General features: G+C 41.9%; 1 protein-coding gene and 1 long non-coding RNA gene across 2 annotated transcripts in view; both read right to left on the bottom strand.

Moving 5' to 3' along the window:
* Positions 1 to 22,828: 22,828 nt before the first annotated feature.
* Mal2 (mal, T cell differentiation protein 2) lies at positions 22,829 to 50,255 on the bottom strand. The gene is made up of 4 exons (XM_040730354.1): positions 50,050 to 50,255; positions 35,985 to 36,155; positions 27,292 to 27,447; positions 22,829 to 25,016 (listed from the first exon to the last, which is right to left on the bottom strand). Exons 1-4 carry the CDS (start codon positions 50,176 to 50,178, stop codon positions 24,945 to 24,947), a joined length of 528 nt encoding a protein of 175 aa, XP_040586288.1. The 5' UTR covers positions 50,179 to 50,255; the 3' UTR covers positions 22,829 to 24,944.
* Positions 50,256 to 70,192: 19,937 nt separating this feature from the next.
* Positions 70,193 to 72,089, bottom strand: part of LOC121133721 — an 11,448-nt gene continuing 9,551 nt past the window's right edge. The window contains exon 3 of the long non-coding RNA XR_005870692.1: positions 70,193 to 70,690. This is a non-coding gene — a long non-coding RNA (uncharacterized LOC121133721). The remainder of the gene's footprint in view (positions 70,691 to 72,089) is intronic.

Here is a 72,089-nt window from a genome sequence, read left to right as displayed (position 1 = left end):
CTCACTCAGGATGGTTTCTTCTAGTGTCATCCATTTGCCTGCGAATCTCATGATTCCATTATTTTTTTCTGCTGAATAGTACTCCATTGTGTAGATGTACCACATTTTCTCTATCCACTCTTCGGGTGAGGGACATCTAGGTTGCTTCCAAGTTCTGGCTATTACAAATAAAGCTGCTATGAACATAGTGGAACAGACATCTTTGTTGTATGAATGGGCATCTTTTGGGTATATGCCTAAGAGTGGAGTTGCTGGGTCTTGTGGTAGGTTTATTCCCATTTTTCTGAGAAATCTCCATACTGCTTTCCAAAGTGGCTGAACCAGTTGGCACTCCCACCAGCAATGGAGGAGTGTCCCCCTTTCACCACATCCTCTCCAGCATAAATTGTCATTCTGACAGGAGTGAGATGATCATCTCACTAGATGCTGAAAAAGCCTTTGACAAAATCCAACACCCCTTCATAATAAAGGTCTTGGAGAGATCTGTGATAACAGGGACATACTTAAACATAATAAAAGCCATATACAGTAAACCAACAGCCAACATCAAACTAAATGGACAGAAACTCAACGCAATTCCTCTAAAATCAGGAACAAAACAAGGCTGTCCACTCTCTCCATACCTTTTCAACATGGTACTTGAAGTTCTAGCTATTGCCATACGACAACAAAGGGGGATCAAGGGGATACAAATTGGGAAGGAAGAGGTCAAACTTTCACTGTTTGCAGACGATATGATAGTTTACATCAATGACCCAAAGAACTCTACCAGGGAACTCTTACAGCTGATTAACACCTTCAGCAAAGTGGCAGGCTACAAGATCAACTCAAGAAAGTCAGTAGCCCTATTATATACAGATGATAAAAGGGCTGAAAGAGAAATCAGAGAAACATCACCCTTTACAATTGCCACAAACAACATAAAATACCTTGGGGGTAACGCTAACCAAACAAGTGAAAGACCTGTATCGTAAGAACTTTGAATCTCTAAAGAAAGAAATTAAAGAAGCCCTCAGAAAATGGAAAGATCTCCCATGCTCTTGGATAGGTAGGATCAATGTAGTAAAAATGGCAATCCTGCCAAAAGCAATCTACAGATTCAATGCTATCCCCATTAAATCCCAGCACAATTCTTCACAGACCTTGAAAGAACAATAATCAATTTTGTATGGAAAAACAAAAGACCCAGGATAGCCAAAACAACCCTGTTCAACAAGGCAACGTCCAGAGGCATCACCATCCCTGACCTCAAGCTCTATTATAGAGCTATAGTCCTGAAAACAGCTTGGTATTGGCACAAAAATAGACAGGTAGACCAATGGAATCGAATTGAAAATCCGGGTATTAACCCACACACGTACGAACATCTGATCTTTGACAAAGAAGCTAAAAATATACAATGGAATAAAGAAAGCATCTTCAACAAATGGTGCTGGCATAATTGGAGACTGGCATGTAGAAGAATGCGGATCGATCCATGTTTATCGCCATGCACAAAACTTAAGTCCAAATGGATCAAAGACCTCAACATAAATCCAGCCACACTGAACCTCATAGAAGAGAAAGTGGGTGGTACCCTTGAACGAATTGGTACAGGAGACAGCTTCCTGAACATAACACCAGTAGCACAGACAGTGAGATCAACAATTAATAAATGGGACCTACTGAAACTGAGAAGCTTCTGTAAGGCAAAGGACACAGTCAGCAAGACAAAAAGGCAGCCCACAGAATGGGAAAAAATATTCACTAATCCCACATCTGACAGAGGGTTAATCTCCAAAATTTACAAAGAACTCAAGAAGCAAGTCTCCAAAACAGCAAAGGACCCAATTAAAAAGTGGGCTGCAGAACTAAATAGAGAGTTTTCAACAGAGGAGTCTAAAATGGCTGAGAGGCACTTGAGAAAGTGCTCAACATCCTTAGCCATCCGGGAAATGGTTTATAAAAGAAACCCAAGTCATGTATCTGGAAAGGTGACTCATAGGGATGGGGAGTTTTGATAGGGATGGAGAGACATAAGCAAGGATAGGAAGGAGAAAATGATTGGAAGACATTGTATGAGTATATAAAATTGCCAAAGAAAAAAATGAATCAATAAATAATAAAAACCCAGAAACAAAAATAGAAGTGAATAAGTGGATAATTTGGAAATGTAACTGTAGCTTTTTTTTTTAGCTCTTTACTCTTTGAGGGGCCCATCACCCAACTCCCAAATAATCACATGGAGACTTATTGCTTCTTATGAATGCCTGACTTAAGCTTGGCTTATTTCTAGCCAGATTTTCTTAAATTATCCTCTATCTCTTGCCTCTGGGATTTTACCGTTCTCTATTTCTGTATATCTCTTTTTACCCCCATCTTATTCTGTGTCTGACTGTGTGGCTGTTTGGCTAGCTCCCGGCATCAGACTCGCCTCCTTTTCTTGCTTCTCCCTGTTTTCTCCTTTTATTTATTCTCTCTGCCACCAGCCCCACCTGTCCCTCTCCTGCCTATCTATTGGATGTTCAGTTCTTTATTAGACCAATCAGGTGTTTTAGGTGGGCAAAGTAACACAGCTTCAAAGAGTTAAACAAATACAACATAAAATAATGCAGTACTTCTTTGCATCATTAAACAAATGTTCCACAGCATAAACAAAGGTAACACATCTTCAACTAATATCCCTCAACATGTAGTAAAAGAAATGAAGTTCATTTTCAGGAGACGGTGGTGTCCATCAATCAATATTGGTATCTTCAAAAGTCCCTTGTCCTTTTCTCTTAAACCTGAAACTGCATGGCAGCCTGTGGCTTACCTCATCTGGGCAATGGCACACAGAATTTTCCTTACTCAGACAGATTTCCCCTACACTGTGGAGATCTTGAGAAGGTACTTTCCATATGCAAGTCAGGTAATTACCCTTCCAAGTGCCTGGATGTGTGAAGATGGACATGTCAGATAGCCAGCTTTCCCCCAGGATGTTTTTACAAATCAAAGCTCTCCTTTGGTTTATAAACTCATGTGGAGTTGAAGGCAAACAGTCTGTGTTTCTGACTCATCTGCATTTAACTCATTACCATGCTATTCTTTTACAGTGGTTTGAAGTAAAGAAATCTCTTGGGACTTATTTATTTAAACAAAATTCCTATTTAACTTTAAAAGCTCCTTTTAACTTTTTTTGTCCTAAGAGCAGGAAATTATGATATCATAAACACAAATAAATGAAAAATCCTAAGCCCAGAGTTCAGTTGGCAGCATAATGATTTACAATGCTTGTGCTAGTCTTAAATTAACCAAATAGACTTCCCATATCCATGACATAAAATCAGCCTTGATCCCACAACCAATGGATATCACTTTTGTAAACTGGGACACATTACAATGACACTCTTTGTCTTCTTTATTTCCTCACTTTTTCTCAGCGCAAAGCTATTACACTTCAGTGACTCCTCAAGTATCTGTCCTGTAAAGAAAGACAATCAAATCATGGCTTTAATCACACTGACATGGTGTGAATAGACTGTGTAAAAGGTCATGTCATTTATTAAAGAACTTTGGGTTGCAAGACTGGGCTTATGAAAAAGAAGATCTTTATTGGTTTATGTGACTCCGAGCTCACAGGTAGGAGGAAATACAAGAATAAGAGACATAGAAACACAAATGAGAGATGCTGACAGTAGTGGTGAGTGCCTTCATGTGGTATCAAAATGGTTCAAGTAACTTGATGCTGCCGGGTTCCAGTGAGGGACTATGAGGACATGACCCATGCTTGTCACCCTGTAATTTAAGGATCTCCAGATCTCAGCCTGGCCAGGTGGCACTCCCAAACCAAACACTATGCTGAAAGCTTGTAGTGCTCAGCCATGTTCTGTCTAGGGAACTGGTGGATTGAGCCGGCTTTGCTCCATTCACCAGGATGGAGATGGAGAAGGGACAGTAGATAGGAAACTCAAGGCATTGTTTCCAGAACAGACAATAAATGCTGGGTAATAAGTTATCCAACAAAGTGTAATGAAAACAGCCATCCTTAAATAGTGATAAATAAGCAAATATTTATATAAGTGTCCATACATCACTCATTCAACCTATGTTTAAATCTTGATGAAGAAGTGGGACAGTCATTTGGATTGAAGTCCCCACTTTGTCATAAATCACAAAGTCGACACAGCCAAGTCCTTTCACTTCTCTGTGCCCCAGTATCCTTATTTCTAAAAGGAAGGGCTTGAACTCAATGTTCCTTCCAAGACTCCCCTCCTCCCTTCCTATTCCCCCCGGCTCTGAAATGGTAATGGTCTCCAGCTTGCCAAAGGAGAATAGGAAGATTCTCCTGGACTAGAATGTCATGGAAAAGAAAACGGAAGCAGGCCCAGGTGCAGGGCAGAAAAGGGAGCCAGCAGCCCCTGGGTCATAAAGCGAAGGAAGCAGGCAGGATGCTTAGGGGAACAAGGTCAACTTCAGGACAGGATATCTTCATGAGCCAAGGAGCACCCTCCAGCCTCCTTGGGGTCCGGTGGAATGAGCGCGCTGGAGCAGTGGTGAGAGTTGCCATAGAGAGGGACAAATAGACTGTTGTTTGGTCCAGTAACTTGAATTCTGCCAAGAAGCTTCTCACACTCAAAATAAATATTATATATGGCTTCCATCAGTGCTGCTTAATCCAGAAAGAAACCCTTATACAGTGTATTTTCTGAGGTGTTAGAAATATAATAATTTGGGGGCTTGAGAGATGGCATTTTGCTTAAGAGCACTCGCTGCTCTTCCAGAGAATCTGAGTTCGAGTCCCAGTGCCCCCGTCAGGAGACTGACAACTGATTGTACTTTTAGTTTCAGGGATCCAGTGTCTTCCTCTGACTTCCTCAAATACCCTCTTCTGACCTCTCTGAACACCACACATGTAGCATACACTCAAACAGACACAATTGCAAATATAAATAAAACACCACTACCAAAAATGCATTAATTGGACCCGCCCATATTCTAATATAGAGTCCTTGAAATAGTATGCATTTTTGGAATTGAAATTTTGTTTGGATGCTAAAAAGAAGACATGGATCACATATGAGCATGTTGTATCGTTGTTTCTTCAGTAAGGTGTGTAATTGCTTTTGCCATTGAGAGATAAAGATTTCAAGTAGCTTTTAGCTCAGGTTTTATACTGGAGTTTGGAGTGAGTGTTTGGAGAGATTTTAGGATTTTGGACCTTATACACCCCAGTTAATTGACGTTGCATCAGGTAAGACGAGAAAAGAGAGAAGAGAATGTGGATGTCATTGAACAAACGATTGCTTTTCTACACTATGTCAAGGTACACGAGTTTCAGCACCTCGTCTTTTTCCTCTGTGTGACTTGATGATGCGGGAAACAAGCTGGTTCTATCTCTTCCTGGTCTCATCTCATTGCTTCAACCTCTCAGTGAAGGGCTCACATCAGTCTGTGAAGGCTTCTCCAGCATTTGGTGGGCAGATCATTCTCCCTGGCTGTTTACTCATTTGATCCAAGCCTCATGGAGTCTCTTTGCCTGGTCTTCCTTTATTTTTTGCTGCTGTATTTTTCATCTACCTGCTCTGTGTTTGTGTTCCTCTTCTCTTGCTCTGCAAATTTTCATTGCTGAGTTAATGGATTGCCTACTGCGTTTATTGGCTTTCTATTACTATAAGAAACACCTGAGGTTAGCAACTTAAACTTTTTATTTTGGTTCACAATTTGAGAGGTTTTTTTGGTTAATATTATTGGGGTCGTTTGAGCTGTTCCTGTTGGTTCTGTAGTACACGTCTTGGCAACAGGGCTCAACAAAGGAAATTTATGGTGACTGGGAAGCAAGTTGGGACAAAGGTTCCAAAACTCCCTTTAAAGGCATGTCCTCAAAAGCTATAGTTTCTTCTACTCACCCCATATTTTACCTGCTCCTAATAGCACCACTACATCTTCAACATATGGGTTTTTGGAGACAGTCAAAATCTAAACTATGGCCTCTTTCTAGGTATCTTTTCCTTTCCAACATGCATCTCTGATTCACAAATATGATCAGGACCTTCAGCTATATCATGAGTTTAAATCAAATTTATTATATACTCTTCCTTCTGCCTTTCAACCCTCTTATCCACCCCCAAGACACAGACAGAAAGACAGACAGCCATGCATGCACACATACACAGGTACACAGTCACTTCCTAATACTCTAGAGACTCCTACACTCAGGTCTATTAACTCTACTTAGTTTTACCTTTCCTATCCACTGCTCTTCCTCATAATTTACTCTACCAATTATCTTAATTCATTAGTCTTACACTACCCATGTCATTCAGCAGCCTCCTAACTCCTTTCCCTGGACTCAGTAACCTCTCTCTAACCCATTCTTGCCATTGCTCTTTGTGTCTCTCATGATGTGATCAAGTGCTGGGCGGTGGTGGCGCACACCTTTAATCCCAGCACTCAGGAGGCAGAGGCAGGCGGATCTCTGTGAGTTCGAGGCTGGGCTGGACTGACAGACTCCTGCTTCAGTGTGTGATGTCCAGGCACTATTTTGTTACGGGATTTCCTGCCGGATTCTACAACTGTCTTGCCCCAAATGAATTAATTATACCTCTGTTGGCCAGTGGCTTGGGCTTCTTATCAGCCAGCTCTGTCTTAAGTATTAACCCATAACTACTTATCTATTCATATCTACATGATCTCATCTTACCGGAGAATGCCTGACTCGCATCCTCTCTTCCAGGGATCACGTGATAACCCCCTCTACCTACACTTTCCATAATTCTCCTCTTCTGGTAGCCCCACCTATTCTTCCTGCCTGGCCACTAGCCAAACAGTGCTTTATTAATAACCAATAAGAGAAACATACGTACAGAAGGGCATCCACCATCAGTCCTGCCCCTCAGGACTGAGGTGATGCTATGCCTCAGGCTGCCATACTCCTAATTTCTCCTTTTAATTCCCACTGTGTAGTCCAGTCATAGGAGCTACTAATAGTTCTCCAAACTCAGACCTCACTCCCCTTGTTCTTTTACAGCTGCTATTCCCATTCTCTAAAAGACTCATCCTCTCAAATGATTAATTCACATGTAGGATTCAAATTCCACTTAGACATCTGCTCCTCCAAGAAGCTATTCTGATCATGCCTAGTTAATTAAAAACAAGCAAAACCCCCCTCAGTTAGTTCTAGGTCAATATGCAAGACCTCCTTCACATACCCAAAGCACTGTGTTTATGATCCTACTAGTTTATGGTTTATAACATTCATTCTCTTTTACTAGATTCTAGATTTGTGTGCAAAGTCCAGGAAGTTCATTTCCTCCTTGTTGAGAACCATCACTTCCTTCATTAAACTTGGGTTGAATGAAGGAACAAATAATACCCTACATGTGCTCACACACATGTACACAGACCACCCACATATTGTTCTTGTTAAAACATTCAATATGTTTTGTTTGGACCATAATTCTAGGAAAAATGTTTTAATTTTTCATAATTCAAATGATTAGTAACTGTTCAGGATAGGTGGGGTTATGTTGTCATGACAATTTTAATCTCAAAGGTCATACAACCTTGGCTTATTACATGACCCCTACCAGGACAAACCTAACTTGTGCCTAGAATTGCAAAATATCTGTAGTATTTGCCAATCAGCAGGATTTTAGAACTGAAGACTCTTGGCTTGTGCTTTATATGCACACAGATTCACATCAATGAGGAAAAGCACAGTCTAATCTCCCTCAGATATTGAGTTTCAAGAAATTTCTGCACTGGTGTGACTTATTCTTCTTTCCTGCATTAGCCTTGTGAAGCCTTAATTCTTGGGGCCTTCTGATGAGTTTTTAAAAGATGATTAAATTGCATACATTTGTTGGGTAGATGGTATACAGTATGCAGTAGTACTGTGACCAGGAGTGCAGATGTCTCCATTCCCTACTGCAGCTTCTAAGATGATGGTCAATGTGTAGTAACTGTCCTCATTAACTGAGTATGGTGTGATATTTGAACACTTGTAAAGTGTGCACTGATCAGGCCAGGGCAAGAGATAAGGTTCTCCATCTTTTCATCTTTATTTTGTGTTTGGCTACTTGAGCCCTTCTCTTCTGGTTATTCTTAAGACACACAATAGATTTTGTGAACTGCTCTCTCCCCACTGCCTGCTCCTGTGTCCTAACTGTGATTTTGGTACCTGCTATTCAGCTTTCATACCCTTCAAACCGCCTTCTGAACCTTTCAGCCTTAAGCTCTCCTTGGCTAGCACCTACGCAACCATCACAGAACTCCTTTCCACCTCTGTCTCCTCTGGCTCCTGTATCATCGCCCCCTTTAGTCTGGTTAGCAGCACAGCTTGACGCTGCCCTGTTTTTCCTCCTTCCTTCACCAGATACATTGCACCATGAAAAGTCCCCCTGAGATTATCCTTTGGGTTATCACACATCTCAAAAGCTCATGGCGTAAAAGAGGAGATCTACAGTTCACCACCCAGTGCCTGCTACACAATGTTTCCCAATTCCGTTGTGGCATTATTTTCTTACTATCTTCCTGCAGAAGCCTTTGGATCATGCATTAGATACCCTTGGAAATTTTTTTATCTCTCCTCTCCACTACCTCTGAGGGTTGTTTAATGATTGAATAAATCAATATATGAAAAGCCCCTGTGACACAGCCATGACACCCAGTCTGCCCTTGGTATTATTGCGTTGCACGGTAGAAAACAAGAATTCCATGTTTCTGACACTTTCCTTTGCATCTTACATTTGTCAGCATCCACACAATGTGCCTATGTCATCACTCATTCTCTAGGATTTGTGGAGAAGAGAGAGTTTAATAACAGGTATACAAATCTGAGCACTGGAAGACTCCATGAATAGCCAGAGCTCAGTTATTTGCAATGAGTGCCTCCGATTCTTATCATTCAAATGGTGACAGGCCCTCACAGTCTAGTTTTGCTAAGTTTTACTCTGTGTGTCACCTATGAAGCAGCAGCTCTGAGGTGCTATTAGCCAAAAGATGGAAGAAGCTGCCATAGCTGCCAGGCTTTCCTCTTGGGACTACCACAGTCTAACTTTTTCTCATAAAAATTGTCAAAACTTTTTTGTTACCTCTTGGTGAGGCGGTGAGGACCAGCTGAAATCCATTGTATCTCTAACCTAGCGGTATCACATCCCATTCTGACACACTTGCTGGGGACCAGGGTCTCACATTTGCCAGCTCTTTATAACTGCACTTGGACTTAATTGCCTTTAACGGGTCTATAAAAATGATATTATGTTGTGTAAAAAAAATTGAACTGGGAAGTCTAGAAACCTGGCTCTGAGATTTAGTTAACACCTCAATGCATTGTAAATAATATCTGCCTTCTTTAATGATGGTTTGCAAATAACACATGCTCACAATAAAGTTTATAGTTAAACTGAAAGTTTATTTTCCGCATATATTTTACACATGTGTAATGCAATATGCAATATCACCGAAGACAGACATTTAGTGTATTTGTAGTATTTACTGAAATCTTTTCTCTTTAAAAAATATTTTAGAAAAGATCGTCACCAACCCCACATCTGACAGAGGGCTGATCTCCAAAATGCAGAAAGAACTCAACAAACTAGACATCAAACTACCAAATAATCCAGTTAAAAATGGGGTACAGATCTAAACACGGAATTCTCAACAGAAAAATCTCAAATGGCAGAAAGACACTTAAAGAAATGCTCAGCATCCTTAGCCATCAGGGAAATGCAAATCAAAACCACTCTGAGATTCCATCTTATAATGATCAGAATGGTTAAGATCAAAAACACCAATGACAGCTTATTCTGGAGAGGATGTGGAGAAAGGGGAACACTCCTCCATTGCTGACGGGAGGGTCAACTTGTACAGCCTCTATGGAAATCAGTATGGAGATTTCTTAGAAAATTAGGGATCAATCCACCTCAAGAACCTGCAATTCCACTTTTGGGCATATACCCAAAGGAGGCACACTCACACCACCAAGACATTTGCTCTCAACTATGTTCATTGCAACATTATTTGTAATAGCCAGATCTTGGAAACAACATTGATGCCTCTCAACTGAAGAATGGATAAAGAAAATGTGGTAAATTTAAACAAAGGAGTATTACTTAGTGGTAAGAACCAATGACATCTTAAAACTTGCAGGCAAATGGACAGAACTAAAAAAATAGTAATAAAAAAACATCCTGAGTAAGGTAACCCAGAACCAAAAAGATAAATACAGTAAGTGGATATCAGACATAAAGCAAAAGATACCCAACCTACAATCCACAACCCCAGCGATGATAGAATCCTCTTCCAGATACAGATGGAAGCAGAGGCAGAAATCCACAACTAACCAATGGATCAAGCTCCTGGAGGACAACCAAAGTGAGTGCATAGTGATAATATGAACAAAGGAGTCAAGACCATGATGGGGAAACCCACAGAATCAGCTGCCCCAAGCTAGTGAGATATCACTGACTCTGGTCTGACAAATGGGGAACTTGCATAAGACTGAACTAGACCCCTTAATATAAGTTGGTACATATGGGACAATATATGAGGCCACTGGCAGAGGGTCCAAGATCTAACTCTAATGCACAAACTGACTTAATGGAGCCCATTCTATATGGAGAGACACCTTGCTCAGCCTAGACACAGGAGTGTGTGTGTGTGTGTGTGTGTGTGTGTGTGTGTGTGTGTGTGCCTTCGTCCTGTCTCAATGAGATGATGGGACAGACTTAGTAGACTTCCTGGGGGATGGCGTTACCCTCTTACAGAAGTAGATGGGAGGTGAGGTGGGGGAAAGTGAGGGAGCAGGAAGAGAAGAGGGAGGGGGAACTGGTATTGGAATATAAAAAAATAATAAAAAGTGAAAAAAACATTTAAAATTATTTGTGTGCATATGTATGTCACAGGGCTCTTGTATAGTTCAGAGAACAACTTCCTGGAGTTGGGTCTTGGGGATTGAACTGAGTTTGTCAGGCTTGATGGCAAGTACCTGTCCTCTCTAAACCTTCTTACTGGCCCAAAATATTATTTAAGGACCACACCAGATTCCTTTCTATGGCACCAGTCAGAGCCAACTATTGTTGAAGTTAATGTTTTAAAAATTGCTTTTTTATCTTATTATTATTAGAGTTAGAATTCCGCATTCCAAACATGGAGGAAGCCATGTGCAAATGCTATGAATGCTATGTCAATTTTTTTTGAGACAGGCTTTTGATTTGGAGCCTGTCCTGGCACTTACTCTGTAGACAAGGCTGGCCCTGAACTCACAGAGATCCTCCTGTCTCTGTCTCCAAAATGCTCCACAAGGTATTGTGTGCCCAGGTACTGTGTCACTTTTATTGAGGAGTCTTTATTCACCCATGATAGGGAAGGCATTGACAGACCAAAGGAATTGCTCTACTCAAGTGTAGCTATGTGATCCGGTGAATTTAACTGTGGTTTTAAAGGATTGTGGTTTGTGGGTTACTCGTGGTAACTATGCCAAGTTAACTGCTTGCAAACCCTTTGGGAGGGCCAGAGCCTTGGGGGCCTTGTAAGCTGCTTTGTGAGTCCTCTCCTGTTTCCACAAGGAAATGTTAGAGGGTCCAATGGATCACAAGTGCTTTGACACGCAAGTTCCAGGAGGGGGTCTTGGTCCCAGGGCTCATTCAGTAACATGAAGACCTGAGTTTGGATGGCTGGTGCCTATATAAAATACCAAGGGACGTGGAACACGCCAGTGGGCTAGGGGAGATGAAAGGCCAGGGCCTTGCTGTCCAGCTAGTCTACCCAAGCAAATAGCTCCTGGTTTAGTGAGAGACCCAGTCTCAAAAAACAAGGTTGAGGCCGGATGGTGGTGGCGCACACCTTTGATCCCAGCACTTGGGAGGCAGAGGCAGGTGGATCTCCGAGTTCAAGGCCCGTCTAGTCTGCAAAGTGGGTTTCAGGACAGCCAGAGTTACACAGAGAAAGCCTTTGTTCGCCACCTCTCTCAACAAACAGACAAACAGTCAAGGTTGAGAATGTCAGAGGAAGATCTGTTATTAACCCCTGGCCTCCATAAATACACATGTGTACACACAGAAGTGTGCATGGGTACATAGCATACACACGAGATAAAAAGCAAAAACAAACAAACAAAAACAAAAACATGGCAACACCCATGCCATACACGGAGGACAGAGCTCCATCACAAGAAAGAGGGAATTTGATGTGTGGAGCAGGTCTAAGGGAGAATGAGAGGAAGGTTTGACTTTTCCACCTTAGAAACCAGAACTATCTGGGCAGTGTTAGCACCCTCAGAACAAAGCAAGGCCCCGATACCTTTGGGGGGAGTCACTGGCTAAAGTCAGGCTGGTTTGTTCAATGAGTCAAACACAGCTGCGGTTCTCACAGCCCGTTCAGATCAGGGCAAGACTCTCTCTAGACTGCAGAGAGAACTGAACGAAAAATTAGATCTGTCCTAAATCACACCGCCCAGCCAGAGTGGAATGTGTTCTAGCTGACATCCGAATCCATGTTCCTTTTCTGGAACAGACAGATAGATCTACCTGGAGAAGAACTGATTTTAGTAACAAAGACTAAAGGACGTTTCCTTGGAGAGCATCGCCTTTTCTTCTGCATGTACACCTTTTGTGGACGCCTTTTAGATTGCTTTGTTGGTAATTTGATCCCTGAAGGTTTTCAGCAAAACGGGGAAGCATAGAAGACAAGTTTTGCAAAGGAAGCCCATCATGCATTTTCCAAATTGTGTGTGGGGTCCCAGTGAATGATACTTGAAAGCACTGAAAAGCTAACTCTTCATGCTGACCTGTGTCGTGTCCAAGAGGATACAAAACACCGGCATCCTCAGTTTCCAAACCTCTGTCTCCACCCATACCACTCCCCTGACAGTGCCCTGAAAACAGGCACGCTATTCATAGTCCTGTTCTCCGTCACTTCTCGGCCTCGAGCTCCTGCTAGTGACCTCAGAGCGGCCAAGGTTCCTGGCTCTCACTCAGAACAGCATGTTACACACCGCCTTAAAGTTGGGATTTTCATGTTACCCCGAGGAAAGAGACTCAGAATGGAAAATATTGCTGAAGTTTCCCACCCTGGAGCAGCTGCAGACGAAATCTCTAAAATGTGTCCCGAGCGCCCTCTTCTGGCTGGAGGGAAGCATAGCTTATTTAGGAACAGTAAGCGTCTGTGTAGCTGTTTGTTCTTTGACCAGTCTGAAGAGAAATGGAAATCAAGAAACAATGACGCCTAAGAGGAAGTCTCACTTGCGGCTTTGCAATGAAAACATCAACCCTGCCTAATGGGTTCCATGAGAAAGTATTCTCATAACGGCTCGTCATTTTCATCAGTAGGTTTGATCACCTGACCACAGACAACTACTGTGAATGATCAGAACTCATTTAAGCTCTAGGTAGAGTTATTCAGGATTCATAAATTCTAAAAACAAAACCAATGCAAGCTTAGGATGCTGTGTCACGTTTGAAAGAATTAATTTATTTGCTTGGTAGCTCAGGGACTGTTAGGTACTTGGAGGAAGGATGCAGAACTCACCAGGCTGGGATACTAGAACAGAGGTAGACAGAGATCCAGGGAACGGTCGGTCCTCTTTTCCCTGTGAAACACACTGCCGTTCCTTCATCAGAGTCGTGGTTTGTGAGGAAGATCATAAAATCTCTCTGCTCAGCTACTTGTCACCAGTTCAGAACTGTCACCTATCAAAGGCTGTGGGGACCACTGCTTGCTGAATCTGTCGCAGCACTTCATGAGATTGACAAGGCCATAGCTACATCACTGTCTTAGTTAGGGTTCCCATTGCTGTGATAAAATGTCATGTATGACTAAATGCAACTTGGGGAGGAAGGGGTTTATTTCATCTTATACTTCCACATCACTGTCTACCATTGAAGAAGTCTGGGTGTAGTGGCATCTTCTTTTACCAATAGACTTGACACCTTAGGGTGTGGCTTTAGAGTGTGGATGTGACCTCTCATAAGGATGAGGAGGGGCTTGCCCATTCTCTCTTGGGTTGTGGTCAGAGCATCCTCTAGGAGATGTTGTGTCTCCAGACGCAGAAGACCATGGGGGTTATTTACCATCATTGTGTGAGTGCTCCTCAAATAAATATCTGTTAATTCTTTATTTGGGCATTTGTGGGACTTCTTTAACCTGCCTTTATCAGGGCAGGAACTGAAGCAGGAGCCATGGGAGAGAGCTGCTTACTACCTTGCTCTTCATGGTTTGCTCAGCCTGCTTTCTTGTGTAACTCAAGACCATTTGCCTAAGGCTGGCACCACCCATGGTGGGCTGGGCTCTCCCTTGTCAATCATTAATCAAGAACCTGTCCCACAATTACTGTATATGAGTGTTCTAGCTTCTGGGAGACTTGTTTCCCCATTGGTCAAATGATGACCACGAAAGAATATCCTTGTAATTGTGAAGATTAAATCTGATGTATGCAAAATTCTTAAATTGGTGACTAGCACATAATGTATGCTCAATAAATGATATCTACTAATGCTATCCTGCAACCAAAAGAGGGGGATCGCTCACGTGCTTAAAGTTCTATTCAGTAAAGGAAACACAGAATTGCATTTTGCAGTCAACATGTATAATAGCCAACAGAAGCATAGCGATTAAAAAATATATTCTGATCTGCCTAATTCTTTGCAAGATTCACACAACATACATGAAGATTTGTTTTGTAAAACTGGTTAAATTCTTTCTTAGGTTTTATTATTTTTTCATGTAACTATACCCATTTTTTATGTGACTATACCAATACTATGATATTTCAACATATATACATAAGGCCTGATAATTGCAGCAGGGGAATTAGCCCATGTATAGAATCTTTACTGATTTTGAAATATGCGACTAATTATGTTTACTTACAGTCTCCCACTGTGCATGGGAACATCACAATTTTAATCTCATCCAGCTCGTATCCACTGACAACCTTCTCCCATTCTCCCTCTACCTTCCCTGCCTCTGGTTAACGCTATTCTACTTTCTGAAGTGAATTCTTTATTCAGACGCCTTCAGATCGAGTCTCTAACAGACAGCTTGAAATGTCAGAACTGATTTGAATTTTATAGGTTAATGGGAAAGTTTGAAGAAGGCATCATCAGAACCCTATGATGGATATGGGAAGAAAGTTCTATTATTCAAACTGAAGGAGAGACGTGAATTCAAAGTGGTCCAGCAGTAATTAGCATCCCGGCATCTTCCTTCACTTCAGAAAGCCATTCTGTCTTTACCTCCTTTCATCCAGCATCAATCCGCCGGCTCTGACCATAGAAGACTGTCCGTACTTGATTGTATCACATGTGAGATGAACCGAAATGGAAAAGTAAGAGAGACTTCAGGCCTTTGATTTCGGAAAAGGAAAAAGGGCGGCTATAAGCACTAAGATGTCATATTAGAGTGTCAGTTCACAGAACACCATGGACGTCACTCAGGGGATTATGGGAGTGAGGAGGAGGCCCTTCTTAGGACAAAGCCCAATTCCTTAGCCTGGCCTGATGGTTCGCCTCTACTAACAACTGCAGCATGAGTCCTATGGGCATCACCTCCTTTATCTTCCACCCATGCACCCACTGAGCAGAACCACTGCCTTTCTGAGAGCAGTCTCTTCTGTTGAGCCTTTCCAAGTAAGTAGACATCCCTCCTCCCATGACTGCTCCCCTTTTGTTGACCAACTTTCCAGATCTCCCATCTAAGAAGCATTCTAATTCACTTCCTTTTCAGACTTGATTAGTTATCTTTACCAGTACTTTCACAGCATCCCTCCAAGGTCAACTAGTTCCATGCTATTGCATGTTTGCTTTAATGCCTCTCTGCAAGGAAAGGTGCTTTGTGGACCTTTTATTCACCATCATCCTCAACCTCTTGGACAGTGTCTGACCTACATTGGTTGTCATTAGTTGTTGTCAGTAGTTAAGACTTCTTCAGCTTCGCTGGAAATCACTCAGAACTTTCGGTTGCAAGTTGGTTCTGCACCTTCCTGGTAAAGCCACCCTTTGGGCATTATCTTAAAGAATGCCAAAAAACCTCTGAAGATTGCCAAGTCTCTTAACAAAACAGAACGCTTCCTTTTTTAGAATTTGCACTCCTAACGTATCGCTTATGGAGAGAATAGAAATGAAGCTTCCGTCCAAGAATGCCAAGGACTGCTGGCCACCGCCAGAAGTTATGTAGATGCAAGGAAGGGTGCTGTGTGCCTCAGAGGGAGCCTGACTCCTCTGAGCCCTGACTTCCGATTTCCTCCACCCAGAACTGTTTGTGCTGTTGTAACCACCAGTTTGTAGTAGTCTGTTACCGTTACCCTAGAAAATTACTACAATGCTCAAAATCTAATAGTTTGCCTTCCAAATCCCCTCCTCCCACAAAGCAGTAAGTGCTTTTTTCACCCTTGATCTTACTCTTGATTCCCTTATTTTGCTCACACTGTGTAATCACTCCATTAATCTATTTTATTGGCTTTACTTTCACCTTTACCCCATTTCCACTGATGCCTCAGTGGAGTTATGAATCATATAACTCCCAGATGACTTCCATGGTCTCTGTGAGTGTCTTGCTATATGCTATTAACTTTCTATAGCAGATAACCTCCCTCCCTCCCTCCCTCCCTCCCTCCCTCCCTCTCTCTCTCTCTCTCTCTCTCTCTCTCACACACACACACACACACACACACACACACCCTGGGTCTTACACATACTAGGCCATCACTATACCCCTGAGCCAGTGACTATGTCCCCTGCCCAGTGTTATTTTATTAATAAGCCAGAGGTCAGACCACATCATTCCTTAATGTCTTCCCGGCCAAAATAGAAAGAGTCCTTGAATTCAATGAGAAGTTCTTTCTAGAGCTGCGCCCCTACACTGTTCTTTACCTTAGCTCACTCAGTTCTTCCACTCCTGACTCCCTGGGCACAACACCCTTTCTTGCTGAAACTTGGTCATACCAGTTAGTTTCTCAACAATCCTTCGTAAGATGTCCTGTATGCATAAATGACCTTTACTCCAGACCAGGTGATGACTCCCTCCTTCAGCTGCAGGATTCCTCTTGCTTATTCTACATTAGACTTCTCTTCTCATCAGAGGTTAGTGAAAACTCCTATACTCCTTAGTTGTTTTGATTTTTATCCTTAGCACTAATGAACATTTACCTCTTCATATACAATAGCCATCTCTCAGTATCAAAGGGAACTGGCCCCTGGGCATTCTGTGGAAACAAATCTTCAGATGTTTAAGTCTTGAATATAAAATGGTGGCATTTGCATATAACCTATACAGATCTTCGCATACACCATAAATCATCTCAACATTACTTATGCATTAAATGCTATGCGAATAGTTGCTGTGCCATATGGTCTAAAGAATAATAGCAAGGAAAAGTGTGCACATCCTTAATTCAGACTTAATTGATTTCCTTAATGTTTCCCATTCATGGTCAGCTGAACCCAAAGACATGCAGAGTCTCAGTCTATAGAAGGACAACTGTGTTTTGCATGTATTTGGTGACTCTCTGCCCTTCAATGGAAGCCTAGTAAGAATAGGTACATCATTTTCTTCACATCTAGAACACGTAGGGCACATATAAGAGTTCAATAAATATTTTGTCAAATGATTGTGTGAACAGAAGATTTAAGTCTTCTGCGTTTTTTTATTGCAAACTAAAGAGAAAAATATAGATCCAAATAAATGTCTTAATTCTGCAATTCTAAATAAGCCAGTATACTCAATACTTTGGCAACTATTTTCATCCTCCAGTAACCTGAGCTGAGCTTCTTTAGCAATTTAATTTCCTATTTTCTTGAAATGAACAATACATTCAAAAGGAGAAGAGCCAGAAGCAGGAAGAGGACTTGCAGATATTCGAGGCTTCGGTGTTCACTGTTATGGTGGTTTGGATGAAAATGGCTTCATAGGCTCACAGGGAGTGGCTTTCCTGGAGGAGGTGTGGCCTTGTTGGAGGAAGTGTGTCAATGGAGTGAGCTTTGAGGTTCCAAGATGCTCAAACAAGGCCCAGTGTCACTCTCTCTTCCTATTGCCGGTGAAACCATACATAGAACTCTCTTCAGATGTAACAGAACAACCTCCAGACATAGCTGCCTGTCTTCCTGCACCTTGTCTGCCTGCACAATGCCTTGCTTTCCTCCATGATGACAATGGATTAAGCCTCTGAACTGTAAGCCAACCCCAATTAAATGTATTTCATCACAAGAGTTGTCATAGCCATGGTGTCTCTTTACAGCAATAGAAATCCTGACTGAGACAACTACTATGACTTCAGATGAACATATGCTGTAAGTAAACTGAATGAAGACCATGGGCTAGCTTGAGTAGAGCCATCCATGCTACTTTCTGGGAATCCCTGGCAATATCCTTGGACTATTTTTTAGCTAGCTACCTGATTTCCTTTTCTATATTGGAAAGACAAATCCCCTCAAATCCCCTCAGACAAAAGAAAATGAAGGAGGAGAAGGAGAAGCAGAAGCAAGAAGTAGGAGAAGGGGAGAAGAAGGAGGAAGAGGAAGAGAAGAAGATATAATTATTTACTGAAAACTTGATAGATTTACATGATGCTGTAGACCAGCAGTTCTCAGGTTCTCAACCTGTGGGTCTTGACCCCTTTGGGGGTTGCCCACATCAAATATTTACATTATGATTCTTAACGGTAATAAAATTACAATTGTGAAGTAGCAATGAGATAATTTTATGGTTGTGGGGTCACCACAGCATGAAGAGCTGTATTAAAGGGTCGAAACATTAAGAAGGCTGAGAGCTGCTTTAGACCAAATGGTGTTACTTTGGTTAATGGTAAGCACACTTACATTTTTTTGGTATTATTAATGAGATGAGATAAAATTTCAAAAGCTCCAGTACCCTAATGGATCAGTATAACCGTTGTAACTGATAATAGTGACATAGGAGGGAGAAATCTCACAAGTGTCACAAGCCAGACCTTGGAAGGTATAGAGGGAAGGATACACCAAGAGACAAAGAAAAGTTAGTGAACATTTTGATAATGAGAATCAAAGGGTTGACAAGGAAATGTGTCAGCCTGTTTTATAAAGAGGATCCTGGCAACACAGGTAAGAAACAAATCCAAGGTCCTACAAACTTACTGCTGTCTAAAAGGGTACGTGTTACTAAAGCAAATATATAACCCTAAACTCTGTGCCCTGGTGGAGCCCTGAGACATGGCTGAGACATGGAATGGGACATTTAAACAATGTTCAGTGGTTATCATGAATTATAATTTTGTTAATCTCCAAGTGCATTTAAACAATGTTCAGTGATTATCATGGACTCTAATTGTTAATCTCCAAGTGTTTTGAAGAACATCCAAAGTCCTTACTTTACAGTAGCTAGCATTTTATAATCTCACCTGTAATACAGAAGGTTCCAATATAATAATTTTCATTAAAAAGTGGCAATCCATCCCACTGTTGTCAAATGATATCTTATTGTGGCTTTGGTTTGATTTACTGGTGGCTACAGTTTCTGATATCTAGTTATGTGGCTTGCTGGTTGGCCACTCATGGCTCTGCTGTAGAGTAGTTTCATATAAATCCTTTGACAAATATTAAATCAGGTTGTGTGTTTCAGTTATAAAAGTGCTTTATATATTCTATATACCATACCATTAAGATGATTTTCCCCATTCTCTACGTTATCTTTCTACATCCTTGTAGTGCCCTCTGATGCACAACTATGGTTTTGTTTGTTTGTTATAATCATAAAATCTACTTTACTTCTTTATCTATTGTTTTTAGTATCTTTTAAATGTTACATGGGAGACAGAAGAATCTAAGCCATTTGCAAGGTCACATGGATCTATTTCTATCTTTTTTCCCTTTATATTTTATCTCATGCAACATTTGTGGAAGAAAAATGTCCCAACGTGAGAATATATACATTTACAACATAGTGGGCTTCTAAATGTAACATTTGCATGAGACCTAATTCAGCATTGAACCAGGGTGATATCTCCATGGATTTTGTCACCACACAGTGTGTCTTCCAGAAGCAGCTGCCTGAGTGTTGAAGTGGTCCACCTAACACACTGCGGAGTTCAAGTGATGTTTCTGGATGTCATATACTTCCTGAATCTGAGACTTTTACAAGGCAATGAAGAAGAATGAAGAAGTCATACAGTTAGAGGGGAAAAGAAGGGAATAGAGGTCACTCCATTTACTCACACTACCAGGGACTTGCCAAGGAGTTGGTACTTTCTGTTGCTGTTTTTGTCCTTGGCACAGTGGCTGCTGCTGTTGTCTCTGTCACTACCTTGGCCACCTCACCTTAGGGGAACCAAAGTTGTTTTTTACTAAGTTTTTATATTTTTACTTTAGTAATAAATACTTGGGAGTCAGATACTAGGGCAAAAACCTGCTAGCTGAGAAAGGAAGAGAAAGCAGCCACGTTCTTCCTTTTCCACCATTGTCCCAGAAGGAAGAATGTCTTCTGAAACAAAACCCTTCCAACCAGATGTCCCTCCCTTCTATTTCCTGTGCCTCTGCCTCTCTCTCCCCAACCTCTCAACTTCCCCTCACTCTCTATAGCTACTTCCAGGCAACTGGCTGCTTGCTCTGCCTCTTGATCTATGGCTGATTTTATTTAAATAATGCAGTATCGGGTTCATGGTGTGACCAAATATCCTCAAAATTTTGTCCTTGAAATTTTGAGTTCATTGTTCCTAGGGAACAGAACAATGATAAATTCATCAACACTGGCTGCTGGTGAAGCATTCTGTACCCTTATGAATCAGCGCATAAGATGGTGTTGCTCTGTGGGTATTCAGCACATACTGGTGAAGAGGACAGCTGTTTTGACAAAGTGGATGCAAAGGAGAATATGAGCAGACTCAACTCATCCATGTGGGGACCCTTTGGTCCTTTCTTGCTCAGTTATGGCTATAAATATGTATGTTCAATAGCTTCACTTGCAAAAGTTGTGAGAGGATAAGACTCCTGAGGAAGATAGCTTTCAGGCACACACAGATACTGAACAAAGACTTGTAGAGAGAGGTGAGTTGATGGGGGGAGTGTCCTTCTATATGCTGTGAATATATGTTTCTCTTATTGGTTGATGAATAAATGGGGGTTGGCCATTAGCCAGGCAGGAAATATAGGCAGGGCTACCAGACTAAGAGAATTCTGGGAAAGGGAAAAGGCAGGGGAACAGCTGCCAGAGAGATGCCATGTAGCCGCTGAAAAGAGTAACAAGCCTGAGCATTATGGGTAAGCCACAACCTTGTGACAATAGTTAATAGAAATAGGTTAGTAATTAGGAGAAATCTAGCCAGTAAGATGCCTGAGCCACCAGCCAAAGAGTTTATAAATAATATTAGGCTCTGTGTGTTTATTTGGCACTAAAGGGCATAGGGACCAAGCGGGAAAGAAACTCCGTCTTCAGTGAGTAACGGCCAATAGAATTCAGAATTGACCACTGGAGAGGCAGATGATGAAATACAGCTGTGGTTCCCCAATCGCCTACAGTGACATAGCTCATTTTATATACTAATACCTTTCTAGTCTTCTCATTCTGGTAAAAGACTCGTTGGGGGTGTAGCAGACTTCCTTTTGGGCCACCAACCAGCTCTTAAATCAAGATATGGAGACCTATTATTAGTTACGAATGCCTGGTCTTATCTTATGCTTGTCCCACTAGCTTTTGTAACTTGTTTTAGCCTATTTCTCTACATCTATGTTTTGCCTCAGGGATTTTTACCCTTCTTTCACTATTTATTCTATTTTTCCTCCTTCTTCCATGTCTGTCTTACTGGTGGCTGCCTGGCCACAGGCATCTCCCTCTCTTTCTCCCTAGTTCTCTCTTCTTTGGAGCCTTGATTCCTCCTCTTACTTACTGTATCTGCCTGCCAGCCCTGCCTATACCTATACTGCCTAGCTATTGGTTGCTTTACTTTTTATTAGACCAATCAGGTGCCCTAAGCTGGCAAGGTAAAGCAACACATCTTTACATAGTTAAACAAATGCAGCATAAACAAACATAACAATCTTTTCCTAGTCAACCAAAGGCAGCATAAACAAATGTAACACATCTGTACACAGTTACATGCTACCGTAGTCTATATTCTAGGTATCAAAACGAGAGCTATTCATGCAGGGCAAGCGCTCTACCAACTGAGCTACATTCCCATCCCCCAGGCGGGCCTAAGTTAGTTTAGCAAAAACCATGTTTCTTACTTAAGACAAAAACAGTCTAAGAGCGGATATGGTTATGTGGTTAAACATTTTGCTAAATACTTTTTTGGGGGGGAAAAGGAAGTCAAAATATGGGTGAATGGAGACATACAGAGAAACCAACAGCTTGGATTTTTGAGGCAGACTGCAAGGCTCTGAAGCCCAGCTTTCTTGTGATAAGGAGAGGACCCTGGATGTCCTCCTAAGTGTTTAGTCTCCTAATCTTTAAAATAAGATAACAGTATTCAGGCCTTCCAGTAGTAATGATGAGAATTAGGTGGGATTATATATATTTCTCTGTGTAATAGTCCTGGCTGTCCTGGAACTCCCTTTGTAGATCAGGCTGGCCTCAAACTCACTGAGATCCACCTGCTTCTGCCTCCCAAGTGCTGGGATTAAAGGCATGCACCACCTATTTTTTTAAATGCTTCAAAGCACCCCCTGACTTTCTAACGTACTTTCTAAAGGAAGTGGAGTGCACTTCACATTTCAATTTCCCACTAATATTACTTCCCCAGATTTTACTTCCTCATGTTCACCCCAGAAAAGGATTTACTGTCATTTCCTGAGAGACTCCTTTTTATACAGAACTATCTGAAACAGCTCATTCATGGGTCTGGAACTTCAATCTAGTTTCTACTAAACAGTTAATTGAATGTCAAAAAAAAGGGATAAAAAGATTATCAAATGAATACTTTATTAGAGTCATAACACTTATAAAATAAATTTATCAGATTTTAAGAGCAACACTTTCTCATTTTTACAGTTAAGACATGTACAGATTCTTAAATGCCATCATTTTTGTTCAAGTGCTTTGTCATGCACACAGCTCACACATGTAGAATGCAATCATTTTACAGATGTAAGGATTCATAGTTAGTGAGCTTTGGGTTCGAGCCTTACTAATCTAGAAGAATCCATTAACAAAAGTACCTCCAACACATCTGAATGAATTCATTTAAGTTAATACCACACCGAGCACATCCTGTTCCACCTTGGGAAACAATAAAATCTCAACTAAATTCTAGTGTATTGCATTTTAGTGATTCCAAGTACAATGTACAATGTATATTTATGGCACATTTATGACTTCAATAATATAAAATTTGCAATACATATTTTTGGTGTGTGGCCTGGAGTTGGAGAAGATGAAGGAAGTAGGGGATCATAGAAGAGATAAGACATGACTTGTAAGGTTGTGAGATTGATCCCTTCATGCTACATACTGAAGAGCATTTCTTCTTTAGCTGTATCACAAAGTGAAGCCCCGTATGTACTTCTTCTGGGGGAGTACTAGATAAACAGCACTTGGCCACCGGTTATACTACTGAACATTGGTTATGTTGTTCATTCATGGTTTCCTCCGTGTTCCATGAGATCCAATACTCCAACAGCCCATGGTATTCTTAGACGATGGGTCAGCTAGAACACAATCCTCAAGCCCCCTTTCTGGAGGCAGCCCCCACTAAAGCAACGGACAGGTAGCTTGTATGGGAATACGGTGGGAGCTGTGGCCTACCTAGCTCTAATTTGTTCTTGATTCAAGCCATTTGTGGTACATTGCCAAGCCCATGATGTCAATAGGTGAATTAGGATTATTTTCTTGTGCTATTCAGTCAGAGCTAGCTTTTGCGTTGGCTGTTGTTTTAAACTGACTTTGTCTGTCTGACACCAATGTAAATGCAACATAGATATCTTGGCTATTATCAAAGCATATAAGAATCTATAGCTTTACGTGATAGTTAATATTCTACTCAAATTTAAATCAGAAAGTAAAAACAAAAACAACCAGAAGTAAAAATTCAACTCTTCAGAGAGCTATTTGGAAAAGTTTGACATACATAAATATTTATATATTCATGCACAGGGCAAACAACCATTCTATGTCATAAATAAACCAAAATAAGACATCAGCACAAGACACCAGTTCCAGTAGTGATTGCCTCTGGGGATCTTGTCTTAAGCACTCTCATGTGAGATCTTGCTGAGCTGTTTGGAAATCATTAGCTTGGAATTTACTTCATACTTTCTTTTCTCTACACCCAAGGCTCTGCTGGGGTTTGCTTGACAAACTGCATGCCCTTCCAAGGGTAAGAATCTGACTATTAGCAAAAGGCAATGTGATTATTGCATGATGAAACAAAATATATTATGTGGCCTGTCTAATGAGGTTGAGAAACTTTCATGATTAATTCAATATATGGCAGTAGTTGACTGAATTGTGGTCTGTGGACCAAATCCAGGCATGCTTCCTTTTTGTAAATAAACCTTTGTTAGGACACAGACATGTGCATTTATTTACATGACATCTATAACTGCTTTTATGTTACTACAGGACAGAACAATTGCCACAGAAACCATATGGCCTACATAAGTGCTATCTGGCCCTTTTGTAACAAAAAGATGTGTATCATTCCCTGTTTTACGTTAGATATAGAATTCAATGAGAAGCCTGCTTGGGATATATTGTTTTAGTTATTTACTATTATTAAAGTCCAGGTGACTTAAGAAACAAAAGGGATACTATTGTTTTGTGAACAGTGCATGTTTTACGAATACACAGGGGGAGATGTATTTAAAAAGAAAAGAGAGATGAAAAAATGAAAAGATACTTCTCTGGCATCAGAATGAATTTAAAATCCCACCAACGTAACAAACCACAGCTTTCCCTTCGGTTCTCTCTGGACAAAGCAAATGATGCTTGGAATGTTATACTGGGACAAATGGTACCCAAGTGATCAGACATAGAAAGCAGACAAATGAAGCTAGCACACAACTGTCAGTCTCCAGGGAGTGTCACGGTCGCCATCTTCGCAAAGCCAGACCCAAACTGCAACCATAACAAGCTGTCGTCATGAAGGCAAAAACCTAAGAAAAGAAAAGAAAAACTGTGATCAGAGGCACAGCATGGACTTTTAGAATACGCATCCGAAAGAGGCCACTGAATGAACACTCACCCACTGACCTGAAGATGCTCCAGTACAAAAAACTATTTCATAGTGATCTATGTTTTGATGATTGTGTTTTATCTCCTCAGAGCACTGAGCTTCCCTTTGTACACTGTAGCTCTTAATTTTCAAATCTACAGTCAGCCTTACATCCAACATTTGCTCACACATCAGGCTCACTCGGTAAGCCCTGTGAAGCCCCAGGCACTGGATTAAGAACTTTAGTCTGAGTTATCTAATCATCCAGTAGCTTCACAGCTAAGAAGACAGTCACAGGCAAACCCTAGGGAGACATCAAATCACTTCTGTGAGTTTGCGAACTCAGTAGACAAAACCCCCAGGAATGAGTTGTGAGTCTGGCTCTTATTCATGTGACAGCCAGTCTTCAGGCAGAAGCCCTAGCCCATTCTCTGAGCTGCTTCCTTGGGGTCACAGAAGGCTTCATTAACCCCAACTGTGCACACATCACTGCACTTAGCGTGAACAGGCATTTATTTAATGCACATTGTCCTCATGTGACACTTAGAGGCTTGCGATACAAAGATGGCAAGGCAATTCAATCCAAAATGACAAAATATCACTATCTCGGGGAGAGATTCTTAACCAGGAAACTGCAGCCTGATTCTCCCACAGAAATTTGTCACAACTTAATTAACCCTTCCCATGCCACTGGTTTCCGTAACGTATTTCTTTTTCTTTTCTTTTCCTTTTTTTGGGGGGGGGGGTTTCGAGACAGGGTTTCTCTGTATTGTTTTGGAGGCTGTCCTGGAACTAGCTCTGTAGACCAGGCTGGCCTCGAACTCACAGAGATCCGCCTGCCTCTGCCTCCCTGAGTGCTGGGATTAAAGGCGTGTGCCACCAACACCCGGCCCATAACGTATTTCTAATGTAGACAATGTCCACTGAGTGAGAAGAACTGCCTTGGGAATGTTTGATTAGTGAGAAGGAAATTCTCTCGTTCTCCACTACACTGAGTGAAAACGAAAAGAAAGAGGTTTAACCCAATGTGACACAGGAATGGCTGGAAACTCAGCAGGTAGAGCTCTGACTGGACCAGAGTGGGTGGATAAAATGAAATGCCACGAAAGACTGGAAGCATCAGTCCACACGTGGAGGTGGCTTCAATCTGGCAGAGGGAGAAGGAGACAGGCTTCCAGAGGAGGCCCGTCTAGGAAAGCGCACTCTAGAGCGCTCTTAAAATGTTGGGGCCTTGTAAGGGGCAACGGCTAAAGAGGAAAAGACACTAGACTCAGTGACGCATTATAGGAACTGTTAAATATCAATCAAGAGACTTCATTTCAGAAAGCAATTTCACTTTGTGATAGTTTTAAAAAGTATCCATGAAAAAAACAACAAAAAAACCCCAGTATTTCTTTGCATTCTTTAGCACAAAATGCCAAATTCACTACAGTGCATAAATAAAAGAGGAAAAATCTTTTTAAGTCTCTATGGAAGGCTTTCTCCTGTATCTGCCTGTCATAATGGCTGGCGAATCTGCCTTCCCACTCACTGGCACTGACCCCAACAATAAGAACTGAACTTATTCATATCAGCTCTTCCTCCCAAAAAAGAAACCCTTCTACTTGACAGGCCCATAGTAAATATTACAACCAATAATGCCAATGAAAAATGGACACAAAGTGGAAAAGAGCGAAGCTAGAAACAGGTCTCCCTCACCAGGGAGAATTAGAAGGGAAAAATTCTTACAAAGTCAAGTACTATAGACTCATTGTCATCTCAAATAATGTCAACATCTTTGGGTTGCCGTTGAGTTACACACAACAATGCAGGTGATGGCAGTACCTTGCTCATAGGATCACCAGACAGATAAATTAATAGCTACTACATGCTTAATTTTTATTTGTCTTTCAAGAGAGGGTTTCTCTGTATAGATCTGGCTATCCTGTAACTTGCTCTGTAGATCAGGTAAGCCTCGAACTCATAGAGATCCGCCTGCCTCTGCCCCTGAGTGCTGCGATTAAAGGTGTGCACCACCACTTCCTGGCTTACATGTTTAATTCTTTTTTGGGGGGGATTCTTTTTTATTTTTTAACCCTTTTTATTATATATTTAAATTAGAAACAAGCTTGCTTCCCATGTCAGTCCCAGCTCCCACTCTCTCCCCTCCACGCCAACTCCCCCGCCATGCCCCCAAAGCCCCCCAGTCAATCCCCACTCCATTCCCCAGCACTTACTGTGGCTGCCACATTGACGTTGTACTGGTTGTCATTCAGGAGCGGTCGCACAGTCATGGTTGTATTGCACTGCAGGTCATGCAGGGAGGTGGCTGCCGCTTCTAGCAGGAAGGCTCCAAAGTAGAAGACAAACACTACAAAGTGGTAGACAAAGTCCTGAAAGAGGCGAGGAAAGGCACTTGTAGGTAACTTGAAAGATGTCTGCCGGTTCCTTATTTCAAACGAAGTTTTAGACAGATGCGATCAAGTTGTCTTGAGCGTATCCACCGTCTATTTTGAGGGCTTTAGCAAAATCAGACCCTTAGGATCTAAATAAGTCCAGCCCTAACTGTGGAGGGATGGCAAGCGCGAGCTTCTGAGAGAGGGTGGGATGAGCTGAGCATGCTATATTCAAAAGTGCTCGGGAAGCACAAATTGGTCTTGAAGCCTATTTTTTAAAAAAGAGCTACAGAGTGGGTAGCTTGGGTGGCTATGACCAAAACTTGCTATATGAGAAGCTCCAAACTCTCAAAGGATAAAAAATATCAGTAGATCTATTTTATTGGTATAAGAGGAAGCTTTCTAGTATATTAAGTTTTATAATAAAATATAGTATTTTAGATTAATATACAGAGATGTCAATATTAATTAAAGTAAGATAAAAAGGTCTTTAGACTTAAAACTAAAGTAAATACCATCTTTAATGTTTAAGTAAAATTATATTTAAGTTATATCCTTTTATAAATTTCATGTACTTAATATTTTGAGTATTTGTTATTACAATTATAATTATACATTATCCTATATTCTGCAAGATAGACTTAGTGATAGCATTCAATGGCATGCAGCCTCACATGTCATTAAAAGCAGAGACTATGTAGTCCTCCAAAACAACAATTCTTTATTTAGGCTATTATGTGCATTATGGAATCAATGTGAATCATAACCTTTCAAAATCCAGCTTTCCTTGAATTAATATGTCATCCACATATTGTTTTATATTTATAGCTGCCACATTTCAGCAACTTAGGCTATGTCACTTCTCATCCTTACAGTTATCTGTTATCATTTATTATCTGCTTTACAAATGACATTTTGTCTTCCGCTTCACACAAAGGTTAACTGTTGGCAAGGGGATCAGTGCCATGCTTACCTGCTTTCAAAGTCATCTTTCTTTCATTAAAACGTTAAAATTAATGAATCATTTTAACCAACAAGTAGAAATTATGTATTTAAGGCGGGAATGTAAGGAAAGAAGGGAGGGGACACTCTGGTCAGGATGTAAAATAAATGAAAATTTTTAATAAACAAAAGAAATTATATATTATTGCATACATGTTTTAAAATATCCATTCATTATGAATACCTAAACTGTACTTATTAAATGTATCATCTCACATACTCACCTTTTTAATAGTGAGAACATTGAGAATCCACCCCGCAACTTTCCAGTACACACTGTCATTAATTAGCATCTACATGACAGAGCCTTTGGATGTTCACTTTCACTTAAATGCTACACACTCTTTGGCAAATGCCTTTTGAGCGCCCTCTCTCCACCCACTCTCATAACCACCACTTTGCTCTCCACTTCTGTGGGCTCAACTTCTTCACCTACACTCAGTAGTGAAATTATGTCATGTATGTCACTCGGTGCCCGGCTCATTCATTTAGCAAAACCTCCATGTTCGTCCATGTTACCTATGTTCACCATTCTGACCGTAAATGCTTCTAAAGTGAAGAGTTTCCCTCATTTCTAAAAAGCCAAATAGCTTTGTGTGTATACACTACATTTTATTTACCCATTATGGACTGATGAAGACCTAACCTGGTTCCATGTATTGGCTACTGTAAACAATCCTGCAAAGAACCCATGGGCCCAGATAACTCGCTGACACACTGACTGACCTTTGGGTATACATATAGTGAGATTCATGGCTCCTACGGTAGTTCTACTGTCAAGCTTTGGAGATTTCATACCATATTCTATAGTAGTGGTACTAATCTATATTCCTACCAACAGTGTTTGAAAATTTCTTCAAAGTCTACGTTTTCCCTCTCTATAAATGTCCACTCAACAGTGTTGTTCATAGTACTGTTCCTATAATGCCTAGAATGCTTTGCCAAGATGAGACACATAGGTATAATGTAAACACGTTTTCTGCGAGACACCTGTCATTGCTAATCGACCCACATACTTACATCCAAATTGGAATGCCAGTGCACTCATGAGTTAAATGTATCTGATTGGGTTATAAATTATTAATAGATGTAAAAATTTGAGAAGGTCTATTGAGATTGATTATTAATCACTCATTTAGTTTACTAAAGAGTCTCAGAAATGTTTTGTTTTATCTTAAAAGGTCAGGACAGAGGCTGGGAAGAAAGCTCAGTCAGTAAAGTCCTTGCCATACAAACGGGAGGACCTGAATTCAAACTCTGACTCTCATGTTAAAACGCCTGGAGCTGTGGCACGCAATTGTAACCTCAGCACTGGAGAGGTGGTCTTAGCACTGGGGAGCTGGAGACAGACAGAAGATCCCTGGGGTTTGATGGACAGCAAGTCTAGATCAGTTCCAGATCCCAGTGAGGGATGCTGTCTCCAAAAGCAAGGTGGATGACCCCTAAGAAGGACCAAGACCCAAGGCCCTACAGACACGTGCATACACACAAACATGCATGCGTTGCTATACATACACCCCTGGAACCTTCCACACAGAAAGGCAAGGAGGAAGTTGAGTGACAGGACTTGCAACTGTTGGAAATTTACTGCTTGTCTTTTGCATGACCCCAAGCGATGAGTTCCTGTGACTGAACTTTGTTTCTTGGTTTTCAATAGACTTGCTTATGTGTCTGAACTGGTGACACATTCTTCTTGGGTGACACTCAAGGAGACAGTACATTTGGACTGAGCCTAGTCCCCATACCCAATACAGGATCAATGGACAGGAGTGCTCTGGAGCTTCTCATGGACTTGGTTAACACAGCAACACAAATGAGGCTTCTCTCACTTATTTTACTTCCTTCTGCATTATCTAATACAGTTCTTTCTTCCTTCCTCCCCATAAAAGACACACATAGAACAAAACGGAAAAAAAAACAAAATAAAAACAAACAAAGCAAAAAACAAAACAAAACAAAACAAAAAACAAACCCCAGCAACCACCTACAACAAAATCTCCTTTCCTAAATCCTTCTTAGAGCTTGTTACTTAGTAGCTTTGAGATACTTCAGTGGTTTTAAATTTTTTTTTCCACTTCTTTACCATTATGCAGTTTTAGCTAAGCTATTAACTGCCGGATGATTGTTTTGCTGGCCTGTCTGCTGCAGAGATGTTTCAAAAGCCTCTCTTGGGCCTGGGCATCCTGACCACTAGAGAGCTATCAGCTAGTTGTCTTATTCCAATTTTGGCTATACATGAGAGTCATGTGAACTGTCTTCTGCAAGGTTCACTCATGGTTCGGAAGGAACACTTGCACCATACTGGAGGTTCTCAGGTACTGGAACGCAGCAGAACCATCTAGAGGACTTACTCAAGCACAGATGAATGGGCCCCGTCCCCCAGCTTTGGACTCAGCAGTCTGGAGAGTGTGGGCTGAGACTGTGCATTTCTGATAGGAGTCCAGGTAATCCTGATGCCTCGGCTGGGGACTACCCTTCAAACACCATCCTTGACAGGTCTTCATTAAGGTGGGGCCAGCTCTGTTCTAAGTCTTCTTCATATGCTCTTTCTACTAAACAATCCCACTGGGACTCACACTCCCAGGAGCTCTGCCTCTTCACATTTTTATCAGACGACCTCAACATCAAACATTGCTTGGAATTTTTTCTTTTCAACCCACATGACCATTTTCAAAATTCTAATCTTGAGTCAGTGTTCCACTCTTTTGCTCAGGGATGAACATTCACTAAAAATAAATAAATAAAGAAAGAAAGAAAGAAGGAAGGAAGGAAGGAAGGAAGGGAAGGAGGGAGGGGGGAAGGGAGGGAAGGAAGGAAGAATGAATGAAAGAAAGAAAGAAAGAAAAGAAAAATCATTGCAGCACTGATGGAGAAGGGATGACAGCCGCTAAACCTTGAGCTTTGTTACTGGTAGAGCGCACTCTAATTGTAGCATTCAGGAGGTTAAGCAAGGAAGATCACCAGTTTGGGCTACAGTCTGGTCTACACACACACAGACTATCTCAAAGGGAAAAAAAATAGTCCCGGGTGAAAGTGGCATAGAACGTAGCTCAGTATGTTTAAATTATTAAGTGATGTTCATAGCAGGAATCTGATTAAATGTATGCCCACTAGACTTCTGGAAAATAAAGGCAGAGTTATTTAACTGTATGAGCTTAATAAAAAAAGAAAACCTCTTTCTTCTAAACAGGAAGGATATCTAAAAAGTGAGGGGTATAAATATAGAATTTTGTCTTTAAAGTTATACCAAAGTGGTGTTAGTATCAAATCTTGGGCAGGGAGAAAGCCACACCCACCACAGCTATTTCAAAATCCAAATCGACTTCCTATTGGGGCAAGTGGTACAGACATGTAATCCTAACCACGTGGGAGGTTGAGGCCAAAGCGAATTCAGTGGTAGCCTGGGCAAGTAAGGCCCTGCCTCAGGATAAAACGTGAAAAAGGACTGGAGATATAGCTCCAAGATGGAAGCTTGCTTAGCATGCAGAAAGCCTGAGGGCCCAACTCCAGCATCACACACAAAACAGTTCCATACCTAATGTTTTTATTACACCAATTACACCCCAAATAGGAAGCCCGTGAAAACATTCTAAGTGTATCTTGTATGATGAACATGATTTTGATCCCAATTAATAAAAAAAATAGAAAAAGTGCTGGGGAAACGGCTTAGCAGTTTAAAGAATTTACCAGGTGAGCAAGAGAACCAGTGTTTGGAATCTCAAGATCCTACTAGATGCCAGGTGGGTGTGGTTGCTCCCACCCATAATCTGAGCTCCAGAAGGTGGAGGCTGGGGATTCCTAGAGCAAGCTGGGTACCAAGACCTATCCTTCAATCAGGGAGCTCTGGTTTGAATGAGACCCTGCGTCAAAGAATAACATGTTAGAGTTATTGAGGATAGTTTCTGACACCAATCTTGGGTTCGCATAGGCACATATATGCACGTTTACCCACACACGTGTCTACACAAGTGCAACCACACACATGCATACCATACTCACACAATGAATATGGAAAAATATAAAAAGGCTGTCAACACTAGATTTCTGCAACAAACACTTGTAGAGAGTGTATTATTTCTAAAATGTTTTCCTATTTCTCTCAATCATAGCACAGGAGTAGCATTAAATTATTCACGGGGGAAAATCATTACTTTTTTAGCAGGTAGTGTCTAATAATTCTGGAATGCAGGAATTAGAACTTCTACCTATCTGAGGATGGCCCCACGATGTGCATGACTCAGAAACTGTCCTGGCCTGGGCGTGCACAGCAGGCATTACAGTCCATGTAAAGTTAGATAGGTCATCAAAACCTGTATCCATGTGAAGAAAGCCTTATACAACAAGGCAGGGAAATCTAGTCTAAACCAAAGCAGTATTTAATAAACTCAAAGAAGACAGGGCTGGTTCTTGGGAAGTATGCCCACCATGCAATGAGCCGTGCGCCATGGCAACCACAGTAGCTCTGCTGTGTACAGTTATTACATGGTGGACAATATTAACTTGAGATTATGACATCTGAAACATTCCAATGCTGAAAATTTTTGAGTAGTAATGTTTGTGCAAATATTCCAATTTTTAAAAAAAATCTACTTACTTGAGACACGTATGGCTCTAACCACTTAGCCTGTACCCCTTTTCTTTAACGGCCAAATGAACAAAATGACATAGGATAATCTTCCCAGATGATGTCTGTGACAAATTATTAAAGGTTTCCTGCTTTGTTTTGTTTTCTTTTGAGACAGGGTCTCACTTTGTTTGCCCAAAGTGGTCTTGGACTTGAGCCCTTCCTGCCTCATGCATCACCAGGCCCTGCCTTCCAACAATCACTTTGATACAGTGGTACAATTAAAACAATGAGAACACTTACGGTTCCCTTGTTTGGCCATCAAACATTCCTACAAATAGGTCTGTATAACAAGACCAAGAATGACATCCAAAAAGTATTTAAGCATTTACAAGGTACGTGTACTAATCAATTAGAAAGAATACTGGATGCTGCAGTATCCTGGAGATGTTTCCAGACTGAACACTGAATTCAGTTGCTAGGCAATCGGGAGACCCAGGAGTCCTAGGAGAAGGGTCTGGTGGTGTGTGATACAGCACTTGGGAAGACCAAGCCAGATGGGCTGTAACTATTAAGAACCCTGAAGTACCAGTATGGGCAGAGTGGGACAAACGTACCTCTGACCCTCTTTGAGTCTGAGACTTAAAGACCTACTTTCCCTTAGTAACTTTGGGAATCAACAATCCCTTGGTAGACCTTCTCATGAGAAAGCTAGGCATTCAGAAAGAGGAATTGAAACATCTATCTGTATTCTAATTAGGGACCTTGGATCTTTATCAAATGATTGAGTAACAAATACTGAAATCAGTGAAAATGTAGGGAGACACTATCTCTGCAACCTCATGGAACCCAGAACATCGAAGTTCTGAATTAGAAGGATGGTTGATTGGTGATTATAACCCAGACACAAAGCTAAGCATGAGCAAACATTGTTTCCATTATTCTTTAAACTGGCGTCTGGTAAGGTACTTACTGTTACTGCTATGAACATTTGTAATTATAGCTCTCCTTATGTTCTGTCAATAGAACATTTCCCTTTAACATTTGTCCTAAAGCTGCTATGGGAAATGCGACTTACTCAAAAGAAATATATAAAGATCAAATGATGGTCTTGCTTAAGTCTCAAAACACCCAAATGTAACTAAGAACCTTATGGGGGTTACCTGTGGATGTCACTAGAGCCCTGTTTACCACAGGCTGGAATCATCCACAGTGGTCTTTTCTAATTTGTTCCAGAGAGGACCACTGGCATTGAAGAGAGGCTCTGAACAATGGTCAGACAATCACAGTGAGGGGTGCCTTATTTTAATCATTGAGTTTAATTCTGTGTTGTCATTTTTCCTTCAAGACTCACTGTTTTAATTTGATTTGGAGATGAACTGATTATAAAATATTGTCTTTCAAAACACTGGGAAAACGATATGGAGCTACTTGCTTTCTGTAATGCTTGGACAGCTCACCTCCTTCTGTGTCTGTGTATTTTTTGTGGTGATATATTATTTATAATTTAATAAAGCTTGCTTGAGGCTTCAGGATGCAAAGCCAGTCACACGCTACAGAGGTCAAGGCAATGATAATATACACCTTTAATCCCATCAACCACATTAGTTAGTCATAGAAGCTTGGCAGTGAGACAGAGGTAGATGGATTTCTGAGTCCAAGGCCACCCAGATTTACACAAGACTGAATCAGTTTAAAGGAGAATCAGAGCTCATGCCTTTAATCCCAATCCCAGAGAGATACATAAAACACTGGAGCCTAGCATCTCAGGCTGTATTGTAACATTTAGTCTCCAGTCACGCTGAGGAGAGGCAGCAGTCTGAGGCTTGGTGAAAACTTGTGGAGACAGGATCACCCCTTTTGGACTGAGCTAGTGGTCAGAGATAGTGGCCAACTGCTTTGCTTTTCTGATCCTCAACTTGAACCTTGAACCCCAATATCTATCTCTGGGTCTTATTACATTTTCCGTGTTGCTTCTGTCAGTCCCTAGTCTACCCCCCGAGTCTGTCAGTCCCTAGTCTACCCCCCTGTGTCTGTCAGTCCCTAGTCTACCCCCCTGTGTCTGTCAGTCCACAGTCTACCCTCCTGTGTCTGTTAGTCCCTGTGTGTGTGAGTTCAATTACACACTGAAAATATTGAGGAAAAAATGTGTCTATAATAAACATGTATATATGTTCTTCTCTTGTCTTCCTTTTCCAAATAATACAGTATAAAAACTGTATGTAGAGGTTGGTTCAGTGGTTCAGAGCGCTTGTCGCTCTGGTGGAGGACCTGGGTTCGATTTCCAGCACCCATATCATGGTTCTCATCCACCTTCTGACTTCCACCAACACCAGGAATGCACACAGTGCACAGACATACAGGTGACACATTCATACATAAATAAAATTAATATCTTTAAAAAACCCAAAACTATGAGCACGGCATTTACATTGTGTTATGTACTCTAAATAACCTGCGATGGCTTAAACCTTATCATACAATGTATGTAAGTAATATGGAAATTAAACCTGCATATTTAATTAAATATGGTACTTACATACATTCAAACATATATGACTTGAGAATCTATAGATGTAAATGCCCCAGATTGGAGGGTATGTCATGCAATCAATGCCACTCTTACTAAGGCATGACCAAACCCATTTGAATATCTGAAGAAGAAATGAATGGGAAATTTAAAGATATAGGTGACTCAGTTTCCAAGGCATCTGTTCTGCTGTTTGGGTATAATGTGATCCATTTGTTGCATGATATGAAAAATGTTCTAAATTATAAAAGTAACAGTGTGGTTTCTCAGTTCTATCAATGAGGAAATTTCACAAACTGAGGTGTCATGATCTATCAGAAGTACCCCTGGGCACCACAGTGACCCTTCATGCTGACTTATTTTCTCTTATATGCCACAACGAAAAGAGCAGACACTCGGGCATTTCTGAACAATAGACTTACAATAAAAATCTCTTACCAGGAAGTTCCAGTTGGCATCAATCTGAGTCACCATACCAGAGAGGAACAAGCCCAGGAAGAGAAGGGAAAAGAAGAAAGCCGTTACGGACACAAACATGACCCATCCTTGGAGCAGAGGTAGAGGAACATTGGAGGAAGCAACCAAAATCCAGACAAGTCCACCCAGCACCTGAAAGAAACAACAACAAAATCAACAGAGAGTAGCAGCTTTGCTTTACAGCAATGTTTCGTGCCACTGAGCTAAACACATTTGCATCAACTTCTCTCTCCCACTTCTCCCCTTAGGCCCCTGTGCTCATCCCTGCTACCCCATTTATCATCGTTTCCTTATCAGTACACAAGATGTGCTCTTCCCTTAGGTGCAAGACCAGCTCTACCCAGAACTTGGGTCGACTCTGTACCTGGATTTTCATGGTGGATCCTCTTCCTCACCCAAGTGTTATCTAGTCATACACACACACCTGCAGGGTTAACCAGCCATCCTCACACAACCACAGTATCCTCCAGCCATCCTCTCATACCTGTGGTATCCTCTGGTCACCCTCACACACCCGCAGTGTTCTTCAGGCATCTACACACACGTACAGGACGCCCCAGCCATCCTCACACACCTGCAGTGTTCCCCAGACATCCACCCACTCCTGCTGTGTCCTCCAGCCATTAGCACATACCATCCAGTGATCCTGCTGCCTCCCTAACCACCATGCTGTTGATGGGTTTTCGTTGCAGTCAACACTGCACACACTGTCTGGTCTTCATAGCCTCCCTTTCTGCTCTCATTGCTTGTTAGAGAGTTTCTGAGAGAAGAATCGCTGGGAGTCTAGTTTCCCCATGTGCAGCACGTGTTGCTCTGTCTTCGTCATCATCTGTCTACTTGTACTTTGGACATCAGTTCCTACCTATGACATCATAGCTGCAGCTCTTGTTCAAGAGAGCAAGCAATTAGCAAGCCACCAGCATTTACTCTCTACCAGGTTCTGGAAATCAAATTTGTACCCTAGATTCATGTCACAGTCTGTAACCACCCTGGCACTGTGCTAGGTGCTACACTGGTCTCTGTCATCACAGAACTCAGTCTAATATCGAAACTGGACAGCTAAGCACGTGATGAAAATGCTACTGAACCAATGCCAGAGCTGGGGGAGAAACTGGGCTCTATACTTCCACAAAGTAAACAGATCTGAGCAGTCAGGAAAGTTATCCCGGAAGTCATAAGCCCCAGGACTGGGCTGGGATGATGGAGAATGAATCTAGGTGGGGGATGAGTCAGTGATGCTTAGGTAGGAGCCAGGATAACATGTAGCACAGGCAGAGAACACAGATCAGCAGGATGTGAGCACCTGAGGAGGGTCTTGAGGACAGTCGGGGAGATTCAGGATAATGGCAGTCATGCTTGCCTTGAGCAGGAAGTAGCCTCTTCAAGACCTGCACTTAGAAGTTTTTCTTGCTAGGATATGAGAATGGACTAGAGAGGGAACGATGCAGGACTCAGGCCTAGGTGGGATGATCAGCACAGCATAAGTTATCATGAAGGAAAAGAGAACAGAGAGGAAGTAATAGACTAGGTAGAAATTTATGCGTAGATGATCATGGTGCTTGATCAGATACAGGATACGGTAGGTACAGTGAGGTTTCTGGTCCAGGGAACTAGGGTAGCGTGAGAAAGCAAACACAAGAGGAGAAACAGAAGCAAAGATAACCAGTTTCACCCATCTTGCCATTAAAGCAAGAAAAACGGCATGGCCTTTGCAAGACACAGTAGGCCTTTTGTGATCTTACCAGTCCTCTTTATCCTTGTCTTATGCCACCAAGCCCTTCACATTTTTTATATTACAGAAAAAAAATCCAAAGTTAAAAAACAAAGCTCTTTCATGTCTGAGTGGCTGGCATTGCTGGCCCAGAACGTCACTGGAGTGTGCTTGAGTCACTAACTTGTACCTAATCTTGAACCATTATCTTAAAAAAAATTCTCTGCCAAGTTCTACCCATTCTCAGCTACCCTATCCTTGGAGAGATTTGTTACCTATGGGACATACAGGGGAACTGAAGGCCTTGGCTTTTTCTCTGCTTTTACTAAAAGACCTTCTTGGCAGTACACTACTTCTCGTATCTCTGTATCCAAATCATTTATTAATTCCATGGTAATTCTTTCCTATCAGTTAGAGACTATGCTAGATTTTGGCAACACGGAAAGTTTGCTCACATCCTTGCCTTAAAGATGCTTCTGGCAGATAGGAACTCCCCCCAAAAAAACCCCACAGGATGTTCTCAGAGTTTGTTTAGTGAACAAACAGATTAGTGCTTATATGAGAACTCTCTGAGCTCCAAATCTGAAAGGCCAACAGGCATCTGCATGTGGATTCATATGAATATAAGTAAAACATTTGCATTTTAAGACAAAGGGCTCAGTCATATACTTTGATGTATTCTGAAAAAATTCTACAGACATCCTTCTTGTGTAAGGATAGTTCAAGTGTTCACTTAATAAACTCATAGTTGTGGTATTATTATATCTCAATTCCTATTACTTTCAAATAAAAAATTAAAAACTCCCAATGTTTTGTACAATAAATTTAAGTAATGAATATTAATGCACGTTAATTTTTAACTGCTGCTTTATCAGTGATCATTAAAGTTAGAATAAATGTGTTCCTCAAAGAGAGTATCTTCTCTCTTATACTATTTAATGCATATTTGAAGGCATAAAAATGCCTCTAATGCATCAGTCTTTGCTTGTTTCCATGGGTCCTCTTTCTGGTAGCCCGTTCTTATTTGCTACCTTCAAATAATTGATATTACTTTAAATAAAGTTTATGAATTGCAAATCAGTATTAAATTTCAATTAATTCAGCATCATTTCCTGAGCAGTTATGTGGAAGGACTGTGAAAAATAAACAGCAGCTGGTCATCATTCATTAGAACAGACACGCACAGGCATATTACTCAGACACTATGGCAAGTTCACATGTCTAAATGATCCTTTTGAATAAAGGTAGTATTTAATGAACCTGAATTCAGATAGTTGGGTCCTGAACTTACTGCTAGGCACTGAGCAAGAACACTCAAGACACAAAGCAAACAGGTGTGGTCCCCGCTTTCAGAGTTCTAACTAAGAGAGAAATACACACCATTAAATCTGATTTGGGAACAGATTGTGGTAAGCGCTATAAAAAGAACTGAGCACAGTGAGTTCCATGGGATGGGAGAGGGGAACAGTAATATTAACAGGAGGGATCCCGAAAGGTGGGCAGCAAGGCAGATTTGAAGTCAGGCTTGGCCAGGGAGGCTAACATGTACAAGAATGAGTATGGGGTAAGTCTATCAAAGTCAAAATTATAGCCTTTCTCACACCTCAAGTTTGGGAAAGGAAACCTAAAGGAAGCTCGGTACTCACAGAGGAAGTGATCTGATTGGTCTCATCTGCGGTGTGTGGGTGGCATGGCAACAGGCAGGAGAAGAGGGAATGAGTGCTAGTTCTTTCTTTTTCAATTAACCCCACCCACACAGCAACCCTCGGCACCATGTGTTTGTTCCGCTCATGGGCTAGCTTTGAATGACAGTGGATGAGTGCAATTCAGCTCTCATTTAAGTGAATGAGTAGATAGCACAATAAAATCACATTAGATTAGCCATTTTCCTCACTTCAAGAGTATCATCGATTGGCATCGACAAGGGCCTAGGTTTGACCCCCATTCTCACAAACACAAAAATAATAGCTTGGTGCTGTAGGGGTCACTCTGGCTGTGACTCAAGTATCTCTTCCCTTCTTCACAATTTCCTTTTGATGAAAGTTACCTCTTGCTTTTAAGTATCTCAACCTAGCTTCAACATTAATAAGTGGGATTTCAGTGAGACTGCCTGAACTTGGAATACTGGCTTCCAATTCTGGGCTTCAGTAAGATTGGAACATCCCCCAAACAAATGATAACCACTAGTGCCCTGTTTAGTGGAGCGAATCCTGCTCTTTGGGATGACCAGAGCACCAAAAGGATTAACATGTGAGGGAGCCAAACTGATAAAGCACCCTGGCAACAACAATTGTGCATACTGCAGAGAGAGGTATTCAAACTGCACCCACATTCTCATCTTGGATGTAAGTCCACAGTCTGACCTCACGCCTACCTCTGCCTGCTGCTGTTCCCTAGCGACCTGAAAAGCACAATGATTATGTGTAAAATGTGACTTCACCTCAAATTTCTGTCAGGAACTACATCAGGGCTCAAAGTCTAACAAAAGGCTCCTCTACACCCAGGTAACACCAAGCAGAAAGCCTTCTAGAAACATTCACCAGCTTCCTCATGGATGGCTGTCTTCATCTTGGCCCAACCTTATAGGTACCTGGCACACACAGGCTCAATTACATTCTGAGGTGAAGTTATTCATTTGTTACCTGTTAGGCTTTGAATGTGCAATGTTCTGCACTCTATCGTGGGTGGCTGCAGAATCTTTTAGAGGCGGGGCTTAGCTGGAAGAACTGGACCACTACAGGTCATGCTTTGAGGGTCATAACCTAGTCCCCTTTCTGGCTTGAGCTCTCTTTCTACTACTTGGTTAGAAGAGATCTGTGGAGCCCCAGCTGTCCACGGCCATCAACTCCACTATGCCTTCCCTTCCAGCAAACTGAACCAAAGTAAATTCTCCCTCCCATCAGTTGCATTGGTGAGGTATTTTATTATCACCACTATGGGAAAAGAAACTAGCACACTACTCATTTCTAAAACAACAGATATTTCTGCGGTTTAAAATGTTTGTCTATTACATTTGGCTTATGTACACTAGACAGGTGTGGCTTGACAATAACCATCTTCCCGTAAGAACACCAAGGTGGTGGATATTCACCTACTGGCCTCACAGTTGAAGCTGAAGCATGTTTTCCCTAGAAACTGTCCCACAAGAAAACATGATCCTGGCAAGGACACAACATTTGCAATTCTGACTGTGTGGATTACAGACATCTCAACCCATCTCCTATTTGGATGGCTTCTCCTATGCTCCCAAAGAAGTCAGTTTAGCAAATAGCTCTTTTCTTTTCAAAAGGCACTGATTTCCTGACAAGGTGCTTTTTATTTTATTTTCTTAAAGCACACTCTGAATTTTTAACTAGTAACTTTTCAGCCTACTTAATACCTCTATTTTTGTATACCATACTATTGTCTTAACTGGCTAATTTCTATGACAACTGACTTTCATTAATGTTGGAAAGGAGAATAGAGAAGAGAACACCAATCTTATCAACCTAATCCTCACAGAGCCCAAGAGATATTATGAGCCCCCATTTTCAGGGAAGTCAGTAGAGGAGTAGAACTCTGGGTAACTTTGTCAGTCACACAGTTAACAAATGTTAGACATGAGATTTAGCTTGGCACTGGGTTCCAGAGTGTATGCTTTTATCCGTATACTTTTCTGCCTCTTTAAAGTTTACTGTTCACTCTAGACTGAGATTTCCATCAACTTTGTAAATGACTGCCTCAAGTCATGTCAAACCGACCAAATGGTAACATAGGACAGTTTCATGCAAAACTTCTGAACCCCTCACCTACTTGTTAAGTTCTTCTGTTTTAATGGGTGCTTATTTACAGGGTACCTGTTCAACATTATAGTCATAAAAATGGTTAATATACCTAGAATTTATCACCTACATAAAGATAGAATCTATAATTAACTCCATGTTACATACAACTTATATTCTGAAAGTTTTTTGCTTTTGTTTTCAGTTTTGTTGCAGGTTTGTCTGTTGTTGTTGCTGTTGTTTTGAGACAGGGTTTCTCTGTATTGCTTTTGGAGGTTGGAGTTTGTCCTGGAACTTGCTCTGTAAGGCTGGCCTCCAACACACAGAGATCCGCTTGCCTCTGCCTCCCAAGTACTAGGATTAAAGGTGTGGGCCACCAACCCCCAGCTTGTTTTGGTTTTTAAACTGGAAACATACTTGTATTAAGAGATACAATCTTTGGCTGGTAGACTCCCTGAGAAGACAGACCATAAAATTCAAGTTTATTTACAATGTAGCTGTTCTGCGTGGTAGCAATACTAGAGATTCTGAGTCCCACCCACCTTAAGCTCCCCCTTTTTGAGGGGATGCTTCTTTCCTAATTCCTTTGCTCTGCATTCCAGTCCACTGTCTCATCCTCTACAAAGAACTAGGCACACTTGTTCATGCATCTGCCTAGCATACAACAAACTGCTGTATAGCAGACCTATGGTACCAAGTCTTCCAAAAAAGACTTCTCTGGCTGAAAGCCATCCTCAGGGTTCAGGTGGTTAATGATGCATGTATCCTTTGGAGCATTTCCAACATCTAGATTGAAATCATAGATTCACATGCCTATCTCTCACTGGGCTGTGAAGTCAAAATTGGTAACATTTCCTTAAATGTTTCTGACCACTGGGAACCTAGGGGTACTATCTACCTAAGCTGTTTGGTGTGTCCTGCTCCAAAGGAACAGAGCAATGAGTAACTCTAAAGAAAATGCTGCAAGTGCAACTTCAGATCCCAGGAACACATAGCTGTCTGAAGTCCAGCCCATTTCCTGGTACATGATGGATGTCAAAATCAGGTAAGGAGACTACCAAGCAGAAGCATGCCCTCCTCGATTTTTGATTGACTATAGCAATGAGCACCACCTACTATAAGGTCTTTGGATGATGGGGAAATAGGTGATGGAAAGGTAATCATCTCCTGCAAGCATACCCCACCAGCATCAATTTTCAATCTTTTTTGGTCCCCATTTGTCCAGATACCCTATTAGCACTGAAACAGCCACTGTAACTTTTGGCCAGGCTAGGAACCTGCCATTGTGCTGGCTAACTGTTCTGACATTCACTCAGATTGCTCCTGGTTTAACCCGGGTACAAGTTACAGGCTATAGGTCACACTAATCTACAGGTTCAAGTAAACATGATAAATTGTTTTGTTTGAATTAGGGAAAGGATGAATTCTGAGAAGCAACAACAGAAAAGACATATGCAGGCTTGGACTGAGAACACAGTGTGTTAATTGCAAAATAAATTTCACTTTCTGCTTTTGATGTACTTTGTCAGTGCTACAAAATTATACCTTCACCTCATCTGACTCAAACTTCTATCTCAGTCTTCTAAATAGCTAAAGCAAACCCTAAAATAGAAAGCAAACAGTGTAGAAGAGAAATAGGGTTCTTGCCTCTTTGAATTTGTATTTATCAAGTCCCTTGCTTTCTGAAATGTCCTTCACACGTATGTAGGTGACTCCCATCATGTAGATTAAAAATGCCTGCAGGCCAATATCCTGGCAAGACCTGGACAGACCACTACCCCCTCCTCTCTTTTGACTGTCTTCCTTCTGAAAGTCCCCACACACGAGTGCCAGACAGGGTTGCTGCGGGAGGACTCAGCCCTCTTCTATAAAACGGGCTAATGAGGAATTCAGGTCAAACTCTGTGACTGGGAAAAATATTAGCATGTGCAGTCATACAGCGCATCTCTGCTCCCAAACTGCTTTTCTCCACTTGCCAGTTCTTTTAGAATATTCTTACACAGTCTTAGAAGCCAGCAGCAAAGCATTCGCTGACTTCCACGTGTGTGTCATATAGAGTACAGTGGCCTGATACCACTTTTTCATCATTTTAGGGCCTTTTGAATTCAGTCACCTGCCAGTAGACACAAGCATCAACTTCACAGCTCTCTCTATCAGGTACAGTTCTATACAGCAGCATAAACTAAATCTGGTCCCCTTGACCTTTCTCTTTGCAGCAAGTTGATTCCAAGTCTTTGCATTTTCAGTTCGTATTTCCTGCAGGGCTGTGAGTCAGGGAACATGGAGGGTGAACAATGAGCTTTGGCAAGGGCACTGGCTTACTTCCCCTTAAGAGAAGGTAAAGGCTATTTTCCTGTGATTAGAGACTGTTGACCCATAGGTACAGGGGTATAAAAGTCTTATGTACAGGATAAAAACCTGTTTAGAGGGGCAAACACATTGGTTGCTAGGCCTTCTGATTTACTTCAAACATTGTCGCTTCACAATCGAAATCTATTTTCTGGCCAAGGAAAGACAGCTCGATATACCAGGACATTTACATGTTAGTCATACTACACCCAAAGACATTGGTTAAAAATAACTGGAAATACCTTCCAGAATCCTCTGTGTGATTACACTTCCCTCAACCCATTCCCCTCCCATCAACCTTCCTGTGCTCATCTCAGCTACAACGTATACTTCAGCCTCACCCAGGATCACTTGTGAGAGCATCCAAGTTCATATGTTAGCAGACCCGCTAAGTCTGAGGTCTTCCTCCATTATTTTCTCAATCCTTTTGTTCCTTAGTTTTATTTCAGGGTCTCACCATATCTTATCTGAACTATGGTAATAGTTAAGACCCAATCGTCCTGCATTAATCTCCTGGCCTTTTAACTTTAATCTCTGTGTTTTACAAACAAATTTCATTAAAGATTTTTAAGACACAAGTCTGGCCACATTTAACCCTGTCCTCAGGGGTGCTCCGTGGGAAACATGTTCAAAGCCTGACCTATTCGCCAGCAAACCACAGCCTCAGTTTTGCCAGCAGAGTCTTCCTTTTCCCATCTTCTCATCAGACATGCCAAAATGCTAACAATTGTTAGAAATTTCATGGCATGGTCTGATTTCTTTTTCTAAATCTCTGAGGTTCATACATGCCTTCATTTCTACCTGGGCTTTTATCTCACTTACCATTTCAGGCTAACCCTCAAATGTTACTACCATTCCACTAAAGCGCCCTGTCCTAACTCTCCAGTAGCCAGAGGCTCTCTCTTTCTCATAGTATTTTCATAAGCCTACCTCGGCATTTCGCAAAACTGCAAATGCTTTTTGACTTCTTGTGTCCTGTTACACTTTTTTTTTTTGAAACTAGTTCTCACTAAATATTCTCTGGCTGTCCTGGAACTCACTGCATCAACCAACCAGCCTTGGGATCTACCTGCCTCTGCTGCCTGGGTGTGGAAATTAAAGGCAAATAGCAATGTGCCTGGCCTACACAACTTCTTTTAAGGGCAAACACCACATATTAGTGATCAGACTCCCAGGGCATAAAGGGAAGGTCCAATAAACAGTATGTTTTTAATATGTTATTACGTTAAATAAAGTGAAATAATTCTGGCACTAAAACACTATAGTTAGTTGGAAAATGTGTAAAGAGATTTCCCACAAAGAGAAATCCAAATAAATAATTTGAAGGTGTTCTCTTCAACACTGAAGCTGTGAGATTCACTGACTAAATCAATGTCATTGTTTTCAACAGTTAATAGTATTGTGTTTGACCTTTCTTAACACATTTTATAAAGTAATTTCACTGAGAACAGGACCCAAGTATCTTGTGTGGTCTGAGAGTAAAGATACTCTGATATTATTACAGCTAGGCCTGGACAGAAAATGCTTCAGCTGTATTTCACCTTTCATATGAGGACAGCTTTTCTTCCCCAAATTGAAGCAACTTTTTTTCTGTGTATCCTGTTAACTAGATTATAGGGGCTCTCAGTTGAGGAGGCACGCAAACAGTTTTGTATACAGTATGTAGTCAGTAAATACTCACTCCAGAGTCACCGAGAGGACCTGAAAATGGTAACGCTTTGTTCATGAGAACAAATGTGGCCATCGCATGGCACTGTGCCAATGTGGACAACCTTGAGTGTTCAACCTCAGCATTTCCACTGTTTGAGAAAGGGTCTGTTTTGTTCACTGCCACCTAGATCAGACTCTCGGGCTCACGAGGTTAAGGGATTCTACTGTCTCTATCTCCCACCTCACACAGGAGCAACTACAAACATAAACTACCACGGAGGGCAGTTTTTCAAGTTCTTGAGATTTGAACACAGGTCCTCACAATTTTGCAACAAGTCCTTTACTCATTGATCCTTTGTCCTGGCCCCTGAAAATGATAAATTTTGGTGTTAGTGTTTTCAGCCTGAGCTTGGTTTCACAATATCAACTTTGTGTTAAACTTATACAAATACATGGTAAACATGCATTGGGTAAGGATTGCTTGGGCCAACACCAAAGGGCTGGAAAGTTAGGAACTCAGTGGTAGAACATACCTATTTCAAAAAAATCATATCACCAATGCAAAGTCGGTACAGTCCTTGCTTATGAAACAGATGTTGTAAACTGCCTTACTTGGTTCTAGTGGCAGGTAGTATTTACAGAGAGTCATGAGTACAGTACTGTACCAGAGACTGGAATTAAATTCCTAGAGCAAAGTTAGTATGAAAACTGAATTCCAAGACCATAGTTTCATTAGCTGAGTCTTTACTGAACACAGTTTGCATAAATAGCTCCAGAAAGCAACATGACCAGGAGGAAGAAATCTTGGAGATAAATGGATCTCAATGGAAGGTCAAAATTAGAAAGGAGTCTAGAGATATCCAGAAACATCGTCAGAAGCTAAAATAATTGGTTCCAGGCTGGAGTTCACTTGGTGTCTGAGACTGTGCCTAGGGAATGTTCACATTTAATTTACAGGGAGAATAATTTCTGAAGAGGAGCCATGGGAGTCTGTGACTTAGGAATCAAAACTCCTAGGGCAACTGTGAAACTTAGGAATAAAGGTGCTTCAAATGAATGACTTGGCTCTTGCCTGTACATCACTTGGAGTCGGCTTCCTAGGTAGACCACCAAGGTTGCCTGCAGGCTGCTTTCTTAATCTTACGATCCAGTATCACTAAGCATTCCAGAAGGATGGGGGCCAAGAAGGAACTGTTGGTTTCGCTCAAAGTGGCCTCTCATCTCCCTGAGGTCACTGGTTTCAAAGGTACATTTTGATCCTCCCCATGGGGAGAGGTAACAGGAGGTTCGGGGAAGAGGTAAAAGATACCGTCAACTTAAACTTGGAAGGACGTTTGGCCACAAAAATAAAACTGTGGGGCTAAAAAGGAAGCCTACTCAGTAAAGTGTTTGCATTTTAATCCTGAAGTGCCCGACTTCAACCCCCAGGACTCCCGTAAGAAAAGCTGCCTCTGGGGCTGTGTTATCTCATGGCTACACAGGTAGAGCCAAGCTGAACCCTAGCCAGCCAGCCTATTCTACTTGGCAAGTTACAGGCCAGTAAGAGATCTTGCTCATCCTGATCCCTATGCCCCAAAGAGTGGACAGGATGGTGAGATGACTCAGTGGGGAACAGGGCCTAATCTCATGTCTGAGAACCTGAGTTTGGTCCCTGGAACCCAGCGACATAGTGGAAATAGAGAACTGATTCCTGAAACTGTCCTCTGACCTCCAAACAAGTGTTGTGGAATGAGCATGCCCTCCCTTTGCCCCAATATATAAAACTTTTAAATATCAAAGTATTAAAACAGAAAATATTAAACATTAAAAAATAAAAGGTGGACAGTTCCTGAGGAATGACACCCAAGGTTGTCCTGTGGCCTCCATATGCACTTGAACATACAGGCACGAGGCCTGACACACACATACCTCCACATGAACTGAACATGCACACGTACACACACACACACACACACACACACACACACACACACACACACACACACACACACACACGCATGCACGCATGCACACAAGTGCAAATGGTTTTTGGGAAGAGACTCCTCTATTCTGATATGAGTCTGACATGTGTCAGGCTTAGGTAAGTTGCCAGAGGAGCGGAAGACTGAGAAAGCAGGAAGCAGGCAACCTTTGCTTATTGGAAGTGTGTGGGATACTTCCCCACACTTCCGGGATCTAATCATCCTATCCATCCAGACCAAGAAAAGCATTCACACTTGTGAGAAACATTTTCTTTATTTCTCCTCTCTGCAGAGCCTGGTCCAAAGGCGCTATCAGTGGGCGGCAGCTATTCTGTGTATTAGTATCTCCAGGGAACTTAACAAAAAATTAGCTGACTCTGGGTGCTCCCCTAGAGACTCTGATTTAATTAGTCCGGGCTGGCAACAGTACTTTTCAAGGCTGCCAAGTTATTAAGTACAGCAAGAGTTGAGAACTAACTACTGTGGTAGATAAGGAAAGGAGATATGGAGCTGGGAGGAGTTCAATAGGTCACCTTCAGAACTAGTGTTCCATAAAGTGCGCCGCACCCACAGGTGGGTCCTGAGTAGCATTTGGTTTGGTAACACGTCGACAACACTTCTACGCATGTTTCCATGTACGTGTGTGTGTGTGTGTGTGTGTGTGTGTGTGTGTATACATATTCCATGTATGCATATACATACAAATTAATTGTATAAATGTATTTGAATAAATATTAAAAATGTGTAACCAACATATCAAATTTGAGATGCAATGTATACTACTGCTGCTGCTGAGACTCTAGCCAAAAGTTAGAGTCTACCACGGAGGGCAGCTTTTCAAGAGTTCTTGGGATTTGAACACAGGTCCTCACAATTTTGCAACAAGTCCTTTACTCATTGATCCTTTGTCCTGGACCTTGAAAATGATAATTTTTGGTGTTAATGTTTTCAGCCTGAGCTAAAAGGCTTGGTTTTGTAATATCAACTTTGTATTAAACTTATACAAATATATGGTAAATATGCATTGGGTAAGGATAGCTTGGCCAACACCAAAGGGTTGGCAAGTCAGGATCTCAGTGAATGGGAGTCTATGGTGGATGTGTGGACCTGCTTTAAATATCAGGGTAAGCAGGAGGTAGGTGAAGACGTGGGAAGAACTCTTGAAAGAGGAAGCGAGCATGTGAAACTTGAACATGGCAGGACAGGAGCCCAGAATCTGTGAACTCTTCCTTTCCAAAGCTTACTGTTTTAAGGGTTGTGTGTCTCCACAGCCAGGAGGCTGGTCCAATGCCACTTCCTCCCTGTTCCTCTCCTATGGATGCCTGCGACTCAGCGCAGTCTCATTCCTACGCTGCTGTACTGGGCTTGAACCCGAACCCACACCAGGGTCTTCTAGTCTCACGGTCTATCGGATCACGGCTGCCACAGCCAATGACTCACTAGCTTGGGTCTCTGCTTTCCGATTCAAATCGGAGCCAAACCCAAGGTGGCTTGGCTACCAAAGCATAGTGGGGCAGAAAAACCAGGGCTCGCAAGGTTTTCAGCTCCACAGCACAAAAGGGAAGCCAGAGTGACCCAGTTCCAGGTTATGCAAAGTCACAGGAGAGGATGAGTGACATGAAAACCCTAAACGGGGCAAACAAAACCCGCCTGCAGGAAAGGCCCTGCCTTGCTAACATTTCTTTCTATTTGACATTCTCCGGGCATGATGCAACCCCAGTTGCCCAATTTATATTTACACATCCCCCCCTTGTCCACAAGGAGATTCAAAAGCTCCCAACTCCACAGCATTCCTTTCCCAAGTTCAAGTGTCTAGTTCAACAAGGTTGCAGGGCGCGCCTGTGACACCACCTTTCACTAGGTCCAAGCGAAGTGTTCCTTCCCAGAAGGTTTGGAATTCTCAGGTAAACTGAAAAGGGACACGGGGCAAAGGCAGGAGTTGTAGCTGACAGCCCCAAGTCTTCCACTTTCCCCCACCGTTCTCACTTGATGACACTCTGCCAACTGCGCCTACAATCTCACCGTCCTCCCTGCCCTGCTCTTCCCCAATCCAAAGGGCAACGACGCTGACAAGGGTGAGTAGGGTGAAACTCATGCCCAGGCTTCAGCCTCCTCCTGCTCCTCCTTTCCCTGGCGCCTCCTGCCCAGGCTTTCCACATCCTCCCAGCTTCCTGTCCACCCAGTCATCGACCCGCACACCTTTGCGCCACCCAACAAAATGGCAGGTTGGCGACAGGAGGGGCCGAGGGCGCTCGTTTCCTCCTCTAGCCAAGCCCTGTCCAAAGCCCGAGTCCCCGCGACTGCTCCAAGCGCTAACACCCCTCTGCTGCCCAAGTCCCTAATCTAGGGCCCTTCAGCCTGCTCGCTCTCTAGAGGACATGTGCACTCCAGGCCTGCGAGCAGGTGTCCGCGTAACAGGTGCCAAGCAAGAGGCCCCGGCACAGCGTCTCCGGAGAGGACCCCGAGACCATGGACAGGCAAAGGCCACTTCTAGAGCAAGGAGGTCACCGGGGGGACCAGACCGGGCTAGGGGCAAGGATGCTGCCTGTCCCTGCTCCCGGGGCTCGATCGTCGCCTACGTTACCCCCACTTACAATCTCCAGGCAGACGAAAGCTCCGGAGTAGGTCCGCAGGATGTCGGCGCCAACGGGCAGGGTGACCCTGGGCGCCGGGAAGGACACAGCGGGGTTCGGGGGCGGCGGGACTGCTCCGCCGGCCGACATGCTGCCGCTGCTACGTCTCCGCGCGCACAGCCGCCACCGCCTCCCGCGTCCCGCCTCCGCCTCCCGGGCTTGGCCGCCGCCGCCGCCGCCGCCACCACCACCGATCCGGTCCGCGGGGTCCGGGCGTGTCGCGCGCCGAGAGGGCGTGGCTAAGGGCCCTCTGCGGACAGAGCCCCGCCCCGTCACGTGGGCGCAGGTGAGCGCGTCCCCGCCCTGGCGCCCGCAGGGGTCACCGTACAGGTGCCTGTGAGCTCCAGCTACAGTGCCAGCTCCGCGGCTCTCCTGGGCTCTAGAGATCACCTGCTGCCCCTGCGCTAACTGTCCAACGGGTCCCACCTGTCCACCCCACCCCACTCTCACCCGGTCCTCGCCCACTCTCCCCAGTTGGGCAGGAAGACAGAGACTGTGACTCAGAAGGCAAACTCCCGTCGCCAGGCACACCTGGAAAGCAGGATGCCTGTTTTAAAGGGGACTCTAATGGGATTTTAAACATGCCACCCAGGGTCGTGTGACAAGTTGGAGTCAATGGCTGGCCGTGAATCCCTGGAGGGTTGCTTTGAATCTTTCCTACTTTGTTCTGGGAATCCCTAAGAGGATATCCGCCAATGATGGACAGAAAAGTTCAGTGCCCAGGAAGCGCTCCGTAAACTGTAGTTTATAGGACCGACAGATGCTTTTCCAGTTTCGAGATATGTATCATTGCTGTGTCTACATACGATGTTACCCGCATCATGTTTCCACACAGAGCCTTTTCATTTAACCCTCACTCATGTACTCTTTGCCACTGCCCTTTAACACACAACAGATAAAACAACAACAACAAAAAAAACAACAAAAAGTATGCTATGTATAAGTCCCCTGCCTCAGTTTACCTCCGTGCATCCCCATTATAGTCTTGGTTTCAGTGTCAACGTTCTTTAAGTGGAACAAAGGGAGGAACATTTCTCAAAATCCATCTGAAGACAAGTTAAATCACACCCATCAGCTCACACGTAGGTCAGGTGGAAAACGCAATAGCTAACACGGGCATGGCAGCACAGGCCTGGAATAGCAGCACTTTATAGGATGCGGCCAAAGGATTGCCCTGAGTTTGAAGCCAGCAGAAGCTCCAAAACCAGTAATAGGACGTCTAGGGACACCTAGGAAGATGCCGTCAAGCAACAAGAACAATAATCAAGTATATGCGCACACAGATGTGTGCCTGTTATAGAAACACACACACACACACACACACACACACACACACACACACACACACGCCCAGTCTTCAAATTGAGTCTGCGCGTTGCTCCTTGTATGGATTGTCAGCAAGTTTTACCCTATGTCTTTATTGCTTTAATGAGCGAAACTCATAGGTGTGGTGGTGGCACCAGAGGAAAAGCCACAAAGCAGGGTGTGGATGAAACCCTTTATATGTAACTCCTGTCACCCACACCTGTTACTCACCAGTTTCTGGCATTTTGTGTGTGCTGTTGGTCTCATAGGAAACCCCAAGCTTTCTGCATCGATTTGTCTGACCGATGGACTTTTCTGTACCCAGACTCTCGTTGGCAAGGAATTTTTATATTTCCTCCTAGGAAGCACTTAGAAGATGTTCAAATGTGAGGCCACTTCAGAGAGTTCCTTATGGAGATGCTCAGTAACTACATACAAGGTGTCCAAAGTATCGTGGTGAGAGAACTCGAAATGACCTTGAAGCCTCCAGACCCATTCATGATTTAAAGCCTCAAATGTGTTTATTTTTAAGTTGTTAACAAAGAGAAAGCTTGTGACTATTTCTTTCCCAGCCCCTACCTTGCCATACTGCCCCACCCCCATTTCTACTTTGGTGAGAGAATGGTGAACAGAAAGAAAACCACTGCTGTGCGCCTGTCTCCAGCTATAGCAAATCTACTCAAAAAACGAATGCTTTTCTGGAATAGGCTTCCCAGTCGTTATCTATATCAGTTTCCTCTTCATCATGACAACACTTCTAGCATCCTCCCCCCCAGTTCTTCCTCCATAAAATTAACCCTGATTTCTTAATAGTGTCACCTTTTCATTCATTTCTCTGATGCCAGCATATTTTGCTTTGACGATTTTCTCTGAACTCCCCTTATTGGACTTGGACTTCTTTCTTTCTTCCTCCCTCCCTCCCTCCCTCCCTCCCTCCCTCCCTCCCTCCCTCCCTCCCTCCCTCCCTTCCTTTCTTCCTTCCTTCCTTTCTCTCTTTCTTTCTATCATTTGCTGTATGTTCGGGGCATTTATCCGAAGTCTTGCCCATGCTAGGCAGGTAGGTACATTTCCACTGAATTAGAGCCACTAGCCAGCCCTATTTTAATGTTATGTGGCTATGTCTTGCTTAAATTGTTCAAGCTGGCCTCACACCGTACACTGCGGCCTCAGGCACCCAAACGGCTGGAACTAAGGGGGTGCTCTTCCCCACCCCATGACATACGTGTTCACCCTGGTGACACTTGTGCCAGTCATACTTACCAACTCTCTGCAAAGAGCAATTCTGTCTGGGGCCATTTTGGCACTGGGAATTCATGAGCACCACATTTAGTGAAAGACTCTCCCATTCATCCGTTTCTCTGTCGTGACCGATTACTTGTTTTGCACTGTTTATCCCGCCTGTATTCTCAGATTGGCCCATCATGGCTTCCCTGTTCACCCTGTGCCTTTAGGAGGGATTTTGATAGCACTTGCGTTATCTACACACGCTGCTCTCTACCTTGCCTTCTTCTTTTCTTCTATCCTCATTGTTCCATGTTTTCAGCCTGTGCTCAGTTCAGCATCTCTATCTGCCCTCTCGGATGGGATGTTATCATCGCACTTCCCAGGGTTGCTAAAAGGGCACCAGAACCTTTGACTACTTGTGGCAGCCAGCCTTCGTTGGTCTTTCGGATTCCTCTACCCCAGCCCATTACTCTTGGTCGTTATTCCACAGCTTCCGGCTTCTTTCCTAGAACATGTAAACAGTGTTGAGCGGAGGAAAGCAAATCATGACCATTCACATCTTTCTGACTTATTTTACAAGGCGTTTTTAGAGCATCTAGAATGCTGGGAACACTGCTGCCCATCCAGTTACCCAGGACAAAGAACTGGGTATTTCTCTTCGTGTGCCTTCTCATGCCATGGCTTTACCCGGCTACCAGGTCTGGGTTCCACTCCCTATGACACATCAGTGTCTCCTCATGTTGCCCGCTTCTTTCTACCTCACAGAACACCGTCCCTTCTCACAGTGAACACCCAGCCCGCCTTAACTTCCTCACTTCTGTACCATCTGCTGCCATCAAAATGATTTCTGAACACAAAACTGACCACAGTCAATACTCGGCATATAACTGCTCTAGAACCCCACACTTTTCTCTGGGTCAATTCCAAATGCAGGCACTTCTGTGACAAGGCTTCTGATGGGCTTTCTAGGCTCCCAGCTGTATGGACCCACTTGCAATTGGAGTAATTGCCAGCTTCTCACACGTTCTTCTAACAGAACATTCTTTCTTCTGTGCTTACTTCTATAATCTATAAACTCTTTCCTAGAAGATCCCTTTGGGTCATAGGGACAGCATGTTAGCATCTAGGCACAGCTCGTCCCGCCCCTTGGGGCACATGACAAACAGTACCCTGACTACAGCTGTACCCAGCCACAAAAGTTTCCTTCAAGAGACAAGGTCTACCCTCTCTCTCTCTCTCTCTCTCTCTCTCTCTCTCTCTCTCTCTCTCTGTCTTGTCTCTCTTTTATCTCTGTCTTTTTCTCTCTTCTCTCTCCCCCTCTCCCTCTCCCTTCTCACTCCCTTCCTCCCCTCCCCAAAGAATCTTCCCACTTAAGCTCTGTCTGCTTGGAGTGTTTGTCCCTCACCACCATGGGGCTTCCATCAATGTCCCACCTGAGTTGCATATCATAACACAGCACTTTCTGGCAGTTTCCCCCTGTCCAAGGTTTCACAGGACCTGTCCCTCCCTGCCTGTGTGTTCCCAGTTCCCATGTTAGGCTTACTCTCAGAGTCATTACCTTGCTCAACTAAGGTGGTGTTCACTGTCTCCTATCTCTTCACTGTAACCCAAATCCTAATAGGTTAAAATAATAAAAACCTGGAATCATACATAGAGGAAAATTCTGAGAGATCAGAGAGAGGAAGGAGCAAGCCAAAGCCACCTTTACATCATTAGCTTCCCATGGGAAAAGAGATGGACTTCCTGTTTCCTCCCCCCTATATCCTCTCTCTGCCCAGCCATCTCACTTCCTGTCTGTCTTTGCAGACCTCCAGATCTCTGTGATTAGCCTAGTGGCAAGCTCTACCCTCTGATCCTCAGACAAGCTTTGTCCGTACAAGCAAAATATCACCACATTTCGCTCGAGTTGTGTAATAAGGTATTCATTTCAAAAGTTGTGTGTGGCACCAGGAAATAATGAGTATCAGGTGTCGAGGTGACCTTTGTAGGAGACCATAAAGTGGGGTTGATGGCAAGCTCATTGGACAATCTGTGAACTGCTCACTTCATTAAGAATATTTAAATCTTAGGAATGAGAGAGTTGGAAAAGAGGTCTGAGATGGGGAGAGGTGGAAGAGTCCAGCTTCCTTTCTCTCCACCATTCTGTCTAATTACAGGAAGTTGTTCACCTTTAGTCCCATTGTATAATGCAGGTTCAGGCACTATCAGCCCACCTAGTGAACTCTGCATTGCAACCTCTCTGCTTCATTGCCATTACTTTCTTTCTCCCTGTTTCTTTTCATCTGCAAATTTGAAGTCCATTTCAGTTTTTCATTTCCCTCTTTACATTTCCATTTGGAAATTAATCCTTTAATTTCCCATTCTCTCTTTTGGCTTTCCAGTTTCTCCTTTCCTCTCAGTCTTCTTCATAAATACCTTATTATAAATGTTCTCTTGTATTTCCACATTTCACTTATCACAGACGCCAGCAATGTCTGATTCCTACCCTGAACAGGAGACCCAACATTTGCTATGCTGGGTATCAAGAAGCAACTAAAATCCAAGGGAAACATCATGATTTTTAGACTTTGCATATCACTTATGCATCACTTATCTCAGCCCTGTGATGAGACGGGAGAGTAGTGATGACAGTCCTGTGGTTTTCTGATGTTGAGGAATTTTCAGAGCACAGGAAGGAATCCTTCTTGGTAAATATCTCCAGTCTCCTTGATTGTAGGTGACGGAAGCTTGGAATTTAATGAAATGACAGGTCTAGAGGTCATGGGATATGAAAAACATAAAGCTATATGCTGGTCAAAAGTGGGGAGTCATCAAAGAGCTCCCTGAAGTCTCCAGGGAAGTGCAAATTAAGCACATCAGCACATGAAGGTGAGATATCTTCCCCAAACTAGGGCAGAAACATTTCAAAGGAGCAAGATTTCATACAAGGCCAAGAATAGTTTGTGTTTCTGTCTCCCCTTGTGGGCAAACTCCCAATGAATGGAATACTAGGTAGAAAGCTCAGCATTTTGCCTCAGTACTCAGGCAAAGTCTAGGTTGGATAATATCTACTATAGCCCAACATCACAAATCTTTTTTTATTCATCTTTCTCTCTTTCTTTTTTGAGATAGGGTCTTCTAGCTCTGGTTAGCCTTGAACTCATGATATAAGCCTCCTGCCTCAGTTTCCCAAGTGCTGGGATTACAAATATGAGCCAACACATCTGGCACAAAGCATTTTAAAAGTTCCTGGAAATGGATAACACACTTAAATGTAGTATAGAGCAATACTTAGGAATTCTATAGAAAAGCAGAAATACCCAACAAACAGCAAGATAAAGTTCTCAATTTCTAGTGTTCAATTAAAACTTGCCAGGCATATGAAGAAGCAGGAATAATGAAATAAAAGGAAGGTATATTAACCATGATACAGGTAAAAAAATAAGCATAGATTATTTTTCCCAGTGGGAAGACCATTAGCATAGTTATTATAAATGAATGTCATATGTTAAAAAAGAAAAATGGAACACATCAAATAGAAAGATTTAGCCAAATTGAATGATATATGAAGATACTAACTGGACAGATGAAAACTGTTCTATAGAGGATTAACAACAGGCTAGCTACTGCAGAAGACTAGATCATTTAACTTGAAGACGTAGAAGCAGAAACTAATGTTATATACATAGTGAGTAAGTAACTGAAAAAATGGTCAGCGTTTCTAAGAAAGGTGTAGTTGGAACATTGTAATATATTTGTAATCATGGTTTCAAAAGAAGATAAGAGAAGAAGGGGAATATTTAAAAAAACAATAGCTGAAAGACATCCAATTTTTGAAGAATCTACATTTACAGATCTTAAAACTCAACAGACTGGAAGAGTTGGAAACAGGAAGAAATCTAAACCAAGTCATATGCTAGCCCACTTGCTTAAAGCAATGATAAATTTTTTAAAGTAATCAGGAAAGAAACATAATTGCATCTAGAAGCAACAAATGCAGGAACAGCAAAAGTTAGTACATAGGTAGCAATTTGAGCAAGAAGAGAGCAGAATGTCATCGTTAAACATTAAACAAGTCTATACAGTATAAACAAAAATGCTTTCAAAACTATTTTCATAAATGGAAACGATTGAAGATAACTAAGGGCAGGCAATGCACTACAGGAAAAGGTGTACGATGTCTTTCGCGTAGAAAAAGTTGAGGTCACTTGAAAATCCAGTTGTACACAGAGGAAATGCCTAGAAAAGAAGGAATCTCACATGAGGAAACACAGGATACCTTGAACACTCTCTCTCTCTCTCTCTTTCTCTCTGTGTGTGTGTGTGTGTGTGTTCATATGTTAAGTGCATGTGTATATGTGCAGGAGTGTCTATGAATACCAGAGTCTGGCATCAAACGTCTCACACAGTTACTTTCCACTTTATTCTTTTTCTGTACTAACTTGAAAACCATTGTAAACATTTTAGTGTATTCCTTTATAATTTCCCTCATGTGTACACCTCTATTATACTCACCCCAATACCATTTCTTGTTCCCTTCTCATACCCACTGATCTTCCCAACATCTCCCCCCATTTTCATTTTTAAATTCATTTTTGGTGACCACGAAGTTGAATTGCACACCAGTTGCTGGCATGACCATGGGTAGGAGACTGCTTAGTGGAGCACGGGCAACTTACCAGTGTTACACCACTGAAGACAGCAACCACTGACTGTCAGCTTTTCAAGAAGATATGGGGCCTCATGAGCTTCTCTTCCATTTTGATGGACTACTGATGGGTCCAACCTTGACCAAGGTAACCTCAACTTCTGTAGTTCATGAGTACCAGGGCTACATCATATCCAGAAGGCAGCATCACAGCATCACACAGCTTTTTTTTTAAAAAACTCTTTTGGCTTTTCTATTTTGGAGGGCCCATCACCCAGCTCCCAAATAAACCATGCGTAGAGTCTTATTTTTTCTTATAAATGCCCAGTCTTAGTTTGGCTTGTTTCTAGCCAACTTTTCTTAACTTTAAATTATCCTGTGTATCTTTTTGCCTCTGGGCTTTTACCTTTTTCTGTATATGTTTTCTTTCCTTCTTATTTTGTGTCTGCTTGTGTTACTGGGTGTCTGATCCCTGAAGTCCTCCTTTCCTCTTCTCGTTGTTTGATCTCCCTTCCCAGATTTCCCCTCGTATTTTAATCTGTCATCCCCACCTATCCTTTCTCCTACCTTGCTATTGGCCAATCTGCTCTTTATTAGACCCATTAGGTGTTTTAACAGGCAAAGCAACATAGCTTCACAGAGTTAAACAAATGCAACATAAATCACATCTGCATCATTAAACAAATGTTCCACAGTATAAACAAATGTAACACACCTTAAAATAATATTCCGCAACAAGGACTCCTTTCCATACTCCTAGGATTCACTGATTTCTCTAGGCTGTCCAGCAGCTGAGCTCCAGGGATCTGCCTGTTCCCACTGTTCCAACACCGTATCCAGATTTTTGCTTTTATTTTTGAGAGAGGCTCTCACTATAGCTCTGTCTGGAGTTCATAATGAAGACCAGTGTGATCTCAAACTCATAGAGATCTGCCTACCTGTGCCTTCTGGAAGCTGGAATTAAAGGTACATGCCACCACACAAGGTTTGAGTCCAATTAGTGTGTGTGTGTGTGTGTGTGTGTGTGTGTAGATGGTGCAGATCCAAGGTCTGGTCCTTATGCTAATATGGAAAACATTTTGCCATCTGAGTTTATAAAATATATGAGCCATTTCCTCAAGATATATTAATTTTGAAGAGTATTTTATATTATAATTGCTTAAATTAAAACATGACAATAATATATAACAAGATTTATAATAGGTGTAAGAAATATAGTGTACCTCTATAATATGACAAAAGTCTTCAAATGGAAACACCAATAACAGTGTCCTAAAGTCCTTCTCCTTCACTTAGGCTGGTTGACTAGTATATGAAGTGAGATTATGAAAAGTTAAAGATACCATCTGTCAACTTTGAAGGAATAACAGGAAAGAAAGAAGGTATAGCTGATGACCAAACAAAGGAACCACACAAAATTCACAAGAGATGTTCTGGTAGTCCCACGCAAAGACAAAGAGGAAACCAACAGACTCACTGTCTACAAAGATCTTACTTTAAACACAAAGATAAAAGGGTTTTAAAAAGCTGGGTGGTGGTGCACGCTTTTAATCTCAGCACTATAGAGGCAGAGGCAGAATCTCTGAATTTGAAGCCAGTCTGGTCTATCTACAGAGTTAGTTCCAGGACAGCCAGGGCTACACAGAGAAGCCTTGTCTTGAAAAAAACAACACATATATACATATGCTATAAAGCAGTAGACCATGAGAAGATAACTTAAAAAACCTCATGCGATGACTGTATTAGATTAAATGTTTTTTAGTGCCATGAATGCTATCAAGAATAAAGTTGGTCAGTGAATAATAATAAAAGTGTAAACTTACCAAGAGGGCTTAAATTTTCCAAATTCTTAATTTATCTTATAACAATTTATGGAATATATGGTGTAGAAATAGGATTTATGAATGTAGAATGAAGTACAGAAATCCAAACTGAAATGAAGGCGTTCGCTATCATCTCTCTCAATAATTGGTAAAACAGAAAGATCAATAACCAGGATAGGAGACTTACTACTCCCACCCAACAATGTGTCTGGCTCTCCAGAAGTATATTTCTGTGCAAAAATTCATGCATAACTGGTAGAAATGAGTAAAAGGCAGGCAGGGGAACTGAGGAAGCTAGGAAAGGTTCTGTGACCTTAGGCCAAAATGAGGCTGATGCCACCAAATAGTTGGAGACGAATTCTGAAGACATTCTAAAGAGACCCATGTACCTTTCAATCTGACTGTGGAAATAATAGATCCCTAAGAAAAGGGAATTCCCTAAAGAATCCCATATTGGGAGAAGGAAAAGGCACCAGTCAGAGGGGGAGTTAGTCTCCCAGGGAGGGGTTCCACACAGCTCCAACACTTTCCAGGGGAAGACGGAAGTCCAGACAAGAATGGGTGGGTCGTCGCCCAAACCACACCTTGATGGACCTGCTTAGACGTGCATATCCCTGACCCTCCGTGTAAACCTCCGCTTCACTTCAGCACCCCAACAGAAGAATTGAGGGGTTCAGTGGATCCTTCCCCCTCTTTCTAATGTCACCAAATTGGATACATCTTCTTTTTCTACTTTTCACTATCAATTTGACTTTTTCTTTTTTTTAATTGGCTTTTTGAGGAAAGGTGGCTAGACAGGCATCGGAGGAGAAGGCGAACTGCCGCCTCTCCTAGTGGCAGCTCCTGTCTTCCATGCGCTCAGCCTAGGCTGCAGAAGGCACACAGCAGAGACGACGTATAAAGGGCTTGAACTGGGGGTGCAATGACGTCAGTTCCTTCATTCCCTCAAACTCCGCTGTCCCTCCCAAACGTCAAGCTTCTGTCTTTTGACATGACCTTGAACCCGAAGTCCAGCATGCTCTACAGTAAACTTGCCTCTAACACTTTACCTTCTCTTTGGTTTCTTCTGCTGCTCTTGCTATTACCATATTCCTAGTTACTCAGTTTCAAATTTCACTTGAAAGACAAAACCACTTTGTTCTATTGAACTTCCTGTTTCTAGGCAGTTTTCAAATTATTGCTACCCTTCCTCTTTGACATTTCATATATAACAGATTTATTCGCTTCTGTTATTTAGATCAAAGTTCTATTGCCTCTCCTTTGAATTATATATACTAAACGTTGCAGATGTCATTGTCTGTCATCTACCCTTTCTAGTCTCTTGTAGATTTTAAACAGTGACTCTGGCTTCATCACAACTGGCCTTGACACCTCATTTTCCCCCCCACTAACTTCTGACGCCTGCCGATGGCATCCCACACAAACATCAAATACATGATGTTGTATTGTCTGATTCCTTTCCTACATTCCAACATCTGTGCTACTCTCTCCATTTGTTCTCTCCCTTGAATAACTCCTCCTTCGACTATTGCATATACAAATATGATCTCTTCTTTAGCTTCCTGCTTGACAACCACGATGCTAACATTTGAACTTTTCCATCTTTCCAACACTTTCCACATTGCCTTATATAGCAGCATCCACTAGTTTATACACATATGTATATGTACACACAAATATTAATGGACATGTAAATTCACAGGCACATGTATGTGTATATTTGTGTGTGTTTATACAGAGAACTATATAGCAACTCATTACATACATCTCTTTTCTACTGCAGATCATGAATATTATTGCTTTCTGTATGCTAGTGTTTTCCATGTTATTTGTTCCTTTTGGATACTTATTTATTAATTATTAATTGATTGGTAGTTAGGTATTGAGCATGAGGTCACATGTACACTAGGGAACATTTTACAATTGAGTGATTACAACAATGATTTCTTTTCCTTCTTTCAGTTTTCCATTTTGCTTTGAGACAAGATCTCATTAACTTCCAAGGTTGTCCTTAAATTCACTGTGTTGTTCTCATTTGGATTTGAAATTCTCCTGAAAGAACCCCTCTAGTAGCTGAGATTTTAGGCCTGCATCATGAAGCTTGGCTTAAATCATTCTTTTTTTTTTTTTTTTTTTTTGGTTTTTCGAAACAGGGTTTCTCTGTGGCTTTGGAGACTGTCCTGGAACTCGCTTGGTAGTCTAGGCTGGTCTCGAACTCACAGAGATCCGCCTGCCTCTGCCTCCCTAGTGTTGGGATTAAAGGCGTGCGCCACCAACACCCGGCTTTAAATCATTCTTTTATTTCACAGATTCATTTTGTATTGTAACCGGTTTGTTCCACGGTACTGGGGATACCAGAACATGTGATTGACAGATGCCTACTCTACATCAACCTTCTAGCTTAGCAGGAAAGCAGATATCAGTGAAACCAATATTTACTTTTAATTATGGTAAGTATCATGAAAGGTATTGGTCAGGGTTCTAAATTGGCAAGTAACAGAAATTTAACGCAGGTGGTTTAAATAGAAACACATTTTATTGAGAAGACTTGCAGGAATTCACAGGCTTGGCAGGCAAGGTGGAAAAGCAAACTCAGAAAATGACATAAAAAAGAGCAGAGACATAGCTGCGGTCACAAAGTCACATATAAAATTCAGCTACAGTGGTAGTCTAGTGTTGATGACATTTTCTTCTTTTTTCTTTCTTTCTTATTAGGCACAGTCTTTGTAGCTCAAGTTGGCCTAGAACTTAATGGATAGAGCAGGCTGGCCTCAAACTCAAGCTTGTCCTCTTGCCTCAGCCTCCCCAGAGCTGGAATTATGAGTGTGAACCACCACAGTTTGCCAGGACACTGCTTTTCCTACACTAATCACTGGGATCTGAGAGTCGAGCTCATCATACCTGCATTCCTGATTCCACCATCCACACAGTCCCTTTGCCACCCGTGTCTCCTTTAAGCTGGATGTTTGTGGAATCCCTGCTACAACCTGGAAGATCTGTCCTCCCCCAACTGTGCTTCTTCACCTTGTGTGTTCTTATTAAAAGCCAGAAGTCAGTTTACCCAACTTGCTAAATCTGGTTATCCATCTGTGATCCAGATGAAAGCAAAATAATGAACATGGTCTCTGCTTTGAGACTTACAGAATGAGAAATGGTTTCATGGCTCAGTGTAGCTTAACCTTTGGAAAACATGGCAGAGAAACACGTTGCTCATTTGCTGAGCTGCCAAGAAGACAAAGGCAGGTGTTCTTCATATAAAAAGCAAACAAATGTTTTGCTTAGTATCCTCATTCAATGTGGAAAGTTGGGAAAACCTTGAATCAGTAAATGAATTAGGCTCAAAGATGAATGTAAGCTAATTTGAAGGACAGAGGGTGAGAGTTGTGATCAACACAGGAAAAGGCACGTTTGCACACCTGGTGGAGGAAGCTGAGTGAAATCCTCCATCTCTGTGATGAAACCAAGGAGGTAAGTGGAGATTTGGTCATTGAGGACCTTCCATTACACAATATATATGATCATTAATATGATAAATAATCTTAAGAACCCCTTAAGGACAGCATGAAATTTAATCAGAGAGTGAATTTACAATGTGCATACTGTAATGTGACAATTCAAAGCGCTATGTGGAGAACAAATTGTCACTCGAATGTTGAAGTCTCTATACTAAAATCACTATACAGAGTGGAAATTTGCAAAACCTTGGAGGGAACAGACTTACTGAGTTTGAATAAATCGTTCAATTTCCTGAGGGCTAATTTCTTGTCCATAAAACAGATTCCCCCCTATTTCATCCTATTTTGAGGTGACAGTAAGGGAAAATGAAACCTAAGTCAAGATTTTAATTATAGAAAGATCATAAATAAGATGTGATTGGCCGGTCGGTGGTGGCACACGCCTTTTATCCCAGCACTTGGGAGGCAGAGGCAGGTGGATCTCTGTGAGTTCGAGACCAAGCCTAGTCTACCGAGTGAGTTCCAGGACAGGCTCCAAAACAATACAGAGAAACCCTGTCTCAAAAAACCAAAAAAAAAAAAAAAAAGAAAAAGAAAAAGAAAAAGAAAAAGAAAAAGAAAAAAAAGATGTGATTGATGGGGAAGTCCTGTGTATATGTCAATAAAGCACTGTTGGCCAATAGGGAAGCAAGATAGGTGGAACTAGGAGTCTAGGAGGACTCTGGGAAGGAGAAACACAGGGAGTCACGATGTAGCTGCCATAGGGAAAAGAGGTCCGGACCTTTTCTCTGGTAAGAGAAATACTTAGATTAACAATTATGGGGTAAATACTTAAGTCAGAGTTAGCCAATAAGAAACAAGCAAATAGCCAACAGCTTCATAATTAATACAGCATTTTCTGTGTTATTTGGGGACTACAACGTGGCAGAGCCCAGGTGACTGGTGGGGAAAAACCAAAGCGGCTGGCAAGGAAAAGGCTTCTCTCAACAATGTGATAAATATTTAGTGACTGCTCAATTATTTTGCTAAGCATGAGAGAAGAGGAAAATAGTAGACTTAGGGGGAGAGTCTAGTCTCATATTTCAGAGAGCCCATTTATTCCCATGATCCTCTGGCCTTTATTTTCTGTGCTATATCTCTGTAGGGAGGCAGTACTATTTTGCACAGATTCTGATAGAGGTGTGCAGAAGGCTCAGTACACATGGTGGGCATCTGTTGTATGCTAAACATCATTAATAATAACACATGCATCATAGAAACCATCCCTGAAAAAAATGTAACATTAGTTTTGTATCTTGGCACTTCCCTAACTTATTCAATAGACAAATGAATGTAGTATACATGAAATAAAGATATGGATTGATGTTTATACATAATATTCATACAAGAGAGAATGGGTGTTACCAGGACTTTTACTGAAGAAAATCCATTTCAAATGGCCAAGTTTATACTGAATTTTCTGCTACACCAAAAGATAGGAAGAAATATTTCCCTAGGGATTTCTACTACCACTGTTCCTTAAGGCTTAGGAATAACCAGATTCTACCTTGCCAGAAAATAATTTCAAGATTGATATGGCCTATTAAGCTAATTCCCCTCTAATTATATTATGTTGTAAGTATAACCTCTAGGCAGATATCAGCAGAGACCATCAGCTTCTGAGGATGTAAGATTGTGATTCTATTAGAACAGTTTCATTTCACAGCAGAGCTGAGAGCAAGGTATGAAGATTTCTCACATATCTGTAGGCTTCCACATATCATTATCACCCCTAGCCCATGGCTAACTTCAGAACTCACCCGCACAGTTAGACATCCTGTGGATTCGGATAAATTGCATGATGATTAATACTCTCCACTGTGGTATCACACAGAGGAGTTTTGCTGCCTTGGAAATTGTCTGCATGCCACCTGGGCATCCTTCCCTCCTCCAAGTCTTTAGCAACCACTCATCTTCTGGGGATAAAATTTTTCCTTTTCTAGAATATTATGTAGTACACAAACTTTCCAGACTGACTTCCTTCTAGGAGGAATGTACGTTTAAGTTTTCTTTACACCCTTTCATAGTTTAATAATTTTTATTTCTAGTGCTGAATAATATTTTATAGTCTGGCTTACAGTTTAGGAAAAGAATGTAACACTTAAAATACTGCTTGCAAATTAAGAAGAACAATTTACAGGAAAGTTTGGTGAATTGATAAGTACACAGCATATGTCATACTACTTTTTAAAAATTGCCTTTATAATTATATGTATATGCATGTTTTGCTACATAAATGCACATGTACCTTTTCCATGTATGATTCCATAAGAGTCAGAAGAAGATGTTGGAGCCCCAGGACTGGAGTTGCAAATGATTTTGAGCCACCTCCTTTGGAAGAACAGTCAGCATTCTTAGTGGCTGAACCATTTTCCTAGGCAGTCCTACTATTTTTTTAACCCCATCATTCTTGAAGCACATGGTACTTGGGAGAAATAAATCTGATGTTCCTATCTTATATGTGTAGGTCAACATCAGATTTTATATGATCAAAAACTGTTACTTTGGTAGTGACAGGAAAAAGGGTATCAGAAGACCTATTTGATAAAATGCAAAGAAAGTTCTAAGCTGAAGAAGGATTAACTTGGGTGGCTTAATTCGTCTATTTCATTAGCCTCTTGGAAGCTCTGTCTATGTGTAATAGAGAAATAAGTTTAAACTTGGCTAACTATGGCCTTACATAAATAGGATGCTAACTTTAAATGCTTATAATAAGCAAACCCATTTCTCCTCCTCAAACTCCCCTTCAGCCTTTGTGCTCATTGTCTCTAACAATCTGGCTTACAGTGTGTATAATCAATAGAAAGCAGACTTCTTTTTAATTAAGCATATTCTATTACAGTGATTAGTCTGCTGTCTACTCATTTTTTCCTAAACATTGGGCTTCAATGACATTGTTACACTCCCTCTGGGCTCCTCCCATGCTGAGTTTTCATTAACCTTCTCTCTTTAAGTTCACCCTCACTTGGACATCAGTGAGCTGTCTTCTCCTTTTATTTTCCACAATGGAGCCAGTATTATCCAGAGATGCACTTCTACCTATTTTGTGTGTGTGTGTGTGTGTGTGTGTGTGTGTGTGTGTGTGTGTGTTCATGTGACAGTTGAGCTCTGGTATTTTATAGGAACTGGTTTTTCAACCGTTATCACTGGTAAATATTAAAATGCCAGCTGAACATGATTGAGATGCAAGTGTGCTTTTATTCTCAACTTCAGATGATAGTTATTTTTATATCTACTAGTAAAAACTATTCAAAAATGGGTTTCAGTGAAATGGTGATGCTAAGTTTTACTTTTAGAGTAAACATTTAGATCAATATACCTAATCAGCTACATAGTTTATATAGGATGTGTTTTCCTTATGAAATGTAAGGAATATACTAAGTGTGTATATATATAAATATACATGTGTCTATAACTCCTGCAATACATGAACATGTGTGTGTGTGTGTGTGTGTGTGTGTGTGTGTGTGTACAGATACATATGTATCTGTAAAGAGAGAGTGAGAACAAGGAAAGAGGTACTTGCTGGGCAAAAATTGTGACAATTAAGTCAGCTATTAAATTAGAATTCCCGAGTTCCAACAGATGTGTGACTTTAGGCAAATGTCTTTGCCTTATAGTACCATAGAGTTCTTTCCCATGTAATAGAAACCACAATGCCTCCTTCCTGTGATATCCATAAGACTCAAGTATTAGCATTTAATCAGGAAAGCAGGAACTTCATGACTGTTAGGGAGTAAACAATAAAAGTGGGAGTAGAATGAAGATAAGAGAGGATAATAGATATGAACATAATCACTGTAAATGTCCGGATGAAATTGTGGAAAAATTAATAGGAACAAACAAACCACAACTGTCAACTAATTCTGCATTTAAAAACGTGTTGAGGCACTCAAATGTATATGACCATGGCAGGAACATGCAGAAGCAGAGTTTTGAAAAAGGTTATTAAAAGCTGTTATGCAACCCCGCCTGGGGAAACAAATGGGCAAGGTCCAGCTCCTGTAGAAGTGTATGGGGGATGATGGGTCACTGTGCCTGCTGCCTTCCTGAAATCTCAGTGGGCACTCTGAGATACGTGTGAGGTAGCTGTATTACCAGATAAACTATGGTGAATCTGAATCTGAGTCAACCGAAATTTCACATTAAACACATAACCATTTGCTGCAAGTATACTCCAACTATTGCATTTGTACCTTGTCTTAGTTAGGATTTCTGTTGTGGCGAAGAGACCATGGCAACTCTTATAAAGGAAAATCATGCAATTGGGATACTTACAATTCAGAACTCCAGTAGTTCGGAGGTTCAGTTCATTTGCATCGTTGTGGGACACGGTAGCATGCAGTCATACATGGTGCTGGAGAAGGAGCTGAGAGTTTTACATCTTGATATACAGGAAGTGATCTGTCACACTTGGCATAGCTTAAGCGAAAGAGACCTCAAAGCTCACCCCAACCATGACACACTTCCTCCAAGAAGGCCACACCTACTTCGACGAAGCCACATCTCCTTATAGTGACACTTCTTTTGGAAGTCATTTTCGTGCAAACTACTACATACCTTGAAGGTGATTTCTGTGCAACTGAAGTTTAAATTTATTTTCACATTATTATACTTGTATTTGTTGAATATAGCAACCCTACTCTGTGGTCAGTTTTGGCCACTATAACAAGTAGCTGGAACAAAGAACTAGGCCTGGACCAGGGGAAATCAGGAATAGACCAGAATTCTTAGGAGATAATGTATTTCTCACTATTTGACTAGCAGTTGTTTTATTTCTTTTTTTCTCAGGCATCTACCTGATTAACTGTTACAGTAGGTTCATATGCCTATGTTGATCACAGAGTAGGTGTCCTGTCAGCAAGGTCAGTTCTAGTAGACGCTGGGAATTTCCAAAGATGGTGTCTTCAATTTTTCCAGCTTCCCCTCTTTCCTCTGCCTGCCCTCACTCCATCTTTACCACAGAATTTCATTGCTGTAATGTTCACTATACCCTCCCTTGTAATTGCACCAGAACAGGATGTGACCTGCTAGCAACTTCAGGGCTATCCTGAGGTGTACAGCAGTGGCTTGCACGTTTACAAACTACTTCATCTTTTTGGAAATAGGGTTTTACATCTCCTAATGAGTCCAGACACCTCAGTCTCAGACCATGCAGCTTACCTTTCTGTCCTCAAGGTGAGAACACAGAGGTGCCTGGCTGGTCTTCATCCCCATTCATAAATCAGATTGATTCTGTGAGATGAAACTGTAAGGCTTTATTGGTCCCACCAAACTTCTACACTGGGGTATTCCTTCCTTTTCATTTTCAAAGTATTTATTTATTTAATATTTGGCTATATGTACATGTGTGTACCACCTAGTCTGTCTTTTGCTTTCAGAGGCCAGAAGAGGACAGGTTGGAACCCATGGATGCTTGTGAGCTGCCATATGGGTGCTGGGAACCAAACCCAGGTCTTCTGCAAGAAGAACTTAACCACTGAGCCATCTCTCTAGACCTTGATATTTTCTATTTGACATAGAGAGAGAGAGAAGAGGGAGAGAGGAGAGAGAGAGAGAGAGACAGAGAGAGACAGAGAGAGAGACAGAGAGAGAGAGGGGGAGAGAGGATGTGTGTGGTGTGTCACAGCTTGTTTGGGGAAGTCAGAAGACAATTTTGGTTCTGAGTCCTCAAACTCTGAAACTCTGTCTTCTTCAGACACGGTCTCTCTTGCTGTTTTTGCTGCAGCACTGCTTATTCCAGGCTGGATGGCTAAAGAGCTTCTGGTCAATTCTTTTTGTCTCTGCCTGTTGCTATGGTGATATATTGTTTATGATCTAATAAACATTGCCTGAGATTAGAATGCAAAGCTGGTCATAGGCATAGAGGCCAGGCAATGGTGGTTTACACCTTTAATGCCAGCACTGAAGAGGTATACATGACAGGAGCAGGGTCTCAGACCTGGCATTCAGTCTCAGACCTTGCAATCAGTCTCCAGCCACATTGAGGACAGGATTGCCCCAGCCTTGAAAGAGGTAAGAGCTCTCTGGTGGCTTGGCATCTTTGTTTCTCTAGTCTTCAGCTTTAACCTAAATATCCGTCTCTGGGCTTTGATTATTCATGCTATCTCTTGCCCTAAGAGAGCAGGGATTACTAATGAGCACCACTTCATATAGCTTTCTACATGGGTTACAGGGATTGAGCTCAGGCCACCAGGCTTGTGTGGCAAGCACCTTTACCTGCCGATCTGTCTTCCCAGCACAAGACATTCTTGCATCTGGATATTCCCAGGAACATCTTATGGAATGAGCTATTCCAGAAAGCAAAGTCAACACAGAGATAGACAGTATGGAAGGAAATTACATCATAAATGCATTTGAGCTCCTTGGTCTACTTTTCCATTCATAGATTACTACATTTCTTGTTGTTTGAATGGGTTTCGTTAGACCCACATGTGAACCCAGACAAGGTGGGAACCAAGACATTTACCTGGCAGTGCTGTAAGTAGCTAGTAGAGACACAATGTCTGGGAGATCCACTGAACCAAATTTAAATTCAGACAGTAAATTGCTTATAAAGAGAGAAAAAAAGTGAGTCATAGGTGTTGGGTTTTTTTGCACACAACACAGTGATGTTTTGGGAGGTATAGATTTACTTACAAACTCATCAGGTTTGTATATTAGACATGTAATCTGTTGTACAGCAAAAAGTTTAATAATAAATGAAGCATAAAATGATTGGAGGTTTAAAATTAAACCCAAAGGAAAAGCAGGGAAGGAAAACATTCCCTCTAAAGTGAGATGCAGAAAACAAATGCCTTGCTGTTGAGGAACTAGTCCTAGATACAGCCAAGATGTGTTATACCATTCTTCTGAAGCAGGTGGGATAAGACACCCAACTCCACAAGAAACCAGAAGAGTTAAGGAGGGCCAATGGAGAGGCGAGTGGTAGATGGCTTCAGAAGAGCTTATTCACACAGACTTTTCATCTCATGTTACAGGAGAATTGTATGTTCTGTCAAAACTCTGAAAGGCCAAGTTCGCAGGCTTTGTTCACATGGAAACAAGCCTGGCCTCTACAATACCGTGCTGTGTCTCCATAACATCCTCGTGATATGCCTCCTGCAGTGAATATTTGTCTGTTTTTGCTATTAGTACAAGAATATCCTTCTCAAAATTAGAAAATTGCCACACCTTGAGATATGGCCTGCTGCCTGGTTATGGAGCTAAATAGTCTACTTACTCACTATCTATTAGCTTTGTGGTTGAATGTGCTGCATTGGATTCACTTGTTATATGTGTCTACTTGACAGTTTGGTGCAGACTTTAGTGAATGAACCTGAGGCTCATTCTGATTGGGTGGCCACTTGTGCCCTGCTGTGCACTTATCCAACACGACTGACTTCAGTGATCACTGTCACAGAGGCAGCTTCAGTATCTATGAAGCCAAATGCATGGGTCGAGCCCTATGGAGGCATCAGTGTCTCCACCAGAGGCTCAGGCTGACCCCAGATTTCTGGGTATGTCACTTCCCAGATTTACATTTCGATTCACTCAGTTACATCACATGCTTTAATAAAACAACTTGATGTTTATAGTAGACAGTGCTTCTCTCAGAGGAAAATAGGCATCCAATTGATACATCTCCCATCTTCTTTGACTTGCCTCCCACCTACCTCTTACCATCCATATTTACTCCAGGTAATCATATATATATATATATGGTTCTTGATTCTCAAATCCTTTGAGAACTAAAGAAATGCGTTTCTAAAACATGGCAGCAAGGACAGGCATGGTGGCACACACCTTTAATCCCAGCACTTGGGAAGCAGAGGCAGGCAGATTTCTGTGTGTTTGAGACCATCTCACTCTACAGAATGAGTTCTGGGATATCCAAGGCCTGTTACACAAAGAAACCCTGTCTCAAAACACAAGAAGGGGCAGCTTAGGTAACACGTATAAAAGGACATGCCTTCATCCAAATGTATTAATTACTTTTCTATTGCTGTGAAAAGACACCATGGCCAAGGCAACTTGTAGAAGAAAGGGTCCATTTGGGTATCATTCCAGGAGGGATAATAGTCCATGATGGTGGAGTAGACGTAGCAGGCAGCATAAAGTTGGAGCAGCAATTTAGAGGTCAACATCAACTGTAAATGGGAATCAGAGAGATGGGGCGTTATGACTGGGAGGTGGAGGATTAGCGAGGTGGTAGTTGGGAAGATCACTGAAAATAGCCCCTCCTTCAATGCCACGCCTCCTCAACCTATCCAATAGTGTCACCAACTGGAAACCAATTGTTCAGATGCCAGAGGCTGTGTGTGTGGGGTGACATCTCATTCAAACTGAGCAAATATGGAGAACGTAAGAGTAAACCATGGTTATTTATGGTCACAATAGCTGACAAATCTTTTCAACCTTGTAGTTAGCTTTCTTGCTGGACTATCTTTGGACTGCCAGAACACAAGTAATGACCTGTAGACTTTCTATTAATTATGAAAGCTTAATCTTAGCTTAGACTTTTGCCCAACTGTAACGAGCATTCTTCCTGCCAGCCTAGTCCCAGAGCCACGTCACTCCCAAATGAACACACAGGATGCTATATTAATTATGAAGCTGTTGGCTGTTTGCTTTGGTTTCTTAATGGCTAGCTCTGACTTAATTATTAACCCATAATTACTAATATATATTTTTATAAGGACTTATCTTTCTGAGGATGCTATCGTGACAAGCCCTCTCCTCCCAGGATCACATGGTGACTCTCCACTCTTGACTACATTTCTCAGAATCCTCCTTGACTCCAAGGCCCACCTATCAATCTTCCCTATTGGCCAACAGTGCTTTATTTATCAACCAATAGGACAAACATATACACAGAAAGATTTCCCCATCACACACCTAGCTCTAATCTCTTAATTAATCAATTTTTTAAAATCTACATTCTGCCATGTGGATTGGCTATCACTTCTTAGTACAGCACATTTGACGTGTTCCCAATCTGCTGGCAAAATCGCATGCGTTGAGTCCTCCTCCCAGTTTTTCTCTCTCTGGTAGTAAGTCCCAACTATTTTGCCCTGACTAACCTAACTATTGGGCATTTAACTCTTTACTAAACCAATCAGAAGGTGCCTTTGACAGAAACACATCCATGTATAAACAAATATTCCACAACATAACACATGATGCCAACAAACTATGCTGGCTAGCTTCAGCTTGACATAGGTTAGAGTCATCTGAGAGGAGGGAATCTCAATTGAGAAAATGCCTCCATCATATTGAGCTGCAGGCAAACCTGTAGAACATTTTCTTAATTAGTGGTGGATAGGGTGGGGGTTGCGGCACCCCATTGTGGGTGGGGTCATCCTGGGACTGACGTTTCTGAGGGCCTGAGCACAACCACTGGAGACCTGAGGACTGCGCACAGCCCCAAAGGGATTCAGCCCATCAAGAGACTGCCAGCTTCCAAGTTCCATTCTCCACTCACGGGACAGGCATGGTGAGGGTCCAGCCTACCCAGAGTTTGCTAAGGTCCCACTACTAGAACGGCCT

Source organism: Mesocricetus auratus, unplaced genomic scaffold, assembly GCF_017639785.1.
Source record: "Mesocricetus auratus isolate SY011 unplaced genomic scaffold, BCM_Maur_2.0 Super-Scaffold_100023, whole genome shotgun sequence".
Classification (NCBI taxonomy): Eukaryota; Metazoa; Chordata; class Mammalia; order Rodentia; family Cricetidae; genus Mesocricetus; species Mesocricetus auratus.
The sequence above is the reverse complement of the archived record's forward strand: the minus strand, read 5'-3'. Positions and strand labels throughout refer to the sequence as shown.

What these genes read in the sequence shown, in the direction of transcription:
- Mal2 (XM_040730354.1), bottom strand. Translation starts at nt 50,178, where the DNA reads ATGTCGGCCGGCGGAGCAGTCCCGCCGCCCCCGAACCCCGCTGTGTCC. An exon ending in CTTTCGTCTGCCTGGAGATT is followed by an intron (nt 36,156 to 50,049) that starts GTAAGTGGGGGT and finishes TGTTTCTTTCAG; the next exon opens with GTGCTGGGTGGACTTGTCTG. An exon ending in ATGCCAACTGGAACTTCCTG is followed by an intron (nt 27,448 to 35,984) that starts GTAAGAGATTTT and finishes CGCCTCTTTCAG; the next exon opens with GACTTTGTCTACCACTTTGT.